The sequence below is a fragment of the Corylus avellana genome, chromosome 11 (assembly GCF_965113065.1).
Source record: "Corylus avellana chromosome 11, dhCorAvel1.hap1.2, whole genome shotgun sequence".
Classification (NCBI taxonomy): Eukaryota; Viridiplantae; Streptophyta; class Magnoliopsida; order Fagales; family Betulaceae; genus Corylus; species Corylus avellana.
This window is the reverse complement of record NC_142500.1, coordinates 16,281,385-16,352,625: the sequence shown is the minus strand read 5'-3', so window position 1 is coordinate 16,352,625 and position 71,241 is coordinate 16,281,385. Positions and strand designations below refer to the sequence as shown.

General features: G+C 35.5%; 8 protein-coding genes across 8 annotated transcripts in view; 2 read left to right on the top strand and 6 right to left on the bottom strand.

Annotated features, from left to right (window-relative positions):
- Positions 1–14,592: 14,592 nt before the first annotated feature.
- On the bottom strand, positions 14,593–16,677 carry LOC132166068 (ethylene-responsive transcription factor ERF060). The gene has a single exon (XM_059576821.2). It carries the CDS (start codon positions 16,134–16,136, stop codon positions 14,970–14,972), a length of 1,167 nt encoding a protein of 388 aa, XP_059432804.2. The 5' UTR covers positions 16,137–16,677; the 3' UTR covers positions 14,593–14,969.
- Positions 16,678–24,172: 7,495 nt separating this feature from the next.
- On the bottom strand, positions 24,173–26,473 carry LOC132166476 (DNA-directed RNA polymerase subunit beta). Its single transcript, XM_059577294.2, has 5 exons — positions 26,420–26,473; positions 25,342–26,181; positions 25,142–25,195; positions 24,835–25,019; positions 24,173–24,448 (listed from the first exon to the last, which is right to left on the bottom strand). Exons 2-5 carry the CDS (start codon positions 26,120–26,122, stop codon positions 24,359–24,361), a joined length of 1,110 nt encoding a protein of 369 aa, XP_059433277.2. The 5' UTR covers positions 26,123–26,181; positions 26,420–26,473; the 3' UTR covers positions 24,173–24,358.
- Positions 26,474–27,982: 1,509 nt separating this feature from the next.
- ACX2 (acyl-CoA oxidase 2) lies at positions 27,983–36,020 on the top strand. Its single transcript, XM_059577657.2, has 7 exons — positions 27,983–28,596; positions 31,439–31,554; positions 32,325–33,205; positions 34,529–34,708; positions 34,806–34,972; positions 35,055–35,178; positions 35,572–36,020. Exons 1-7 carry the CDS (start codon positions 28,142–28,144, stop codon positions 35,725–35,727), a joined length of 2,079 nt encoding a protein of 692 aa, XP_059433640.2. The 5' UTR covers positions 27,983–28,141; the 3' UTR covers positions 35,728–36,020.
- A 42-nt stretch (positions 36,021–36,062) lies between these two features.
- Positions 36,063–42,013, bottom strand: LOC132166772 (bZIP transcription factor, putative (DUF630 and DUF632)). The gene is made up of 5 exons (XM_059577656.2): positions 39,829–42,013; positions 39,597–39,674; positions 38,898–39,112; positions 37,128–37,351; positions 36,063–36,984 (listed from the first exon to the last, which is right to left on the bottom strand). Exons 1-5 carry the CDS (start codon positions 40,808–40,810, stop codon positions 36,330–36,332), a joined length of 2,154 nt encoding a protein of 717 aa, XP_059433639.2. The 5' UTR covers positions 40,811–42,013; the 3' UTR covers positions 36,063–36,329.
- Positions 42,014–50,878: 8,865 nt separating this feature from the next.
- On the top strand, positions 50,879–52,090 carry LOC132165912 (Ethylene insensitive 3 family protein). Its single transcript, XM_059576618.2, has one exon. It carries the CDS (start codon positions 50,879–50,881, stop codon positions 52,088–52,090), a length of 1,212 nt encoding a protein of 403 aa, XP_059432601.2.
- Positions 52,091–57,335: 5,245 nt separating this feature from the next.
- On the bottom strand, positions 57,336–60,535 carry BST1 (DNAse I-like superfamily protein). Its single transcript, XM_059577107.2, has 7 exons — positions 60,489–60,535; positions 60,301–60,405; positions 59,430–60,015; positions 59,109–59,305; positions 57,926–58,034; positions 57,643–57,791; positions 57,336–57,555 (listed from the first exon to the last, which is right to left on the bottom strand). The coding sequence occupies exons 1-7, from the start codon at positions 60,518–60,520 to the stop codon at positions 57,336–57,338; spliced, it is 1,398 nt and encodes a 465-aa protein (XP_059433090.2). The 5' UTR covers positions 60,521–60,535.
- Positions 60,536–64,985: 4,450 nt separating this feature from the next.
- Positions 64,986–65,857, bottom strand: LOC132164891 (protein DOWNSTREAM OF FLC-like). The gene is made up of 2 exons (XM_059575402.2): positions 65,683–65,857; positions 64,986–65,314 (listed from the first exon to the last, which is right to left on the bottom strand). Exons 1-2 carry the CDS (start codon positions 65,855–65,857, stop codon positions 64,986–64,988), a joined length of 504 nt encoding a protein of 167 aa, XP_059431385.2.
- Positions 65,858–70,401: 4,544 nt separating this feature from the next.
- The window catches only part of LOC132166164 (UPSTREAM OF FLC protein (DUF966)), a 2,738-nt gene continuing 1,898 nt past the window's right edge, over positions 70,402–71,241 (bottom strand). Inside the window, exon 5 of the mRNA XM_059576938.2 lies at positions 70,402–70,807. Within this exon, the coding sequence (XP_059432921.2) occupies positions 70,684–70,807 (124 nt within the window). The 3' untranslated portion in view covers positions 70,402–70,683. The remainder of the gene's footprint in view (positions 70,808–71,241) is intronic.

The following is a 71,241-nucleotide window of genomic DNA, read 5'->3' as shown; positions in this document are numbered from 1 at the left end:
GAAACCGATCTAAAAGTAAAACTTTTCCGGGGCAGCCAAACCCAGGAAATCACTATCAAAAGATTATCCAGAGATTACAGACACTAGGAACACTTACAATCATTTGCAACACCTTGGCTCTGTAAGATCGACAAGCCTACAACTCGTTTCCTTGCTCACAATCTTCTTCAACGTGATTCTCTTTTACCGGACCCTTCTGATAGACTTCTCAACTATAGATTTATCAAAGGAATAACTAAAACTCTAAGAGATTCAATTTAATGCTCACCACATATGATCTCTCTTAGCACAGCCTCCGACAAACTCTCTGGGGGTAAAAATTCGTGCATCTCTCTTCTATAATGATATATATCAGTACATCAAACCCTAGACCTGGGCTCATTAAAAACACGTTTTTGGGCATAATAGGTACGGGGTGTCCGGACAGGTTAATGGGCTGTCCGGACACGGCCTTGCGGAGCAAAAATAAGGTTTCTGGAATTGCGGTCCGGACAAAGGGAAGGCCTGTCCGGAACCGGCATGCAATGGGTGAAACAACATTCTAAAAATGTTGTCCAGTCTTGATCAACAGTTCCGATCGATGGGCGATTATGGTCCGATTGAGCTGAAATTTTGCAGCGATGTTCATGACACATGAATCTACATTATGAATGGTGGAGATTTGATTCTAAGCATTCTATATCAGTATTTGAGCTCATGAACAGTAACCTCTACATTTTGGAACTGAATTAAGTCAACATAAGAACTAACAATATTAAATGAAATGGTTATAAGCTAGAGAGATATTACTCACCCATATGTAACCCATCTCTTGTGTTGTAACAAAACTAAATTCAAGATCAAAAGAAGTAGCACATAGCATAATAGAAAAGAGTGCTGCTGCTATACGGTCAAAGCAGAAAACATGAGTTTTCTGCCATCCACTCAAATGCTGCCACCTCATATTATTTCAACATACAAAATAAGCTTGGTTTCACAGGATAATAACCCAAACAGCAACTTCATCCGATAATATCCCTAACAAAAGCTTACCAAATAGTCTGAACGTAAAAAATTTATCAAACTCCACTGCCCAGACCACGCCGCCCCCTCCCTGGCAAAGACGCCGCCACCTCCCGCAAAGCCCACACAGCCCAGCTTTGCACCGACCAGCCACCCAGCTCCCCCAAGCCCACGCCGCTAGGCTACTCCGACGGTTCACCATCGCTGCTCCGGCCGAGGGAATTAGAAAAAACCATTCCTCCATCGGTGAGTTCTAAGAAATTTTGTAATTACTACATGTGTTTTGAGTTGGGGCTGTAACTGTGTTTTAATGTTAGTGGAATGTAGAAAATTTGTTTTATAGGGCTGTAAAACCATCCTTCAATTGGTCTGTAATTGATGATGTAGAAATTTTTTTCTAAGAGAGCCGGTGGGCAGGGGTTTTTTGTAAGGGAGAACTTCTGGGTTTCATTTTAAGAGCAGTGGGGTGGTATATTCTGGTGTGAGTAAGTACATTTTGTATGTTGAAATAAGCTGATTTGTCATCTTCTGGTTGGTGGGCGTAAATTGGGTCATTTACGCCATGACCGAACGGAAGATATTCCCAATAGAAAAATAAATCAATCATACAATACACAAAGATTTAAGTGGTTGGACTTAACAAGTCTACATCTATTGGCGAAGACGATTCCGAAGAAATTCACTATCAAAAGATAGAGTACAAAGAATAATAGGAAAACAACCACTCAAAATTCCAATACACTCAAATCTCACTCTCGCACAAAAGAAAATTAATAACAAAAGAAAAAAATACTTCTTAAAGAAATATCTGTTTCAAAATGTATAAATATCATCACAAGAAAGAAATAATAATAATAAGAAGAAGAAGAAGAAGAAAGAAAAATAATAAAAAATTTTAAACAATAGATGAACAATTAAAAACCCCATTATTACAACAAAAAAATTGATCATGTTTAAACAAAAATATAGAATTTGAAATTTATTCAAATTTACCTAATGTTCTTTGGCATAGAAAGAAATAAATAGTACAATTACCATATAAAAAGGATTTTAGTGAGAAAAAAATTCCAACAAAAGCAAGACCAACCCAAATTAATGAACCAAGAATTATTAGAATCTTGCAAAAAAAGAAATTAAATAATTATTAAACAAAGGATTTAATAAGAAAAAATAAATCTCCATGGAATTGCTATGCTTTTTAAATTCAAAGGAATGCTGAATTAGAAAAAAGTCGTCTAATTAATTATAAACCACTTAATAAAATACTTCAATAAATAATATATCTCATTCCTAATAAAAAAATATTTATTAGCAAGCTTGCTTAAGATTATTAGCATTCTTAAGATTACGTTGTTAAGATTACATTCTTAAGATTACATTGTGCTACAATTTTTTTTTCTTCTAAATTTAATCTAAAAATAATTTAGAATAGGCCCTAAAAATAGATTCAAAGAAGGCCCAAAACATTAAAATAGGCCAAAAAACGTCATTTTAAAAGAGTGGTTCTGCGATGCAATTATGAGTTTTAATAATTGCTAACTAGCGGTCATTTTTAAAACCGATAACCGATTGTGGCTACAAAAATTCAATAACTGCCTAAGGTGGTTGTGGTTAGCAGTTGAAGAAAATAACTGCTAACCGCAACCGCTTATATACCTATATGCATCATCTCCCTCCTCTTATCTTCCTAAAGTTTATGTAGTATGGTCCCTCGTAGCATTTGACCGGTGCATATAGATTGATTTTTTGATTGGAAGAAATCATATCACATGGGATTTGGGAATGGGGAATGTGAGAAAGATAAAGGAGTGATGAATATAATTACTCCCATTAAAATAAATAAAAAAAAAAAAAAAAAAAAAAAAGAGATTCAAAGTTGTCAGAATGTAGAACGAGCATCATTAGATATGAAAGTGAAACGATGAGAAAAACAAAATCAAATTCGATTCAGTAATATGTGGAGATGCCCCCTATTAAATTAAACATGTAAAATACATTAATAGAACAAGTACAGAATAAGGATAACATAACACGATAAAAAGTTCAAAAATAACGAAGATGACATATAACTGACGCACATATATGGAGGTCGTGCTTTTCAAATATGATAATAATAATAATGAACATCAAGAAAAACAACAACGACGACAACAGTAATAACAATATATTTCGATGGTACTAGATATTCTGGTTCCTATGCCAAGTACAATGAATACTAATAAGATATTACGTGGCACAGAGCACCGACTTGTTGGTCTGGGAAGAATACAACTTTGAAAAAATGGAGTCAATTGAGAATGTTGTAGGTATAGACTCTTGTTCAAAGCATTAGTCTTCATTCAATAAGCACCAATGCCTATATTCCTCTAATCTCTCTCTCTCTTTCAAAAGAATCATTCAAAACCTAATTTGTAAATCCGTGATGCTTTTCTGAAGTTGATTATATTCTCGTCACCCTAATCAGAGCCAAACTATTATACAACGGCCATACAATTTGAATGATCTGATTGTGAAAATTAATTGAATTTCACTGTATAACATTTATATAACAACAGTCTACTAAATAGCAATACCTTGTTAGGCATTTGTTCCGAGATGACTTGAGTTAGATAAAATGCTCAACTCAAGCCCACTTGTTCGAAAGTAACAACTTTAGGAGCACGTGGCTGACTCAAAAACTTAGCCAAAAATCATACAAATCTTTGATGATATATATATATATATATATATGGATTTCTTTTTTGTTGTATCAAATTAAAGATACAAATTCTTAAGAATCACACAAATCTCTCAACACAAACAAGTAGCAATTTGCTTTCAAAGAGATTTGGAAAAAGAATTGCACCTTTTTCAGCTTAATTGGCTTTCTGTGGTCTAAAATGCATGGAAAACCAGTGTCAAATCCGCGTGCCAACAAGATTCTGGCATGGGAAAAAAAAGAAAAAAGATATGCCAAATTGGTACACTAATTTCCCACGTTGTTATTTATTAATGTATAAACTGATCAATTATTGGGGGGTTATCTAATCAAATCGCGTGACTATATTTGATTAAGATGGGTGAAAAGATCCTAAAAACTCTAGAATTCTGGGAAATTAACGCACCGATATTCTCCATTTTTTGATAATAAAAAAAAAATTCGATCAAATGGGGATCTTGGTGGCACTAAATCTCATGAGTCATAGGTTCTTCAACGGTTCAAACTTCCAAGTCCACCTTCCAAATAATATACTCTTGGGTAGGTAAGGAACAATATATCTTTTGAAGAAACTCCCTTGCACTTTACGCTTTGAAATAAATAAGCTTTTCTTTGATGCCCCTTCTATATATATATATATATATATATATATATATAAAGTTCAACTACATAGCAATCATGCTAGTCAAGATTGAGAGGTTCAAACATTGAACGATGGGTCAAATTAATCTGTTTCTGCCAATTTCTAGTCATATTGACAATTTACACCTTAACTACAAACCAAAGTCTTGGTCAAAAGTTTGCGAGTGCGATGTGTAAACCGACTCCTATGGGAAACATCATGGAAATTCAGTTGCAATAAGCAAAATATACGCTTAGAATTACTAATTATTTCGACTCAGTGTAAAGAAAAGCTTTGTCCTAATTAGTTTGATCAGAAAGATGCGTGACGGGCCCTTAAACTGTGCGAAAAACGGCTGCAAAGAGGGATGTACATGTCCAACAACAGCAGGTGGTTGAGATGAGCTTTCTTCATGTGCCTTGCTGAGAGTGGAATGGAAAGAAGAGATGCCATGTTCAATGGCCCAAGTACAAGAGCATGATGTTTATCCAAATCCCAAATAGATTACTATTGGGAAGAGTTGGAAATTTTTGTCTCTTATTAAGGTTTACCCGACACCAACAGAATTAAGAGATCATTCATTGAAACAAACATGAAATCTTGCTGTGGTAAAAGCTTTAATAGGGTCTTTGATGAAACATATGATGTGCCTCTACTTTTGTTCATACATTCCCCCGGAGTTGTTCATATAATTAATGGCCCCAATTAAGAATCTACCATGGATTTCTTTGTTTTTTTTTTTTTTTTTGAAATTTGGTTTAAAATCGTACTTTCAGTTTGCAAAATTGCTCACCGCATTCTGTCAAGAGATCGACCAAATCTCGGGCGAATTGGATTATGGTAGAATGGAATTTTGACAATGGGTTTTAATCCAATTTCATTTGAATAATTATTGTACTTAACAAGGGCATTTAGGCTTTAGACATTAGGGATGATCAGCTTCCAATTTCAATGAGGGTCCAATTATTTTGGGCCCCCATTTAAATTGCTTGGAGCCCGATATCCACTTTGACCTTATGTGCCTTCTAATTGGGCCTTGAATTGGGCCTATCCCATCAGCATATGGACAACCTTTTCACAAGCAACTCAAGTTTATTCAACGGCCCAATTAGGTTATCCCTATGCTGGGCTCATATAGTGGATTAGTAATGGAACCACATGGGAAGATCAGAGGTAAATTTGCCGCTACCTATAGGCAAGAGAGTTTTCAAATGATTGGATCTATGGCCCATTAAGGATGTGTTTGTTTCGGTATAAAACGTTTATATATATATATATATATATATATATATATATTGGTGTTCGGTGGAAACTGGAAACCAAACATATTGGTCAACGAAAAATTATTTCATAGATTGCCAAATTTAGAAATTAATTATAGGCCTAATTTTGGACTTTTGTCCATAATCATGTAAGAATTTATAATTTTCGGCCCAATTAGGATTGGATTTTGAAATTGGGCCAAAATGAGCCTAACACCCCCCCCCCCCCCCCCCCAATAATTTTATACCTAATAACATCACATGGAGCGCTACTAACCAGGGCGGAACTAAGATTAGCTATTTGGGGGGACGACATAGAAGTGAGCGGTGATGATGATGAGGGGTTGAACTTTTGAGCCATTTGACCAACGAGAGAAGTTTAGCTTTATGGGACTGTGCTTATAATTATCAACACAACTCAGTTGTTTATATTCTTAGAAGGAGAAAAGGAAAAAAAAAAAACCAAAAGTATGGAATTAAGATGGATGATTTTCAATGACAAAAAAAAAGAAAAGAATTTTCTGTTGGTAGGCAACAACGTATGTATTTATAGTCTTTAGAAGAAGAAAAAAAAAAGGCAAGGAATTAAATTAGATAAAATTAACTTATTAAACTCCGAAGGTAAAATTAATTTACTAAACTCCGAAGGATATTCCATCTCAACCAAAACAAGCTAAACGAATTCAAATGTGAATCAACCATCAAATAAGGATAAATCTACTCCACATATAGATGATGATCATGTCATCTACATTCAAATGTGAATGTTTAAATTCAAGTTTGTAGTGTTATTTACATTTGTTTTATGTACAACTCATACATCACCTGGGTTGAAGGTGTAGGGAAGTCAAATTACAACACTCATTATATTTTGTTATTCTTTAGGCTATAACTTAAGAAATGAAATTAATTCCTTAAAGAGAGCCCCTTGGGTTCGGACCATGTGCAAAAGGGGCATTTTGCGGCCTCTAATCCCCTTTCGACTCATCATCATCTCAAAAAAATTGCAAAAAATTAAAGTGAGAAAAAAACACCAAATCAAAGTGCAAAAAAGACCAAAAACCCCTTGCCTCTGGACCCAACCGTGGGTCTGGCGAGACCCACGCTGTGGTCTCGCCGTGGGTCTCGCTAGACTAGCCAAACCCACGACATTGTGGAGACCTACAACGCCGTGAACCGCCTGAAACCGTCGTAACTTGCCTCAAAACCTGATTTTAATGCCTAAAAACCCGTTTCTAATGCTTCAAAACTCGATTTTGGATTCAAAACTAAAACCTAGAGGTGGAAAGTGAACCCTTTAGATTTTTTATCATCCTAAAGGCCGAAAAAAGTGGCTCCGGCGGCGGAGAAGATGACTCCGGGTCTGGAGTGACCCACCAGTCCACCACCCAGCTCTTTTGAGCTCAAAATATTGTGTGTGTGTGTGTGTATGATATTTTTGTAGATTTGTTTTGTGTTTGCTTAGGTGTCAGCTTGTGAGTAGGGGCTATAAAAGTGATCTTTCAAGGACTATCCTGATTCAAGGTTTTCTCTTCCTTAAATTTGAAGAAGTAAATTTTATATTTTAAATTTTAAAATTTTAAAATATAAAAATATTGCCTGCCTAACCCTATCATTCATTTAAATTTTTTAAGCCCTAATAACAGGGGATGAAGAAAAAAAAAATCGACGTGTAGATCCGCCCCTGCTACTAACCTACTTGCTTAAACTTTAATCATTTCAATCTTATACCAAGGGATAGCTCAATCGGATAGAGATCACGCCTCATAAAGCGGAAGTCACTAATTCGAAATCCACTTCCTCTCTTGTGCAGATATATAAAAAAAAAAAAATCATGCCAATCCTCAACTACGCAAGATAATACAAACATAATATACATGAGTAATGCTACAAGAAGTTAGAGGAGCGGAAAAATAAAATGATATCCATTCTCACACATTATCTTTCATAAACTTTTCATGACATTTCATAAACTTTCATAACTATTCATGTCATCACATTTCATAACGTTTAATACTAAACGTGAGCATGTGCCTTTTTGTCTCGTACTATAATAATAGGGAAAATTACAATTTATCTCCCTAAAGTTGACAATGTTTTTCAATTCGAACATCAAAGTTTCAATTTTTGCAATTCATCCCCACAAAGTTCCAATTTTTTTAATTCGATCAATATTATTCCAAAATTCCCATATTGCCCATGATTTTTTTTTTTTTTTTTTATATATATAAAATAAAAAAATAAAAATTATGGGCAATATGCGAAGTTTTGGATACAATTGGTCAAATTGCAAAAATTTGTAACTTTGGGGGGTAGATTGCAAAAATTGAAACTTTGGTGTTCGAATTGAAAAACGCTATCAACTTTAGGGGGTAAACTGTAATTTTCTCATAATAATAATAATAATAATAATAATAAGAAGAAGAAGAAGAAGAAGAAGAAAATATCGTGCAACTTTATGATAAAATATTTCATGAAAATAGTAAATAAACCTAGAGCTCATATCACATTTTAAAAATAGTTTAGTTTCATGCCTTCGGAAAGTACCAATTTTTTTTTTTTTTTTTTTAACAATTCACGTAATAAAACTTTTACTAGCTCCGAAAAGAGTTCACTTAATTACCTTGTGTGCTTCATTCCTTTTTACACTTCCTCTTGAGTACACTTTCAGATCCTACAATTATATCATGAAATTTCTCAATTTTTACAAAGGTTTCATTAAAATTCTAATTTATTTCCTTGTATCCCGCCCTAACCCTTGTCAGAAGCTATACATTGGGTGACTACTCTAAATCCTCTCGGGTTCTTTCATATTAGGTTTTTAATGTTGGCAAATTCAGTGTCAAAACATGTTTAGTTGTCAGTTTTAAGTTTAAGGTTAAATTAATACAAAAGTTGATCTAAGACATGAGAAATCAAGTTTGTGTATAATGTTCAATTTAGACCCCGTCGGACTAAAATGGCCATATCTTTTGATTTCGACAACTGATGAAGGCAAATTTAACGAAGTTGGAAATCTGACTTAAAATGCTACAACTTTGTATTTCTAAAACATTTTCTAGTTCTGATATTTACTGGGTCAAAATAGGATATCAACATAAGTATGAAAATCTAAACATAGTACGTAGCTTGTTTGCTAACTCGTTTGGTAGCTCGTCCAGACGAGATTTTGGCAATGTTACTCGTTCGAAAAGCAAGTCCAAAAGAGCTATCGAACGCAATTTGGCAGTATTGGTCGTTTGCAAGCTTGGTGGCAAGCAGGTTCAAAACGCGCTAATTGAGAAAGTAGTAAAATCCTAAGTAGGTCCTGACAAGCCCACCTATAGGTCCGGATGCCGACTTAAAAATTATTATATTTTAGAAACTAACTTTAGGATTTCAATGCTATTTTCCCAAGTTCATTAAAAATCTACTGTTTAAATTGAAAATTAGTTATAAGTTAACGAATTTTGTATGAGTCTGAAATGTAATACGTCATCTTTGACGTTTGTAACCTCGTAGCCCCGGCTATAGTTGCTTCAGAGTTTTTGCTGTGTTATTTGAGCTTTATGCTCGTTTATCAATAAATGAGATTGAACTATTTCCTTTAAAAAGAAAAAAATGGTCATTAAAGGCATTTTAGAGCTCGATTTTTCAACATACAAGAGACATTATTTCCAGATAACCAAAGGCCTATTTCTTCATGTGTTAAAGAGAAAATTTATGTTTTGTATTTTCAATTGCATCTCTCTTAAAGTCTATGTTTGAACCACAGAAAGATAAAGCTCGATAGACGAATAGCCCAAAGATTCTGGAGATACTGTGGTAGGAATCAAGTTTTGTAAGTACGGAATTCTTTTAAAGAGTTTTTCAAAAAGTTTTCACTTTGCCATCAAAATCTTTGTGTTGATTGTCGTTTTAATGCTTTGCTTGATTTTGGTATTCATATATGTGGTGTTTGGATTGAAAGTTTATAATTTTATCAATCTTTATTGTTATTAAGATTGAGATATTCATTGTTTAACAACTTGGGGTTTAAACTAAGAATATTCAATTGATATCATAGCGAGTTTCACGCTTTTTTAATTAAATTCCAAAGTGTGATCTTAACCCCTTCATAAATGTCTAAATATCAATCTCTTAACCTTCCTCCGTATTTTAATAGAAGCAATTACGCTTATTAGAATGTTTTCGATCTTTTCCTATTTAAGTCGGGCTTGTGGGCCTACTTCAGCATTTCAAATTTGAATAAGGTTTTAGTATTTTTCAGAGTTATTCTATGTTTTATTGGGCAGCTAGGGTTTGTTCCCAACCCTATTCAATACTTTTCTCTTTTCTTGAATTACCTTACAACTTTCAATCTATAATTTTTATTTTCTATCCTATGAGTTCTGTTTAGTGTGAGAAGAAGGAAAAATAAAATAAAAAATAAAAAGAGAAATGAACGAAAAAACAAGTTAAGCTTTGATTACTCTCAACAGTTATCCGCTTTACCGCCAGCCCTAAACACTTAAATGATAAGAAAAAATAAATTTAATAATTTAACCAAATACTTTAATAACTCCTACTAAGTATCTGTATTGGATTGAATTTCTCTTAGACATAGCAAGTTCTTTTTTCTTTTTTTCCTTTCTCAAATGATTTCTCAGTAATAGTATGCAACATTGAACAATGGATGACACTCCATAAGGCAATATGATATGAACAATGGATGACAGTCCATAAGGCAATATGATATGATATAATGTGTACTGAATTTTGAATCAGATCCAAATTTTGATTAGCCTAATTATGAATTAAGCTACTAATATATATTTTTTTTTTCTTTTTTTGTTCTTTTTGTCCACTGCTGCTTCAAGATTTACTACAGAACCTTGCAAGTGGTGGCCTCATGATGCTTGTGACAATGGTGGTTGTCTTGCTGGGCAGATACGTTTACTCTGTCTGCCACACTGTTTTCAGGTGATATATATTTACCATCTTCCAAAAAGTCCATTGTTTGGTAGACCAAAACATGGGATCACTGTGATCATAGGTAGGACTCACATGGTAAAGACAAACAAGGTGGTTAGTCCAACATCTCCAATTGTCTTCAAAATTGCTTGTGCATCACAACTTTTTATCTTTTACATTAATTGTTGTGAAATCTACTCATCCAAAAAAAAGAGATCTTCAGATGATGATGATGATGATGATGATGATCATATGTGTGAAAACTCTCTGTCTCTCTCATAGACCTAGGATTAAAGATTAAGGAAAATGAGATTCTTAACCTCTATCAGCCCACAAAGCCACATCATTAGAACCTGAAAAGTGGAAGGACTAACTTGGGTCATCAATCTTTTAACCCTTAAAGGAATCCTTGAATAACTTTAGGGTGTAAATTTTCAATCCCATTCACACTACTTTTGGGCTCCTATTGGATGCTTTAGACAAAACTTGAGTAAAGTGAAGGATTCAAAAGGAAAATCTGAGGTCATTTATATATAAAAAAATGAAACAAAGAAAGAAAGGTTAAGAGCATGCAGCATGCTCAACTTTGGAATTGGAAGGATTCCTGATGGCCCAAGAGGGGGCTTTTCAGAGTCTCTTTCTCCCTTCAATTTGTGTTTGGCAGTGTGAACTTGTCTTTGCATGCCGAGAAGTGAGAAGATAGAATAAGAATATTGAATAGATTGAATGGTTTTTTGCGGGTGGTGGCCTGCAAATTCCATGTCCCTTTTATTTTTTTATCAAACAATATGAGGCCAAATTCCTTATCTCAACCCTCAAGGGATAAGATGGCCGCCTGCAACCTGTTTTGCTATTCCCACCTATGACTATCATTTAGGCCTGCGGATAAGAAAATTGTAGAACCTCCTAAAGTGATGGGTGACCCCAGATGCTTCCTTTTCTTTCTTGTTTTTTTCTTCTTTCTCCTGTAGCTTAATTAATTAGCTTAATCTTTCACCCCAACCCCTTTTGTGTGGCTTTATTAACTTTTCGTTCACGGATGATGATATTGTCAATCATGATGCAAGAAATAAGGCCAAAAACTGCTTTATTCCTGTACTGCCATATAGAAGCATCCAAGCTTGTACATTGGACCCCTGCAATTCTCCTTCACTCATAGGCTATCAACTAGGGTTACTAATTTTTTATACAATCCACAAATTCGTTACGAACCCAACACGAAAATAACGGGTTAGGATTGAGAAGTCCGGTTTGGGTTGACTCTAAACACCACACGAACCGACACGCAATATAAGGGTTGACAATTTTTGACACAACCTGCGAATTTGACATAAACTCAGTACGAAATTAGCATGTTAGAATTAAGGGGCATGGCCCGTTTAATTAGTCTTATACACATTCCTTAACACAATCCAAATCTCCAACAAAGTTCACTTTCTTGAATAGATGAGTTCCATTGAAGGCCTCTCGTAATCAACCGCTAGTGGCAGAGATCTCGATATCCCGCCCTTCTCGGTTGGAAACTTGGAAGGAACAAGTAATTAGTGAAAGAGATTTTGAAGAAGACTAGTGGCTAGCCCTGGTAATTCCATGTGCATGGAAGACAATTGCGTAGACGTATATAAGCATAGTTTTCATGGATTATATGGATTGCAGCATTGGAAAGTAGGGGAAGCAAGTTGGGCATCCTATTATGTATTATTGGTGTGTGGTACTGATTGATACTTGATTGGCTTGCATTTGGCTATCACTTTCCAAAACGAAATTTGACACGAAATGCATGAATAATACACAGCAAAGCTTTGGAATTTAGAGAACCAATTGATCATCTCGTGGAATTTCATCATTTGAAATGAAACCACTTAATCAACTCCAGAATCTGTATGATGAGTAAATATAATCTTTTTAATGATTACTTTGGTGTCTTCGCTAGAAGATCAGCTCAAAATCACGTGTATTGAGGGAAAATTTTGTTTCTATATTCATCTCCTTTCACATGAGCATCTCTCTTTTTACCTTATTGTGACTTGATGTTTCTCATCTTATCCCTGAGTTCCTGTACTTTGAACTTTTTTTTTTTTTTTTTTTTTTGTGGGTAATTAGTGCAATTTATGATTTTTATTTAAACTAAACTCGCAAAATACTCGCGATTCACTTTTCAAAAAATAAAAAATAAATCTATAACGCTTTTAAAAATAAACATAAAACACTTTTTTAAAATGTCCCTCCTACTTGGGGAGATTAGATTAGATTAATCCATAATGTTTCTCCTACTTAGATTAATTATTTATTTGGTATTTATTTGCCTCTTTTCCAAAACACACATAAAAATTATTACTTTATGTAAATCAAAGTGGTTTCCCTCGCTCTTCCAATCCTCCTTCTTGGGCCAACTACTTTTTCGCTTTTCAAAACACACATAAAAAATTATAATTTTCCATTTTTCATATAGTGTGGCCTCCTCCAAAAAACACATACATAAAATATTTAATTTTTAAGGTTTTTTTTTTTTTTTAGAAAGTTAACAAAAACAGAAAAATTAAGTTATATAGTTGTTTGGATGAAGCTGCCAAAAAATATATTCTAACTTTCTACTATATGATTTTTTATTTTTGAAATTAAGTAATCAAATTATCTTTCGACATTTTTATATTTGGAATTTTTTTTTTTTTTTTTTTTTTTTTTAAGTTAATGTGTTGATAAAGATGTTTTTTTTTTATTAATGCTATTGAAAAAACATGTGAGAAGTACGTGTGTTTTTCATATGTTAAAAGACACGTCATTTTTAGAGAATAATTTGTAAGAAATTTCATACAAACCAATTTGTAGAAAATTTTGTTCGTTGATAAATATATAGACATTTCAAAATATGAAATATTGTAAAAAAATAATAACTAAATAAACTAACATGCAAAAACAAATTACAAGTTACATTTATATGTTTTAAACGATAATTAAATAATGTTTAATTGTTCATTTATTTTGTTCCTTAAATTGTTTTAATTTTTTTAAGAATCAATTTCATTTTCTCTAGCTCTGTCTTAATCTTGTTCTTTCATAACCTAAAGGAGAATACTAGTTACTCTTTTAGTGTTCTTCTAGTTTTATGGGTGAATGAAAAGAGCACGCTGCGTGCTGTGCAATTTTTTTTTTTTTTTTCTTTAGCATTAAAATATTAAAAAAAAAAATTTCCTTAGCACGCCGTGTAACCTGTATCACGGCTCCTAGTTTTATTCCTATTCTAAAGGTGAAAGAGAAATAAGGGAAGTTTTTTTTTTTTTTTTTGCTTTTTTAGAAAATAATATTTACGTAGTACTAAGATAACACCACAAGAGCATCTAGCATTTTCCCTAATCAAAAAGCATGGAAGCTCTCTTGGTGTTGTTCTCGTAGTATTCTTTAGATCCTAAATGTATATTATTTTTTAAAAACAAAGTGAGAGATATAAAGAAATTTTTTTTAGAAAATAATATTCACGTAAGACTAAGAGAACACCATAAAAGCATCTAGCATTTTCCTAACCAAAAAGTTATTTTATTTTTAATTTTTTATCAATGAGAAGTTAAATCTCCGCGCTTACAAAAACAAATGAAAAATTCTAAAAATCTCACTTGTATCTCATAGAAAACAAAACCCATCTGCTCTTTTTTTTTTTAAAAAAAAAAAAAATTAAAAAAAATTAAAAACTAATGGACACTATCACGTTAACCCAATGTTATAGAATGTTGTTTCTAGCATTACCGAAAACAAATTGGTGTTGCATATTCCATGCTTGTTTCTTTAAAAATATAAAACAATTTTTAAAAAAAATTATCTAACAAATTTCTTAGTTTTTATATCTAATTAAAAACTTTTATAGATCAAAAACAAAATTCAAACAAAACCATGGATTGCAGTCCACATGACTGTTTAAAATATCTGCTTCTGTGGCCTGCGACCAGTGAGACACGGACCATAGATTGCAGTCCACAAATCTGTTTTCGCTTCTTTTCCGCCATAACCACATAATCTGTTGAATGTTTTGCAGACAAATTGAGATCACAGATTTATAACAGAAAACCAGATGCTTGCAATAATTTACACAAAATACAGAGACTACATCATATATTATATTCAAAGACAAGCTTTAATTACATGGCTGGACATTACAACCAAGACATAATATATATATATATATATCCTTAATCTTCATATTCTCCATGGCCATGCAAGGACAAAAAATACCAGCAGGACCAAGGTGGAGAAACCTGAAAATACTACTAATAATACCCATGAACATCTGACTCTCTAATCCCATACACTAAGATTTGCATAAACTCTTAACTGACTGACTCCTAATTGAAACGGCCAACACCTCTGCAACAGTCAAAAATTTCTTTGCAGAAGCTGCTGGAGACGCCAAGCTGAACCTAGAATTACAAAGAGAAAAAAAAAGCCCAGCCAAAAACAGTGATTAAGACTTGAATATAGCTGCCCAGTCAATCTCCACTGAAGGGTACTTCTCCAACCCAAAGTTCTGAGTCTCCTCACACTGGGAATCCGAGAAATCGAAGAATGTGATATCGGATTCTGGCGAAGAAGAGCCCGCCAACGAAGATGATTCATCGGACAAAGTAGGAGACATCGACGATGATGAATTCTCCACCTTACAGTCTTCCAAACCAGAATACACGATTTCACTACTCAATTCGACTTTCGGTGAATTTTCGAAGACCGAATTCGCATCCAAAGAAGCTGAAATGGCTGGCTTTGTATCAGTGACAAAACAGGGCTCCTCTGTTTTCCCCTGTTTCTGCGAGTTCGCCAAGCTCTGGCAAATTGCTTGGAGCTTCGCGTCCACTGAGGAATGGAGGGGCTTGTAGTCACCAAATTCGCCTGAGATATGAGCTCCTTGATGCTTGAGATGAGGGAAATTGAGCCTGGCAAAATCTCCCCTGAGCTTATAGGCTGCCTTATCATAAGCCAAAGCCGCCTCTTCGGCTGTATCGAAGGTGCCGAGCCAGAGGCGGGTTCGGTTCTTGGGGAGTCTGATCTCAGCAACCCATTTGCCCCAATGTCTCTGTCTCACTCCTCTGTAGAGTTTCGTGGCCTTCGGAGGAGTGCCTACATGTTTCATTGGAATGGCTTTGGGGCTCAGGAAGTCGAGGGCGCGCTGGTTTTGGTGCTGCCATTGGCTTAGCCTCTGGTTTTGGAGTGAAGCTGAAGCCATGGCAGCGATTTGCTGCTGTTGCTGTTGTTGTTGGAGTTGAATTTCGGCTTGGATTTGAAGAATCTGAGAGGGGGTGAGGTGGTTGAGCCCTATCGATCCTGCTTGCTCAAGACCCATTTGGTTATGGCTCGAGAACCCATTAGAAAACATCTGGGTGCCCGATGGGGAGCAAAATTCAGGGTACGAGTTGGACTGAGAGGGAGAGATTGCAGAGTAAGAGCAAGAAGGATAAGATGTAAAAGAAGAAGGAGAAGAAGGAGAGGGGGGAGAAGGGGGAGAAAAAGAAGAAGAAGAAGACGTCAGTGAATCACTTTTCATAAATGGTTGCAGTGCTTTCATTAACTCTTCTCCTAAAGGATCTGAGAAAATTGATGTTAAGCTGCTACTGTAAATATCTATAGCTGCTGCCATCTCTTCTCAACAAAATACAAAGAAAGATCAAAATACTTCAAATTTATAAGGGGAAAAAAAAGGGAGTTTTTTTAAAAATCAACCTGTTTCTTACCAAAACCAAAGAACAGGTAATTGTTCTACAGAAAGCAAGAAATACCCTTAATAAAAGTAAAACCAACCCCGAGGGACAGAAAAACAAACCCTCTTAAGTTGACAAAGAAGAAAAAACTAAAGGAAAACAAAAGAAAATCCTGGATCTCTATTCTGAAACACCTGGCTTTCAAAAACACCCTTCTGGGTTTTGATTCTTTTTTTTTATGTTTTCACACAAATATTATCCCAAAGAACACAAACCCCAAAACAAAGCTTGAAAGACAGACGATGACAGAAAGGGATTCAGAGAAGCGGGGGGAATCAGAGAGATTGGGGGAGAAGATTAAAGAAAGAAATTTTATCAAACACAATTTGCAGAAAAGCACCAAAAAAGATTAGAGAGAGCTGTGTGTATTATATCACTCTTTTCTTAGTGTCCTCACTCACACTCTTGCATTTCTAGCTTCCGCCATCTCTCTGCTTATATAGCCTCTAGCCCACGGCTTTCGTCTCTGTTTTCTCTCCGCTCACACGTTTTTTCTTGCTCGTCAACTTCAAAGATGCCTTTATTCGAAGAAAGCTAGCGAATGGAGCTTTGCCACGTATGTCTACAGTGTACTACTTAACTGGCAGGTGTCGGTAGCCAAATGGTGAGCGTACACGTGTTGTTTCTGTATTCGCTGTCAGTTTGTTTGACTATTTCGTGGTGCTCTGGTAATCAACTTTGGAATTTAATGCGTTTTTGTCCTTTACTGAAACCCCACGCTCTTGCCTTAATTTAATTTAATTTAAAAAATATATATATATATTCTGGGTACTGATTCTGTGCTCCAGGGAGTAGGATACGGAGATACGTGATTTTGTTTTTGTTTTTGTTTTTGTTGGTGCACTGTGATGTCTGACAAATAACAAAAACAAAGAAACAAATATAAAAGCGTCGCTAGTGGCGGAGACGCAGCATTGCGTATGATGTTGCTTCCACCTATGGTAATATTTAATCACATGCATCGATCACTCTTATCCATACCAACTCCTGATTATTAATTACTTTTTATCTCGTAATTATTAGAAAACCAACCATTCCGATGTGCTGAGCCGGATTATTTATTACATGTAGACAAACAGAGCAGTTGCCGAGAAAATGAGCTTGCTTTGTGGGCTCGGGTTCCGCTGGAAGCCACGTAATTTTAACCTTTTATTTTAAATTCAATAATGGGATCTTACATCTCATTTTTTATTTTAATTATATCATTTAAATATTAGGGTAAAATTCACTTAACCTCCTCAAACTATTACTCTAATAACAATCTACTCTACAAACTATCAATTACGATTATTTACCCTCAAAACTACCAAAACAATGACAATGTACTCCCAATGCTAGCAAAATGACGAAATTATCTATATAGAATTTTCAATAAGATGAAAATGCCTTTCAAAATTTGAAAAAAAAAATTAAATTTTAGTATTTTTATTTTTATTTTAGTAAGGATAATTTTGTCATTTTGTTAAAATTGATGGTACATTGTTATTGTTTTAGTAGTTTAGAAAGTAAATTATTGTAATTAATAATTTGGAGATAGATTATCATTGGAGTAGTAGTCTGATGGAGTTAAGCGGATTTTATAATATTAAATGATATAATTAAAACAAAGAATGAGATGTAAGATACTAAGATCCAAGTGGTTTATAAAAAAGTGAGTAATTAATATAAAGAAAATTAGGTGAATGTGCCAAGTTGGAGACTTAACTATGGTTAACATTAAGACTGACCATGGTTAAGTGTTTGAGTGAATAATGGTTTGGTTTGGGTGGTAATCATGTGAGGGGTGACGACAGTATGCGAGAGTGAGAAGCAATCGTAAATTGCGGCGCCGGGCTCACAGAATTTTAGAGGGAAAGGAAGAGATAGAGAGATAAGCGTTGGAGGAAGAAAAGGAGCTTGGATTCTATTGGCCAATTTAGATTCATCACGCATTTCTATGACCTCAACCCCCACCCCTGGTTACTTAACCATAGTTAATGTCGGCGGAAAATAATCCCTCAAATGTACCAAAATTCAGTTTTCCTTGGTTTAATCGGTTTTAGTTATGGTCTGTTTGGTTTTTCTCTTCTTCTTTTTTGCCTATTCAATACGGGGAAGTAAGAAATAGAGAATTATATAAATATAAAAGATAAAAGGGATAGTGTCATCTTAATAATAGTTAAGAATTGATCATATAAATGACTCAACCCAAAAAAAAATTGATAACGCCAAATATGGTGGGTTGTTTGACGCCTTCTTTTGGGGTGCTCATAGTTTTAGAAATTTATTTGTTTATTTATTTTCAAAAGTCATTTTCAATGCACTGATCTCTCTTATAGTTTGGTTCTCTTGTGCCAAAAAAAAAAATTGGCTTGCAATATGTTGGGTCTATGTAATTATGTCTCTTTTTTCTCATTTCATTTATCATTCTAGATTAAAAAAAAAAAAAATAGATGATCTCAACAACTAGTCTTTGAATTGTCAACATCATTAGTGATTTCACTAGTGATTTTGTGTGAATCACTAGTGAAGCATTTATTCCTAGTGATTTTGTGTGAATCACTAGTGATTTTGGTGATATAGTAAAGCATTTATTCCTTTTTATGCAACTAGTAGTGATGAGAGCTCATGACCACAAGGGAGGAGACCCGGAAGGTTCCAAGACAAATCTTATCTTTGAAGTAAAGAAAACGAAAGGAGCACTTTAGAATTAGTTTCAAAATCTAAAGATTTTTTTTTTTTTTTTTGGACATGTCCGTACAAAATGAGAGAGAGAAATTTGAACTAGTAACCTCCGCTTCATTAGGCGTGATCCCACCCGATTGAGCTATTTATTGGAGACTCAAAATCTAAAGATTGATTCATACGATTAAGTTAGCATTATTTGATAAAAATGTAGCATATAATATTATTATTTTTGATATCAATTACCTAAAAAATCAAAATTAAAAAAAAAATAATAAAGAAGTGCGATAAAAAAAACATTCCTCTTTATTTTTATTTCTTATTATTTTTTTTGGGGTCGGATTTGATAGTGCCAAAAGGTTAGGACTTTAGAGATTGTAGGGGATAGGGGTTAGATTAACCATGGTTAGCTATTTTAGGTCAAAACGTTGAGAAAATGAAAAAGAATGTGCAAGCAAGTGTGGCACCGAAGTTGCGTGAGAGGGAAGCTAAGGGATCCATTTGCTTCCATGTGGGACCTACGCAAATTAAAAAAGTGGGCCTACGGGGGACCTACTTTGCGGCGCTCACACGTCGTTTCCTACGTGGACATCACTTAGAAGCTACGCATAATGCCTTTCCTACGCCCTACTCTGCTGGTTGCTGCTATATGACCTGTCCATGACAAAGCTAACTCATCACTAGGGTTAGATTCATGCATAAGATTAAAATATAAAAAATATAAAAAATCACTCCAGCCTATTCTGAATTTTTTTTAATTTTTTTGTCATTTTTTTTAAATGCAAAATCTTTATGTTAAGATACATTGCAAATTAATTGAGGAGAATGAATCTAGCTTTCCTTCTCTTTTTGTAAGGTAATTATTATATATAAAAAAAAAAGTAACGTTATTTAGTAGTAGATTACTATACGACTGACGTATAATTTGATGATGTGATAGTAAAAATTAGTATTTATAATAATAAAAAAAATTAATTTTCACAAACACGTCATCTAATTATATAACAGTAGTATAGCAATATGAAAAAAATGTTTAAGAATGTGGTTGTTTATATGGTAGTTAATCATTACCTTAGTAGTTAATTAACTGATAAAATTGTTTAGTGGATCATGAATCATGACTTTAATACAAAAAGTGTAGGCTATAAATCTCCGTTAAGTAACCTAGCTAGGTAGGTGACTCCCGCTTTACGTGGGTGTTTTGTTATTTTGTTGAGATATGGAATCCGTGTTAGTTTCCAACCCTTTTTGAGATAGCTTTATTTATTGTATATTCTCTAAACTCACTGTCTAAACTAACAGTAAATTAGATGAATGGAGAGCAAATTATAAACTAATCTGTTAGTTTTGATATATTAATATAATTTTCATCACCCATTAACCCAATACTTTGTTAAGAAAACATTATGGGTCACTCGTGGTTTTAGATAGATAGCTGTAATATTTAATACTTAATCTAATTTGATAACATTTCATTTATTTATTTCTTTTCTCTTTCGTTTATAACTAAATTGATGCTGATCATCTTGTCAATACCTCACATACAAAGAGATGAGGCTCGCATCATATATATATATATATAACATGAATTTTGTTTTCACACTTTGAACTTGATCAATCTCGTTGAGTAGAATCACACGTCAGAAAAGTAAGTTAAAAATTGAGTTGACAGGTGACAGCAAAAGAAGAAAAAACAAAAGTGGAGAGGAAAAATCTGAGCATGCATGTGTTCCACTTGTACCTTGCGAAAAACACAAATTATATATATATATATATATATAGCCTTGATTGACGTGGAAATGAGTTTGAGATGACAAAGGTAACATCTAGTGAGGGGGCCTTCCTTGTTCCTGGTTTTTATTCTCTGCATATTTCAAAGATCGATGCTGCATCCACATACAATGAAGCTCTTTCAACTCGACGACTCGTCTTCTTCTTCACGTTGTTTTTGGTACAAGTGTAATGAAGCTGGGGCACACATGAGACAATAATTATAAATTAAAACAACTAATTTTGGCTCGAATTCCTTCATGCACGGGGTGTTGTGTTGTGTTATTGAGGACACATCACGTGGCTTCTGGCTTCCTCATGTGGTTAGCTTGGAGTTTACAAAAATCACGTGCTTTCACTTTCACATTCCAATGCCTGTCTTCCTTTACGATCTCTCTCTTTTTATTTATTATCTATTTTCTATTTAGGGTGTGACTTTCTTTCTTCATTAGGTTTTCTTTTCCTTTGGTTGTTTGACATTGAATAGTGGCATGAAATGCAGCAAGATTTGATTGATGTAGAAAAAAAAATAATAATGTTTTATATAAAATATGTGTTAAAAGTTGATTTTGAGATAAATAGTATCAGGCCATTTTTTTACCTTTGGCAAACAGGCCCTAGGAGAGGGAGAGGTAGAGGGTGTTTGACTGGTTTTGTCATAAGACCATCTAATTAGCCATATTCATGTGCATAATTAGTTAAGATGTCTTAATTTTGTCAACCGATTTTATTTTGCTTTAAAAATAAAAAAAAGAACCAATAACAAAAAAGAGACAGAAAAGCAAGAAAACTATTACATCAACTATCAACATCATGTTGCCTATATGAGTAATGCTAAATGGAAGACCATGTTCTTCTTACATCCTCTCAAAATTGATATAACTTTTAAAATTATTTTTCAATTATCATTCAATTAAAATTTAATAATGATTTGATTAAAATTTATTCAGTTGAAGTTAGATTGGATCGACAACAATGAAAGAGTGAACCAACACTGTCTTATAGATTCAACTTGCACTTGTGTTCTTGTTGTTAGTTGTTTTAAGGGTTGAATGCCAGAATTTTCCTCATAAAGCCAGCCCAAAAATGAGCATTTGTTAAAGAGAAATACTATATGTACTTTTAAGTGCTTACTCATTGATGTGATAGTGAAAATCATCATTGATATATCATATACAGATTAACATGTCTAAAATTTAATGGTGATTTTCACTACTACATCAGAAAATAAGCACTTACAAGTACATGCAACATTTCTCTTTGTAAGAACTTGTTACAAAACATTACTAGTTGGAAAATTCATGTCTCGTAAAGTAGGAATTCGATATGAGTAATACTACATTTTATACTCATTTGTCACACTTATATCACATCAGCTAACATAACGTGTTTTAAACGATTTACTCGGCATGACATGAGTGGTAAATATGTGTAAAAAATAATATTATTCTATGATTAATCATTGTACTGCCTTAGTTTGTAATCAAAGTTTGATTTCTCCTAATCTTAGAAGCCACCTATCGTCTTCCTAAGCTTCAACTTCAAGTAAATAAATAAATATTATATTAAATGGGTTCCCCATTAACTATAGTGATAAGGTGGGAACTTTGGTCACCAAGCTCTTAGTTATACATGGAGGCTTATCCTCATCTAGTTTTTTTTATTGTTAGGTCAGAAGAAGGGAATATTTTTTAATTTGTCAAACACATTATTGAGAATTTAAATAGCAGCCATCCGCTCAATCAATCATGCATTGAAATATCATTCTATAGGCCATAATCTCTCAGCCATTTTCTGGCCACAAATTAAAAAATATATATATATATATCAAAAAAATAATAATGCATGAGTTATCTAATTAAGCAAAGCAGTTGACCTTAAGACTTGTCAACTCTAAGCACCACATATAATGGTTGGAGTCGTTGAACAAGCAATAATGATGATTCTCAATTAAACTATTTTATTTCAAAATTGTTCAATTATTATGTTTAATTCTCTTAAAAAAAATTGATACGTGGCGGATGGTAATGTACATGCCGGCATGTGCGATTTGAATGCGATAACATATAAAAATAGATAAGAATTTAGTCGTTTTCATGGGAAAATAAATATATATATTTTGAGAGAGCAAAGGGCAATTATCAGAACTTATAGTGACACAACTGGGGTTGGCCAATAGCGGTCTAAGTGGGTTTAGAATCTGATGTTTATGGTGGAGAAAAAGTCTACTTTTGTTGTTAAAATATCAAATGCGAAAGGACAAAAAGGAAAGGCAACTTGAAAAGGTTTTCTTTAAAACCGACCCCTCAAAACATAATTTAAAAGCAAAGCATCATTGTATAACATATGTTTTCCATGATTTTGTTTAAAAACACGTATTCGGCCCACAAAATTGTTGTTTTTAAAACAAATTTAGGTAAATTTGCCATTAAAGAGTGAGGGACTCGACCTTGTAACGTAATGTTTCTGCTCTGATACTAATCATAACGAATTTTAAATAGAACTCAACCTTATAATCCTGATTTGTAAGAAAATGGTATCCAATAACATATATACACATAGCTAAGATTACACATTTGCACTTAATCAACGTGTAACACTTGAAATCATAACATAATTTTTTTTTTTTGTGTTTTCTAAGAATTACTTGAGATCAAATGTGTAGTCCACAATTAGTGTTTTGGCTTTAATGAGAAGTTCATCAACTCAACACACATTAAAAAATTACAAAAAAAAAAAAAAAAAGTCCATAAATATTGGTTATTAATCAAACCTTGAATTCTAAACATACATTCAAAAAAACATATTTGAGCTGTGTCAGTCAAGAGTATGTTTTTTTCTTGGTCGGGCTCACTCAATTTCAACCACAAAGGAATCTGCCCATTAGAGCCACTAAGCCCATATGCCCCTCACGCAAGTGAAAAGCAATGCAATTTTCCCTGCTGCCTCCTCTTTGGGCAGGATTTAGGTGATGGCAAGTTGGCAACTCATCCAGTAGCTTACTATAAAGCTCACAACAGCCATGCCTTCATAAGAGAAGTGTGCCCTTCTCACCAAGACATGGCCTCACAGATTCATAGATTCATGCTAAGGAACTCTGGCACTTTCAAGTAAATATGGAAATAGTTCAACATCAACCTTAAACACTAGGGAAAAAGACAATCAAGGTCGTGAGAACTTTTGTACACCAATCTGATAGTGTTTCAGACTAGGTTCCAATGGCTTGTAATGGTGAGAACTGTCCACTAAAGAGGACTAAATTTATGCTCTAAGAACCAAGAAAAAAAGTATGTCAATAAAGGGAAAGGAAAAAAAATAATAATAAAGACAATCTCACAATTGCTAAGCTGGTGAAATAATCATTCAATTTCAGCCATAGCTCAACCTAATGAAGATACTAAACCAGTTAAAGAGACAGACAGCATTACCAAACAAAATGGTTTACTGTATATGAAAAGGAAAATTTTCATTTCTTGTGCAGGAAGGTTTTTGTTCTGGCATGATAATCATGAAAACAAGATATAATGGGTATTTTACAGATTCTATAAGGTAAGAACTCGAAGTTCTCTAAAACCCCAGGACCACACATGGGCACATGCATCTGCATGCTAATACACGACAAACTACCAAATAAGTGTGACTACACATTCTTACAATCACCAGAACACTAATGTTTGTCTGAAGTCTTTCCATTGATCATCTCCAGATCCGTCTTACAGTTCTCTCTCAAGTCTTTTAGCTTGACAAAGTTAGCTTGCTGTCAAGAAAAGTTAAAACATATTCAGCACATTTGCATTTGTAAAAGAAAAACAAAATTTTATGATTGGGTGATCTTGAGACTTAGCCCGGTTACTAGGAGCCAGTAATGCTCGCAATGAAGCATTGGTCAAAGTACTGACTCATAATTTACAGCATTGACATGATAGCTGGTTTTGACCAAAGCCTTATGGCCAGCAAGCTATTAAGATAATTCACATAAAAAAGTGGCCAGAGGCATGCAAGTCTCCATAATGATAAGTGGATTTTGATATATATATATATATATATATATATATATATATATATATATATATATATATTACTTATAGAAAATGATTTCATATAGATTTGAACCTAGGCCAGAGGAACAAAAGTTGCACTCACAAGCTGGTTGCTTTCACGGGCAAGGATATCCTCCATATGAATAAAGAGTGACCTCCAGTGACCCGTGAGATCAGATTCTGACTTTGATAATTTGTTGAAATTTCCTTGGTCCTGAACATTAGTCCCCTTTCCCTTGCAATTTTGTTCAATCAAGATGCTTGTTTCTTTCTGACTCTTCTTCAATACTAGGGACCATAAAATAATTAAAGCATTGCCAATAAAGGATATCAAAATAAGAGAGAAAACAAAACAGAACATGTATTGATTCGAGATACAGAAGTCTATCAGATGTTGCAAACAAACTTACCAGCTATTCGACCCCTTATATCCTGGTAATGGAGGTCCGACCAAATATAAGCAGCTGCATCAAATTACAAAAGAGGCATATTCAATTTAGACCAATATTAAGAATACAAAATTAAATTCCATAATCACAATCAAACAAGCAAATGGCAACCATTCTAATTAAGTCAAAGAAGGGTTGTATTTCCCCAGTTGGGTGGTTACCTTTCAAGCAAAATGGACAAGAGCAGCCTTTGAGGAATTCAGCACCAGCATTTATATTATCAGAACTATCACTCTTAAGTCCTGTGCATCTTTCCAGTTCATGGAACTTAGAACTCTGTGACTTAGGTAATCTTGACCGCTCAATAGACCTGTAATTGCTCGAGGCCAATTTACCAACACCAACATCATTTTCATTGTCCTTGCAAACACGCGTGACTAATCCTTCGGGTATGGATTTGCTTTGTGTAACACCAGAAGTGAGTCTTCCTTCCTCATCTTGACACTTCCCTCCAACCTCACAACAATCCTCCTGGGAGGGTCCAGAGCATGCGGGCATCGAAACACTAGACATGCAACTGTCCCCTGTTGCATCACCAACCTCCACAAGACTTTGTTGTACTGTGTCACCTTTAAAAAGTTGGACAATGTCGTCAAGAAAAGTTGATGCCTCCTTACTTTCATCAGGTAAATTCGCAACAACAGATGTAATATTCGCCCGTGAAGTACCAACCTTACTGCTAGTAAAAGACAACTCCTTTTCACTATCATCTACTCCAAACTTGATTTCACTTTCCACTTTGGCTAAATTCCCAACTCCTAAACACACTTGCTTTGCAGACTGTGAATCCCCATCTTCACCAGCCACATTTTTTTCATACCCATGTGCAGATTTAAGCCCTAGATCACCCGAAACAACTAAAAACTCTCTTTTCCGATTACTCACATCCGCTAGAGCCGGACGGGTTTTTGCAAACCCATCTGTAACATTATGTCTACTCATCGTGAAACTCACTTGCAGGCAACAGATCTCAACCTCTATACCTCAAAACCCCAAATTTACTACACAACATTAGCACAAAACCAGAAACACAGCATCATTATTCAAATTCACAAACCCAGTAGCATAAAATTACATATCATATCACATTTAACCCTAGCAAAAACATAACTCAAATTCAAAAAAAAAAAATAATAATCATAAAAAGAAGAAGAAAAAAAGCAAGATCTTGATAATGTGTAAACAGACAAGAAAAAAGAGAGAAACAGAAAATTAAAGGGTGGAAATACAGATACTGACCTGGAGGAGATGGACGAGACTTGGGAAAGCTTTGAAATGCTTGTTTGGGGCTTGAGAGGTGAAGTGAGAGCGGAGGGAACGCGCGTTTTAATACTCTTTTTGTTTTTCGTCGAAGCGGGAATTATTTTCGGATCCGGTACCACGTTTCATGTTTGAATGTGGATCATCAAAAGAGAGCACGTGTCTCCACGTGGAATTTGCTTCTTCTTTTTTTCTTTTTCTTATTTCTTCACTTATTACATTTTCTCTTAAAAATTATAGAGGATCTTGATTTTTTTTTATTAAGGAGTATATAATTAACGTTTTAAATGTTTCACGGCTATTTTATTATCTCATTATGATACTGACATTAATGATGAAAATTAAATGTTGTATAATGGAATATCATTTATTATTTTGTCATTCATATAAAAGAGTCAAAAAAAAAAAAATTGAAATTATATTTGGCAGAAAACCTTTTACATAACTATTATTGTCCTCAAACTAACATTGTCTCAAAAGAAATTGATAGTATTCAGTTAGTGTTTTTTAGATGGATCAAATTGTCATTTTAATTATTTTGGACAATTTTACTCTTCTAAATTATACTAACTTACTCATGTCTAAAAACATTGTTCCACTAAAAGTTATAAGGATTGAGCTATCTAACCTCTTTAGTTCACTCAGTGTCCTGTGTTGCTATTGCTGTAAAATTAACAATTTTATAAGTGAAAGTGCAAATTTACGGTTTAGTAAATAAAAGTCCAAACAAACTGGTGTGTAACGTGAGCCCTCTCTGTTTCGATAAAATAATCCACATTATCATAAAAACACATTAAGCAATATGAATTCAACTCCAATTTTATCCATAATTCTCCTCCTATATCCAACACTTCTTCCCCCCTTTTTGTCGCGAATGGCAAAGGGACACAAAAACATAGAAAAATGCTATATGCCAAAATGCATACATATGGAATGATTAATGCATATAATATGAAACGAGTAGAATGCAATCCCAAGAACCATGAAACATATGGAAGATGATGGAAGATGCAAGCCAAAATACATTTGTGAAAATCATGAAATTGAATTCAAACCTTTTTATTCACAATATGTACCAAATGAATAAACATAATCATTTGATGAATTAAACAACACACGAACACAATGGACTTGAAAATTTGAATTCTTTAAACCATGAAATGTGTCGTGTGTGTGACATGTTTCACAACCAAGTTTAAGACATTAAATTCGTGAAAGGGTAATGTTTTGACATGAAACTTCACATGTGAACTAAGGTTTTTAGCAACTTAAACAACAATTAGGAAACAACTCATATGAGATTTATCTGCTCAACTAAAGTTTGAGTTAACTATCTACTAGAACATGTAAATTCTAAATTGCTTGCAAGACATGAGAGCACAATCTTGAAGATGTCGTGTTCATGGATAAGGTTGTCAATTGTTTAGTTAAAGAGGGGGCGGTCAAGGAATGGGAGGAGAGTCATATTATAAAATACACCAGCTTGATTGGATAGACTCAGAAAAGCTGATCCAAAAAAGAAGCTTCCGACAACCTTGAAAGGCGCGCCAAAAAAGAAAATTAACTGCCAAGATCCTGACCAATAGAGCCGTGACACGTAATCGCTAGTCTATATGAAGAACAGGGAAAGAGAAACCTGTACTCAATCCTCCATTCCGATTTCCCACAAGACCAACAACCATTTCTCTCAACTCAACCAAAATGGAACCCACGGATCTAAATCCTAATCGGACGGACGATGACGAATCTCATCCAACGGCCCGGAGAATCCAACGGCTCTCCTTGCATCTCACTCCAGTGCCGCGCCCGCTCGACCGAACCCACCCGGAGCTCCAGGCGCTGACGTGTGCCTCCAGGGCGGCGAAGCTGGAGGTGGACACCAAATCCTTGATAGTTTGCATGAGAGGGAAGCACAGGGATGTCCAGGAAAAGGTGTTCGAGTTCTTCAATTCTCGGCCGGAGCTTCAGACCCCGGTGGAGATCTCCAAGGACGACCACCGCGAGCTCTGCATGAGGCAGCTTGTTGCGCTGGTTAGGGAGGCCGGGATTAAGCCCTTCAGGTACGTGGCTGAGGACCCGGCTAAGTACTTTGCCATCTTAGAGGCCGTGGGAAGCGTGGATATGTCGCTTGGGATCAAGATGGGGGTACAGTACAGGTGATTATTGCTCTCTCGTCGCTTTCGGTGTGTTTTCTCTCCTGGATTTTGGATTTTTTACTGTTTTGTGAATTTGGTTGGGATTTAGGACTTTTTCTACATGGGTTTGGTGTAGTTTGGTGAGTTAATTACCATGCTTTTTGTCTTTACTAGTTTGGTGGCTTCTCTTGTCTTACATGGGGCATTTTACGCTTTTAAGATTTCTCAATTACTTGTAAAAAAACAAAAGAATTCATAAATGTATATAAAAGTTACATGTCATAAGTCATAAAGCTATCTAATAAAAGAGTATAAGAGTAGAAATATGTGACATGAAAGGTGAGAAACTATATATTTGACAGGGCTAGAGTATCTAAAGTAATATTTTTGTAAGCGTTTTAAAAAAGGTTTGGGTTGCCGAAGACCCCTCAAGGTTAGTTCTAGGTCCGCCCCTGGTTGGAATGATATTGTTTGAGCTGATATTGGATATTTTGGATAGAGAAGCACCTAAATTGGCTTAAAGAGAGTGGATTACAATGAGATTTTCATCTTGAATACATATGGTGTGCAAACAAGTTTAAGGGACTGAACAATGCCATATCCAATATGTGAGTCTTATAAAAGCTTATTTTCCCTATTTTAACTGCACAAGGAAAACATCATTGGCTGTCATTATCTTGAAGGGTACATGAATCTAGCATACTGTATGCACTGTCCAAGATAAGAATCTGTTAACCCTGTTACTTTATGAGGCATTTCTAGTTGGATAAATTGGATGTCCTTAAAAATCAGCAGGCTAATAGATATTCATGATCAACTTCCTTTCATAGTACTATCACCAGGGAATTGTTCAAATTTGAACTGATGACACTCTGTACATGAAAAAAAGAAGAAAATAGAAAAATTTTATGGGGTGGCTTGAAGCTCGTATGTTAAAAGTTTTAGATCGATTCTAAAGTGGTTGCATACCTTGAAATTACTGGCTAGAGACCTCACCTTGGTTTCTATAGTGGGTAATACTCTACCTACTAACTTTATCTTTGTAGTGTTTAGCCTTTCTCTTCTTTTTAGCACCATAAAACATTCCTGAATTACCGTTTCTAATTGACATTATCATTGCTATTCCTTGCATTCAATTAATTAATGCTTGATGGTCCTATTATTGCTTGTTGTACTTATTTTCTTTTTTCCTTATAATGTGTCTGATCCTGTGTCTTTCTTTACCTTTGAGCCATCCATCTCAAGCCTCTATTACTTGTCCCTCTGTATTTCTTCTCATCATTTCGATCCTGAGCTTAGATGCATATATGTGTATACTTTGGCATGCCTCTTTTTTATCCTGTGTGCAAGATATTCACATATCCTTATCTAAGTGATGATGTATTTCTAGCCATCGATTTAACAATCGACCTACCTTAGTTGTATCAAAGTTCTTTGTGCTTATTATATGGCGATGAAGTGAATGTCAACCCTTACGGTCTAAACATCTCTGCACATTCCCTAGATTGCCGATACTCAACTTCAATCTTAAGAAATCTCATCTGCTAGGTATCTTTAGTTTGGGATGTCTAACCATCAAATATGCTCATACCGGCAATAGTTTCTAAATTTGTGTCCCCAGGCGTGGAACTAGAATTTTAGGTGTGGAGGCAAAATTAAAAAAAAAAAAAAAAAAAAAAAAAAAAAAAAGAAAAGAAAAAACCAGACGGGTAAAAATTTGATTTTCAAAGAATTAAGGGGTATTTAAAAAAAATGGGGGAACATGCCCCCCAAGCCTCTCAGTAGTTCCGCCTGTGTGTGCCCTTAATCAATGTCACCATATTTGCCTAATAGTGCATTCCACAAATCTGACTCTAGTTTTGTCCTTGCTTCCTTTATATTGAAGTATTACCATTTCTCATAAATTTTAAATTTCTACTTCTCTCCAAATTGAGAATGAACAGTATGACCATTGTAGTTGATTACTTCTGGTGAGAATCGACACTGGCTCTATGAAATTTTAGTTTGTTGCCATGATTTCTTCTGCACACAGATTAAATCTTGTGATTAATAGGTAGATTGACAATAACTCAGTTTTTTACATCATTTTGGATACTATATACGTGTAGATTAATATTTCTAAGGATTGTTGCCTAGCATTCAATATCTCATTGCACAACATTGCCAAAAAAGCTATGCTTAAGATATTTGCTAATACCATTCGCATGTAAAGAAAATTCTATATTTATATGTGAAATATATATATTCCTTTTGTGAGTTTGTGATTTTAGGAAAAGTTTTTGAGCTTTTTTTTTGACAAACTTGATATGGCCACTCAATATGTCTATGAAATAATTTTTTTAAAGATTTAATATTCAAGTCTAATTTTTCTAATTTGACCCAATAGTTTTGTATATAGTCATTGTACAACTTAAAAGTAAGATTGATATTGAGGCAGGTTCCTTATCTGCTACACAAAAAAGATCAGTGTTAGGAATTTTACCATCTGCAAATGTCCCCTCTGTTGTGTTCATTGATTCTCATTTTGGACCATGCCCAATTCTTTAAGCTTCATATGGTTAAAATGCTACCAGCATCATATTACTCTCTCTCTCTCTCTTGGGTGTACAAGTCTTTTTCACAACAATGGACTTTCCTAACTCATACGTGGTGTAGAGATTCAAATGATGTAATTATGTGTTATGTACTTTAACAACAATCTTCACAGGACCAATTCTTTTCCAGTTATATTGTTTCTCGAAACATAAAAATTCTATGATGATCTCTCTCTCTCACTTTGTGGCAACATTTCCAATATTTAGCCACATTATCTTCATAATATATGTATTACAGTATGTGTTGACTTTTTATACTCCTGTTGCAGTCTTTGGGGAGGTACTGTGCTCAATTTAGGAACTAAGAAACACAAGGCTAAGTACTATGATGGTATTGACAATTTGGAATACCCAGGTTGTTTTGCTATGACAGAACTTCATCATGGTAAACTTTTCTGATTGTCTTTGATTTGTTTGTTCCCTGCTTTTGTGTTTTGGTTCCTACTAAGATGAAAAATGTATTGCTGTTGTGTCCTTAACATCTTCCTTCTGTAGTTGTGTAATTGCTTCTTGTTTTTTGTGGAAGAATTTGTTGTATCCCAGCTCAAATCCTTAACAACAAAAAACTTTGCAGTTTTTTGCTACTTTCATGGAAGCTTAAGTTGTGAATCTAAATATTGATGTGAAATTTGAGATTCAATGCTTCTTGTTTTTGTGGAACAATTTGTTGTATTCCAGCTCAAATCTTCAACAAAAAGCAACTTTACAGTTTTTGCTAATTTCATGTATGGTTAAGATGTGAATCTAAATATTAATGTGAAATGTGAAGTTTAATCTCAAGTTAATTAGATTTGCTTGCAGAACTGGTGTTTTTCAACATGCATGAGGCATTTTGTCTTCAAGAGAAAGCCTGATGACTTGAATGAATGTCTCCAGTGATTTAGAATGTCCAAGTAGATATGCCTAAGATAATGAAAATCTTTATGCAATGCAATCTAAGATTACCCTTCATTTTCACTTGATTGATATCAGAAAATGTATTCACTGTACATTTGTCTCACCATCTACCTCTTCCCTTCCCGGCGAATGGTTCTTATTGGATTCTTTTATTCATGTGTTTCAGTGTGTTTCTATTTCTCCTAAATGTTTCTTTGGTCTATACTCTTCATCATTATGCACATTTAAACTAAACTGTCTATTTTTTGTACTTAAAAGGTTCAAATGTTCAAGGCATCCAAACAGTTGCTACATTTGATCCAATCACAGATGAGTTTATAATTGACACCCCCAATGATGGGGCCATCAAATGGTGGATTGGTAATGCTGCAGTTCATGGCAAGTTTGCCAGTGTCTTTGCTAAGTTGATGGTGCCAACTCATGACACAAAAGGAGTTTCTGACATGGGAGTGCATGCCTTCATTGTCCCAATAAGGGATTTGAAGACCCACGAAACACTTCCAGGGATTGAAATTCATGATTGTGGCCACAAAATAGGCCTGAATGGAGTGGATAATGGAGCGTTGAGATTCTGTTCAGTAAGAATTCCTCGAGATAATCTTCTTAATCGTTTTGGAGATGTCGCCCGTGATGGGAAATATACAAGTAGCCTCCCATCCATAAATAAAAGATTTGCTGCAACACTAGGGGAACTTGTAGGTGGGAGGGTGGGCCTTGCATATTCTTCAGTTAGTGTCCTCAAGGTAGCTGCTACAATTGCCATCCGATATTCTTTATTGCGCCAGCAGTTTGGGCCTCCTAAGCAACCTGAAGTCAGTATTCTTGATTACCAGTCCCAACAGCACAAGCTCATGCCAATGCTGGCTTCGACTTATGCATTCCACTTTGCCACTCTGCATTTGGTGGAGACATATTCAGAGATGAAGAAGTCTCATGATGAACAATTAGTTGGAGATGTCCACGCACTTTCGGCAGGCCTCAAGGCTTATGTGACATCTTATACAGCAAAGTCACTGAGCATCTGCAGGGAAGCTTGTGGAGGTCATGGATATGCTGCTGTGAACCGATTTGGTAGCTTAAGAAATGATCATGACATTTTTCAGACATTTGAGGGGGACAACACAGTGCTGCTACAACAGGTTGCAAACAATCCCATTCTGTTATACACTTTGCTTAAGACTGCTAAACACCAATTGTCTTAAAAGTTTAAATTGGTAGGAAAAGTGAATGTCATCATCTAATTAATATTTTAAAACTCTCTCTCACGCGTGAGTTCAGACTTTCTCTTAACAAGTAAAACCAACATATAGAATGTTTTATTAAAATGGGAGGTAAGTTACAAAATCAGGCTTCAAACTCAAAGCCAAAATGCTTTGATACGATATTAAAATATAAAAATAAGATCGAATAAAAATGCAGAAGAATAGTTTGGAGAAGAGAGAAAGAAAAGAGAGGGCAGATTTTAAGCGGTTCAGCCTTAGAGGTCTACCTCCATTGTTATAATACCCAATAGGATTACATCTCTATTGAGCGACTTGATGAAATTGTATTATAATAGATCCTATTTATGGAGAACATAAGATAGGTGAGGTGTGCTAGATAACACACTACCTAATAAGGAAAATATTTATTTATTACATTAATATTTTGGTATGAGACATATATAGCAAGAGATCATGTGGTAAGTCCTCAGTTTTTTTCATCTTATAAAGCAAGAGCATCTAAATTGATGGTGCTATTTTCAAGAGGGGAAGGGATAGGAGTGGCTACACGATGGGTTTTTTTTTACTAGAATAGCTTTTTCCCTTCCCTATAGACCCACCCTGCCTTTCTTTGCTCCGAAGTGCAGTCAGGTGACTACACAGCACTGCTTCGAAGTGGGTTATGATGTATATGGCTCACAATAAAGTTGTGGCTACTTGGCCCCAGATTAGGTTTGCCAAGCCTGTGTGAACTCAATCTTACCATGTTTATTTCTCAACAAACCTGCCTGTAAAGTCAATTCCAGGTGATTTGCTTGATTGTTGCTCCTTTGCCATTCTGAGGCAATAAAGCCTCTGCTTCTAATGGATGAAATAATGCACAAAAAGGAAACTACTGTATGAACAGATTTTCTATGTGGAACAGGTTTTGAGAAATTTTGAAATAAATGGCATCATGGTGGTCAGTCCATTTTTTTTTTCTCTCTCGTATAAGTATCATATAATGTTAAAATGAAAGTTAAAGTAGATGACCACATCATACAGTTAACATATTCCAGGGCAAACTTTTTATGGCATTGCTCATAATCATACCTCATTTTCAGATTAGATTTTGGTATGGGTGTCATTCTGGGGCGTTGTTCCTCTGGATGCTAACATACATCATTATTTGGTATTGGGCTGAACATATATTCTGCATTAATTGTAAACCTTGATTCTCTCCTGCATAGAAGCTAGTTGAATCGTTCACTTGTGATGCAGGTAGCAGCTGATCTCTTGAAGCAATACAAGGAGAAGTTCCGTGGTGGAACACTTGCAGTTACATGGAACTACTTAAGAGAATCCATGAATACTTATCTGTCTCAGCCAAATCCAGTAACTGCTAGGTGGGAAAGTGAAGATCATTTGCGAGATCCTAAGTTCCAGTTGGATGCCTTCAGAGTGAGTTTTATCTTCGTTCTGTGATTTTCAAATTTGAATTGTTGTATGCAATAGGATCCCTATTTTTTTTATGGTTTATATAATTTTCTCATCGCAGTACCGAACATCTCGGTTGCTTCAAAGTGTTGCTGTGAGACTAAACAAGCACTCTAAAACTCTTGGAAGCTTTGGTGCTTGGAATAGATGCTTGAATCACCTTTTGACACTTGCCGAGTCCCATATTGAATCTGTCATTCTTGCAAAGTTGATTGAAAATGTAAAGAGGTACCTTCTAATCTGAGCCTCAAATATTCCTTAATTTTTTTTGCTTCTTGGTTATTGAGTTTTAATTTGGAGTGATTGGCAGCTGCCCTGATGCTAGTTCTCGAGCTGCTCTGAAACTTGTCTGTGATCTTTATGCCTTGGATCGAATCTGGAACGACATAGGAACCTACCGTAATGTTGACTATGTGGCACCAAACAAGGCTAAGGTATTCAAACATATAGACTAATAACTGAATGCTTGATATATTCTGCAAATACTATTGCAGTATGAGAAGATTTTGACCTGCGTAATTAGAAAGAGAAATTGTAACATCTTATACATGAGAAATGCTATACACATTCTCACCCCTACACTTCCCCTCCCATACCCCCCGACGTGACTTTTAAAATTTTCATTGGATCAAAATTCGATAGTAATCCATCTCAAATATAATGGTGATGTTAAAAGCCATGGCTGGAAGTGTGAGTATGAGTGAGAGTGTGTAGCATTACTCAACTCTCTCTTGAAGTACCTGAAAAAGAGGATGGACAGAGCATATTTTTGTTACATTGTTTGCATTTTTCATAAATAATTGACCAATGGATTTCTACTTTTGTAGGCAATCCACAAGCTCGCAGAATACTTGAGTTTCCAAGTGAGGAACATTGCAGGGGAACTTGTAGACGCATTTGATCTTCCTGATTATGTTACACGGGCCCCTATTGCCATGAAGTCAGAAGCTTACTCACAGTATACGCAATATGTGGGATTCTAATACCTAAATAAATCAAATAGCAGCACAACATGCACATGAAGGAATTGCTAATACACAAAAGGGGATGGAGAGGATTTATTAGTGTCTTTATTCCCTTATTTAGTTACTCATATGAAACTAAGAAAGCAAGTTGAATAGGTCAAGGGCGATGGTGCCCTTCAAACCCGGGTTGGCATTTCATGTGTTTGGAAAGAATAATATGTTGAAAGTTGAAACAGTACCTTATACACGATTGTGTGCACCATTTATCAATTACCAAATTTATTCAAAATGCAAATATTGCTTGGTCTTCTTGTATTGATAATGCTAGTAATATCAGTGTGTTTAGTAGAAAACTGGCTGAGGCACAATCCAGCTCACGAACTGGAAACAAATTTAATATCTTAACATAACCCCAGTGTGAAGAAGATATCTGAACCCTGTAAATCTGGGGTTTCACCTTAAGCCTCCCAAAAATTAACCACAGTAATATTCTCACAATACTCCCCACATTTTTTTTTTTTTTTTCTCAATAGCACTTTGCAATACTATGAAATGTACAAGTATCTCTATTCCAACCACGCCACAAACTGAGGTGCTTATAATAGATAATTACATAAACTTTATGTACTAGTTGGCCTGCCTTTCAAATATGTAATTCGGGCTGTTTCACAATTCTGTCTAACATCTTCATACATTTTCAACGAAGCCTCAGAAAACTTGTTCAGCCGATCAAGAACCTTTGTCAAACTTGTTTGTATGCTGCACAAATTTGAGGAAGAATCATCGTCCTTCTCATTATCTTTGCTCTCTGGTTCTCCAATTTCTGCATCAGCAGATTTCTGTTTATTCTGCAGCTGTTCCGCTTGTCGCTCCATCAACTGGCACACATCCAATAAAAATGTTTTGATTGCATTACTAAGCTCATCAGATGGCAAAGTTGTAAGCCCAGCTGACCAATCACGACAGAGAACAAATACAGGCGGGGCCCCAGCTCGACGAGGGGAGAATGGCCTTCTGCTCTTGGAGCGTTCTCGCGGTTGTAGAATGCAGTTTTGCAGCCAACCATTAAGAGCCTCCACGTACGATGTGAGACTGTTGATCCAATTAGCAAAACTTAAGCCAAAACATTCAATCTCATTCTGGAGTTGAGATATTATCTGCCTGCGGGTATCTCCTTGGGGAGTTCCTGCTGATGACCTTGAATGGTATGCCAATGAGATGGTGATGTATTGTGCGTGATGACATTCAAGCATAGCTTTCCACATCCTGGTCAATCTACATAGGTTCAAAGGTAAACACTTAGTCCAGATTCAGCAGATCTAAAGGATTCAAAAACATCAACAAGGCCAAGCTTCAATATCCGAAGTATTGGAAATAATGGAAGATAGAAAAAATAAAAAATAAATAATGGTTCTTACCCCTGGATTAATTCTACGAGTTGCGGTTGCAACTCTTCATCCCTAATTTTCTCAATTCGCTTAGATATTGAATCAACAGAGTGAATTGCCACCCTTATTTGCGAATGAAGATCCTTTGCAACTGCCCGGGTTTTGTCAATCACTGGACTGCTACAATCCTTTGCAAATTGGCGACGAAGCTGGTTGCACTTCCGATCGTACGCCTTCTTGATAGATTCACTGGCCTACCAAGAATCAAAAGGTGAACAAATCAGGGGGAGCAAGGTGTTGCATCATTTTATATGGTCTAACTTTAAAGACAGGCATCATTGATACTGATAAAGACAAATAAATAGCAAGATACAGATCTAACTGCTGAGTTACACAAGATGGTTTCTTAGTATCCTTGGAACTCCGGATTATACTCTGCAAGTAGATACTCATCTAGATCTGTCAAACACTCAAATGGGTAAGAAAGTGCTGATCAATTGGTTCTAGAGGTGTGGATTTTCCCATCGGAAGGTTAACAAATCCTCACAATATACACATTTCATACCCTATAACTTGATGCCAAAAGGTAGACAGCCAAAAGGTAGACAGATAATTTCTCCAGGACACCAAAACGCTCCTCCCTGCACCAGCCAACATCATCCACCCATCCATCCACCCATCCCCGCACGCCTTCTTCGGTGGGCACCACCACCCTATGCCGGCTCCACCCACCCACCCACCCCCTGGCCTGAGGCGCCAAAAAATTCCCTTGCCGCACTCCCTTCTCCTTTCACAACCACCCAACTGCCCTTGGGACTCTGCTCCCACATTGCCACCCCCACCTTGCAGCCTAGAACAACCTTCCCGTGCTGCACAATTCCCCTCGTTCGCAACCTCCAACTGGCCATGACTTTTTTTGTGTTTTTCTTGAGAAATAGGTGATTCAAAGTGCATGAAAATCAAATTGATGGCTGATGATCATGTGTAAATGATATTTCCAAGCAAACGCCTAAAAATGTTTTATATCATTTTTTGGGTTTCCACCAAACAATAGAAACAAAGTGGTTTTCCTCCAAAAGATTCTTGACCAAAAATGTTTTCCCTTGGAAAACATATTACCAAAAATGTGTAAATGATATTTCCAAGCAAACGCCTAAAAATGTTTTATATCATTTTTTGGGTTTCCACCAAACAATAGAAACAAAGTGGTTTTCCTCCAAAAGATTCGTGACCAAAAATGTTTTCCCTTAGAAAACATATTACGTCGAAATAACTGACCTATGTTGACCTCTATGCCAAAAGAAATCTTCTTCACAAACAAGTAAAATGCAACTCTTTTTGTCTAAATGGAAAAGGAAGCACCATGAATCATAAAAGAATAATCATCACTTAATGAAATGCTATTCCAGTAAGGATCTTTTGAATTTAACAGATTTTCAAACTAGCATTTATAGCACATGAAAATATAATCTATTAGAAGTTGACAGGCTATATAATACACTAGAATTTCTCAGATGTGTATCAAAAAAGGAAACAAGACATATATGCACCAAAATCAAGATTCTACATTGTAGTTAAAATCCAAAATGAACACAAAAGCAATTACACTTGAGAGGATTGGGAAGATCATATAGTTGATAGAGTGCTATGAACATGATTCAGATGAAATGTATATTTATGTCCCATGTCATGAAACTGTGACAAGTTTATTATAAAGGAGCCCCATAGCATGCAACATGATCTTAGATATTAAGAAGATGTTTCAATTTTTAAATGAATACAGTAGCTTCAAACAAGTACCTTTACTTCATCATAAAGTTTTCTCTCCCATGCATAAAGCCTGTCGAGGGTGGAGGAATGACTTCCTGCTATCATGCAGAACTCTTCAACAAAATCACTTCCGCTGTCATCGTTATCTTCTTTTGATGCTGTGGCAAGTGGATTCCTAGATGATGATGACCTTGAAGATGGTGTCCGCTTCCATGTAATAACCTTTGTTGCATTTTGTGAAGGTTCTAGAAATACACGGAAAGCCAATATTTAAGGCAAGAAAAAGCAGGAAACGTTGCATTAAATTGGTCCATGACAAAATTTGTACATCATTAAGCCTGAGAGTGGGTACAAACCTTCACTCAGATTACTGTACATTGCCCAGATTGTACCTTTATTAATTGCAATTAATTAATCCCAAAAACAAAAAATGCAGAACGGTCTATTGAAACATATCATTAACTTAAACAGTCTCTCAACTGTTTTTTGTACCATAGATACTTCTTGCCATTTCCTTTGAAGATGGCCCAGTCTACCCAATTTTTTCTAAGCTTCACTCACCGCTACCAAAAATTGGTTACCTAACAATGGACTTGCCTTAAATGCTTCGTGGATAGTCACTGAAACTATTGAGAGTGTAAATGTCCACGGCTAAACCCTAAAAGTACTGTTGAATTGTTAAGAAATTAGTGACTAATCATTGGTGTAAGATAAAAAGCTAGAACATACCATGAGTATCACGAGCAGTCTTCCAATGGCAGCAAACTAGATGGAAAGCCCCCAAAAGATCCAAAACAGATGAGTTCCCTGCAAGAAACGAGTTATTACTGAAAGCTGGCACAAGAATATCCAGTTACTATAAAAAATTTCAGCCGCAAAAGAATAAAGGGAATTTAGCATTTCAGGATCAATACACACTTGGTTGGTAATACAAAATTCTCTTATCAACAAAAATGACTACCTTCAGCATCAGAATATCCAACCCTGATTTTGTTTGCCTCGAGCATCCTGGAGACCTCCCTACCGGATTCAGAAGCTCGGAAGAAACGATGCTCAATATCCTTAATGCTCGAAAGAATATCTTTAGCTCTGTGGGTAATGAACTCTGAAGGATCCTCTCTTTCAGCAGATAAATCTTTCACCACCAGGGCTTTCTCCCTCTTTGAACTGGATTGTTCGAGAGCAACTTTACCCGTCAAAGTCTCAGCTAACTCATTACCATTACATTCCAACTCTAGCCGCCTCACTTTACCATCAATCGTTCGCTGAGAACCTTCAACTCCTCTTGAAGCATTTGAATGACCATGACGCTCTACTAATTGACTGTAGCTATTATTTCGAGTTGCTATCTTATTACTGGGGGTTTCACCAGCCTTTTGCTCTGATTGGGGCCTCCATCCATTCATATCATCCAAATTCACATCCAAATCATCGTGCCCCACAAACCTAAAGCTCTCACTGTCATCAATGGGATCAAAGAAATCCCAAGAACCTGACTCAAGAGGGTGTGGAGGTGGTGGTGGCATTGGAAATGCCATTGATTCCCCATCCACATAACTATTACCAACACTTGGGTTGAACGTAACAGTCACAGCAGCAGTACCCCCTGACCTCATATATCTCAAAGTCGCCACCGGCGGCGAAAGGGGGCTCTCGTTGTGCAATGGTGAGTCAGAAACGTCGACAGCATTTGACGGAGACGGAGACGGGTATGATGAATGCGATGGCGTCTTATCTGAGATCGATAGAGACGACTCTATCAAGACCTCGGCCTCGGCGTACCGCCGAAGAGCACTGCCGATGTCTCTAAGGGATTGGATGTAAGATACATGAGCAGCTGCTAGAGCGTACCTTGAATCAATGGCCTGCTGGATGAATCTCTTCCGTTCTCTACAGAGACGGAGAGCTTCATTTTTCTCGGTTTTGGAGTTCGCACATCCCATTTTCACCAAAATTTTGGGGACCCAAGTCACAAAACTAAATTCATTTTCGCAGAATCCAAACACAATCCCACAAAATAACCAAAGACCCACATCAACAATATAACCAAAAGCCTAAAAGATTCAAGTTTTCAGTGAATATCAAGCAACCTAGTCCATGAAATAGACCCCATTCCCAGAGTTTTCAAAGTGAACCTCTCAACAATACTGAAATCCTACTGTGAACAAAAAGCTAGTACTAAACTAGGAATTTGGACGCTGATTATGTTTTCAGAGTAAACAAACACAAAGTCCCTCAAAATGACCAAAAATACCACTAAACAAAAAATTGGACGACCCACTTCATGAAACAAATCCCAATTTGCAAGGCCTCCAAAGTAAAAATCTCAAAAACACTGAAAACCCACCTCAACTAGACTTTCAAAACAAAAGAAAAAAGGAAATAGAAGAAAATGCAAAAGTAGAGAACCCTTATTTTCTACAAACCCTAACCTTTTCGTCTTGAACAGAGGAAAACAGAGCAACCTTTCCCAAGTCCCAAAATGCAAATGGCTTCTGCAAGAAGCGAGAAATCCACTAGGCGAACAAGCTCGGTTCAGAGGAAAGGGACAAGACCCAGATGGTGAAATGAGAAGGAAACGGTAGGACTTTGTTTCACACTCTACTCGGAGGCAAAAACAGAGGACTAGTTGTTTTCATGAATGACAGAGAAGCAGGGGAAACGATAGAAGTAGTTGTGGGGAAAGGGTCATAAAATCGAAGCCATTAACGGAAACCTGATTAGACTGAAAGCCATTTATTGGAAAACCTGAGCGTCTCAGACTCCTTTTCGTGCGTCTGAGTCCAAGATTTTCCGGAGATGGTTATGATGATGAAAATATTACTAAAGAAAAGCAAAATGTAGAAAAAGCAGAGAGAGAGAGAGAGGAATCTGGTACAGCTACAGTTAATGCTACAGAGTAGGAGCCTCGAGATGTGTGTCTCCTATATGAACCAACCATTCATGCATTGCAGTCCAGTCCATGTAACCAGAAAGTAATTAAATTGAGAAAAGGAAAAAAAAAAACAGAGGAATGCTGATTTTTTTTGTTCTCTCTAGAAAACCAAAAATCTTTTTTCTTGGTGGTGGGTTACACCTACAGGACAGAGACCGATGGAGGTTGGAGAGCTTGAAAAACCAGAGAGAAAAAACTTTCCTTTTTACAGAGCACAAAGAGTGCGAGTGTCAGAAACAATACCACCTCTTTTTATTGGAAAATGCGTGTTTGGATGACAGGTTTACCCTTAGGTTTTCCCGAGGGACTCTCAAACGGCTCCTTAAAATCCGGTTTTTGGGATTATTGGATGCTCTTTTCCTCTCTGCACCCACACACAAAAAAAAAAAAAAAAAGGTTGAAAATATTGCCTATTATCTTCTGAGGAAACTGTGGGGGCCTTTTGAGTAAGTAGTGCCTGCTTTTTCCAGTATACAATACAATTTGCTGTGGTAATGGGACAGCAGCTGGAGTGGGAGGCCACATATTGATTTTTTTGATTAAGATGGTCATGGCCCTACTGAGTACTGACTCACTGAATATTCTTTTCCTTTTTTTTCTTTCTTTTCTTTTATTTATTTTGAAGTTTTGATGAGCCACTGATTGAATCTTCGAGTATAATGCATGTTGATCTTGGGAAAGAGGCTCTAAAATACTGAAAAGTGGGTATTTAATGGGCATGGAATCTCGGGTAACAGAACATCAGTTTGTTAGTGGAGATTGCTTATCAGTGAGAGAGATCCTGATTACTTTAGCACCCAGGATATACAGATATGCTATACATTATTTTCTCAATCATTTTTCAATCATTTTTTTTTTTGGCAAATCTAGTAGATTTACTATTGATTTGTGAACTTATGTGAATCCTACAAAAATTCAATGGTAGATTCACTCATTCGTTATAAAGAGATAGTTAAAAGATGGTTGAGAGAATGATTTTTAACATTTCTCTAATATACAATAGGTTTTTTCACTTGGTTGGATTGAGGTAATTTTTAATTTTAATTTTTTTTTAAAAGTAATGTTACACGTCTTCCCACTTTTTATACTATTTTTTTACATTTATAAGTGACTTTTAAAATCATCATTAATGGTTGGATGATAATTTTAAAAGTCACATGTGAGTGTGGAGGACAAGAATTCTCTCCGGTTCAAATGAAGCGGAGGAGAATGAGTTGGTTATATTTATAAGGGTAGAATCGTCCTTTAACTTTTTTTTTAGAACAATTTTACCATTCAAATGAAACTAACTGGATCCAAATTTGAGTGTGAAGAAGTGAGTGTAAGAAAGTTGAAGTATATATGGCATTGGTAGAATATGCAATTTTTTCACAACTATGGAGTTTATTTTAAATAAATGTTCTGATTGAAGCACATAAAAATAAAAAATAAAATAAAAGAAGTTGAGGCGGCCGGAAGTGGTATCATCACCCTTTACTCTTTTGAAAGGGTTCTCAGCCATTTTAAGTACTTTTTGAAGTGAACGACCACTCTCTCGAACGATGTGGGGATGGTCAACTACCCTAACCCCCCTCCCTATTATTTTGTTGTTGCCGATCAACCCTTACCCTTTTAAGGAAGGTAGTTAACCATTTAAAGCAATGGTCGACCACCTCATAGTTGGCTTTGGAGGTGGCTGACCACCCATTTAGGCTTTTTATTTTTTATGGAGTAGTCAACAGTTTTTTTTTTGGAGGTGATAAGGTTGGAGGTGGCTGCCAATTCCCTTAGGGTTGACGGTGGTCAGCTCGCTCCATTTACTCTTTTGAAATGGCCGATCACCTCAAAAGGAGTGGCCAAACACCTCATAGGAAAGTCGGACCGCCCCTTAGCTTCTTTTACTTTTTTGTTTTTTACATTTTTCAATGTTTATGTGGATCAATTGACCTGAAATTGAGGAAATTGTAGTAGACCAATATCTTGTTAGCAAACATGTTCAAGGCTTTGGCTTATTTTTCCTTGGATTACCAAGCTCATTAGGTCTCAGACTTTAAAAGATCTGGATTCATTGCTTTGTTTGTTCTTTTTCTAAACACAATAAACCTAGACCAACCCAACACACTATTTTTTTTTCTTTCAAAACTTGCATTTTATTGTTTATTTGCTTGATGTATTATTAGATATTGAACACGTTTTTATATTCTATAGTGATTGATATTTCATTTGAAAATAAATTGAAATATTAGTGTGAATGTTCATATGATTGAGTCCAAATACACAAAATTACTTATTTCATAATGTTTAAATAGTTCAATGAGGATCCAATGAGTAGTCTAAAATTAGATGGACCCTGATCCAAAAAGATCATTTGTCCTACTTCCAATGTAAAAAGGATTGGTTGATATTACTTTAGCTGTATTCCCCCCATCTTTTCATTAACATAAAATCCCTCACATTCTCGAGGTTTCTCGAGCAAAATAAGTAATGATGCCAGGGAAATCCTGACTCCTATTGTAATCACCCACTTAGAAATTGATATGAAGAACATGATATATATGCTCGCTTATGTTGTTGGATGTTGCATGTGTTTTTTTTTTTAATAAACAATATAAAATATAAAACACTTATAAATAAAATAAAAATTACTTTTATGTTTATGTCACGTCATAAAAGTTTTTCAATTTTTTTTTTATTAAAAAAAAAAAAAAAAAAAACTCATTTAAAAGACATTAAAAAACTCCCCCAACAAGAAAAGAAGAGAAAAATAATAATAATAATTAATAATAATAATAATAATAATAATAATAATAGTGATTAATGAGGCCTCTAACTTGGTTGCTGAATTTTGTACTTAACATTTGTTGGAGAAGGTTTTATGGCAAAACAAAAATTCATCAAAGATGTGGTAGTCTGATATTGGGACAGCTGTTTAGCAAAACTTGGGAGTGACATTTGATGCAATAAACAGAGCATTCTGGGATAGTCCTGTAACAAAATAATAATAATAATAATATGAATCTTTCATATATTTGAGAATAATGAAAATAGATAAATAAAGAATATTTTAAATGAAATAGTAATAATAATAATAATAAAAAGTGTATAGTTAAAATGCAAACCAAATGTATGTATTTAAAAATATTAGTTAAAATGGAAAAATACAAATTTTGGTTAAATATTTGGTGGGATGATATAAATGCTTGACATTTTATAGGAGTGTGATAGAGGCAGTTTGGTGTGTTTGTTGTGTGCATACTTGTAACACTCCTTAATTCATCTCCTTAATTATAAATATTAAGGAGATGAATTAAAAGTGAATAAATTTGGAGTAAAGTTCACCTTCTCTCACATACTTTCCTTTAATTATAAGTTGAGGGTGTGAGCCTGATTAGCTCACAAAAAACAAAAGCGTGATACCATGCATTGAAATTTCGAACCCAAGTTAACAGGTTTTGGGTCCCCTGAGCTTGAGTTGGATATATATGGTTTTCAAATGCTTAATAGACAATTTATCAAAATCATAAATGCTTGACATTTTATAGGAGTGTGATAGAGCCAGTTTGTTGTGTTTGTTGTGTATATACTTGTAACATTTGTGTCCTACTGAGAATATATAAAGAAAAATAATTGTTAATATGTTTAAGTGGACCCAAGCCCACAAATTTAGACTTTTAAACTAGAGTTGTGTTCAAATATGTATATTAATGTAGATCCGGCTTACATGTTGTTATTAAAATAACAGCATGTAATGCTGTAGTTTAAGCAACGATCAAGATTGAATCTCTCAAAATCTTTATTCATTTTTTCTCTCCTATTAAAAGTTTCTAAAAGTAAGTCAACTTTAAGATTTAATCTTAACCGTTGCTTACAATATAGCATACATGCTGTTATTAAAATAACAGCATTTTAATATTAGCATGTAAGTCAAATCCTATTAATGTAATCTTAGTAGAACTCTCTATTCCCACATTGCTTGTAGATAAAACCTTGGGCATATTTATAAGGAGTGAGCAACTCACTCTTATTGAATCAGTTTTATGAGATGAGTTAAGCCTACAAATTTTTTTATGGTATTAGAGCCAACCACAAGACGAATGTGGCTCACACTCCTTACCCCGTGACAAGGACCTAGCAAAATACTGGCTTGAACGTAAGATTACTTGTGGATAAGACCTTGGACATTTTTATAATTAAGAAGAGTGTGTAAGCTTTTCTTATTGTACCGATTTTATGAAATGAATTAAACCCACAAATTTCTTCACTCTCAAGCTAAATGGATGGGTTGATCGAGGAAAGTTCACCTTCTCTCACATACTTTCCTTTAATTATAAGTTGAGGGTGTGAGCCCGATTAGCTCACAGCCTCACACAAAACAAAAGCGTGATACCATGCATAGAAATTTCAGACCCGAGTTAACAGGTTTTGGTCCCCTGAGCTTGACTTGGATATATATGGTTTTCAATTAATGCTTAATAGACAATTTATCAAAACACCCCACTTCACTTTCTGTAGTATATATATGGTTACTACCACAATCTTGTCGAACACTATGAATATCATGAAATCATTGTGGGTTTAGATTGAATTATAGAATAACTATAGAATAAAAGAGGAATCATTTCAATCTATCAAAACAATATAAACCCAATTGCTACAAAAAAAAGTACAGAGAAAAAGGAAAAGAAAAAGAGAAGATGATGTCTTAAGAGCTAGTAAGGATGCAGGGATGAAAGTGAAACAGGCTATATATATCCACCCAAAAATATTAGGAAAACCAAAGGTTGATTAGCAAAGTTATCTATTCCCTAATTCTTTTTGGCTGCCTAAAGATGGAAGAAAGATTACTTTGGCTTATATCGTTTGCATTTCAAGGATATGATTAAAGATCAAATCCTGATTAGTGTGCTTCCTGCTTTGCCTTTTTCCTTTTTCTTTATTTTTTCTTTGGTTAAAGAGTACTATTGACAAGCAAAAGTGTTTGACGGGGCAGCAGGCCTTGCTAATCAGAGGTGCAGTTGCTTTTCCCTTTTTCTAAAAGATCCACACATTATCCAAACATTACTAATATGAAAACTCATTACAATATGATACCTTGATTCTCTAACCACCAATCAAAATGCATATTCCTGCTAAGAGCATGTGGGCAGGTTAAGATCTAGAACTTCTCATTCAATTATTGGGAAGGGATGTTAGTCACAACTATGATAATAAACCCAGATCAAAATCAATAGTAATATCTTCAAACTTTCATGAGAAAGCCTCTCCTAATGCCCTCCCTCTCTAGAGTAGTTTATAGTTGAGGAAGATAAATGTTACACACACTCTCGCTTATGCATTATTGAATTTTATATCTAACGGTGATTTTCATTGCTATATCAAAAAGTGTACACTTGAAAATATAGGAGTGAGAGTGTGAGTAGCATTTCTTGTTCGAGAAAACCTTTCTTTCCCTTATCTCCCCTTATGATCTCAAGGCTTCCTTGAAAGCCTCCCTCACTCCCAGTACCACTATTTACATACATTAGTAATAGCTTCAACTCTTACTGTAACACCAAAGTAAATTAGTCTCATACTAGGTACATAGGTAAATTAGTTGTATAGCGGATGGATGAATTGTGACGATGTTATATGGGTACAAAATGTCAAAATTAGTCTCAATTTTGTATTTAATTTAAATGAAAGTTCACTTAACCCCATGAACTTTTAGCACTTTTGTAATCATCCCCCTAAACTTTAAAAAATCTATTTAATGTATCAAACTCTAAAAAGTTTGCAATGTCACCCCTACCATTAAACTTTGGGATTAAATCATACATGGTAAAGTGAAATGTTCCTTATACCGTATTTAAAAATTATTGAATTTTGAAATAATCAAAATAAAAAAATAAAAATAAAACATAGAATCCACTGCTTGGTCGTGGGTCAACCTGATAGCAAATTGATTTTTTTTTTTTTTTTTTTTTTTTAAAAAAAAAGAAGAAGAAGAAGAAGAAGATATTTTGGCATCCTCTGTTAGAATTTAACAAAAAATTCTAATGCAGATGTGACTTTGCAACTTTTTTAAAGTTTAATATACTAAATTGAAAGTTCTAAAGTTTAGGGGGATAATTACAAAAGCGTTAAAAGTTTAAGGGAGTTAAGTAAATTTCTCCTTAATTTAATGATTTCAATCAAACAATAGAGAGAAATTTTAAACAAAGAAAAAAGGGGCCAACATCACATGCAATCATGGATTCATGGTTGAACGCTTTTATTTACTGATCAGCCGTGAACTCATAGTTCCACTTGTAAAATTGTTTAATTTTACATTTATAGCCGCGCATAGGATACAGAAGAACCTGACCCATAGATTTTTGGGTATAGAGGCTGAATATTTTGGGGCCCAAGCTAGACTTTTGTGAAGTATCACTCAGTTTTGGGCTAGGCAGCTATAATGCCTCTTTGAGTATAACAAACTATGCAAATGAGGAGAGAAAACTGAGAAAGAAGTTGCAGAAACTTTTCTTCATTTGCATTACTTGAACAATATTACAAGAGTACTCATTTACAAAGAAAGAAAGAGTAACTTGCTAACAGTTTTAGTAAAGAAACTATTTAACTAATCAACCAACTTAACAGAAATGCTCCAGCTCATTTACACGTGTATGTTAAACATTCTCCTAAATTAATGTACACGTGTTAAACAAGTTAGCTTAACCAACTAATCCAGTTACTCAACTTCGGCTAACTTGTAATTAATAGAGTATGTATAGAGGTATTTATAGGATTATATATATGAACAATATAATGTAATAGTTGTTGGATCAGGCCTTTGACTATCTCATCTGAAAATCAATTGGTGTCCAATGAGGGAAGTCAAATCCTTCTATGGCATTCGAAATCACACCCCACAAGGTATCTAAGAGTCGTCTAAGTGAGCAAAGTAGCGAGGCATTATTGAACGTCAACAATCCCTCCCTCAACATGACGCTTCCGCGACTCGAACCTATGATCCTGGCTCTGATACCATTTGTTAGATCAGGCCTATGACCATCTCATCTGAAAACCAATCGGAGTCCAGTGAGGGAAGTCAAATCCTTTTATGACATTCGAAATTGCACCCTGCAAGATATCTAAGAGCCGTCCAAGTGAGCAGAGTAGCGACATTGTTGAACCTCAACAATAGTGATTTTATGTAGGGGTGAAATTTAAAACCGCCTAACCGCTATAACCGTTAACTGCTAACCGCCTAAGCAGTTGCGGTTAGCGGTTAGTGGGTTTTGAAAATCTGCTAACCACTACCCGCTAACCGCTATAACTGTTAACCGCTAACCGCCTAACCGCCTAAGCGGTTGTGGTTAGCGGTTAGTGGGTTTTGAAAATCCGCTAACCGCTTTTTCTTTTATATATATATATATATATATATATATATATAAAATAAATAACAATAAGTCATGAGTTTATGAACTTATTTGTGTTTTATTTTATTTCTCTGTGTGAGTTTATGAACTTGTTTGTGAGTTTATGAACTTGTTTGAGTTTATGTATAAGACTACAAGTGAAGTGATGATTTTGGTGTAATTTTATTTGTATATTATATGATGTGTAGATTTGTAGAAGGTAGCCAACAAGATTTTGGTATATAGCAATTTTTAATGCTAAAATGGCCATGAAAAGGGAAAAAAAAGTTTAAAATGAGCAAAAAAAAAATGTTTAAAGTGAGCCCAAAACCGGCCCAAACCCGGTCCAAAGAAAAAAGCCCAAAAAAAGGCAAAAAAAAAAACGGTTATCCCAAAGCAATTAACCACTAACCCGGAGCGCGGTTAACTGCTACCCGGTTAGCGGAGGCGGTTGCGGTTAGCGGTTTTAGCCACTAACCGCTAACCGCAACCGCTATTTCACCGCTAATTTTATGTAAATAGAAATTATATTAAGTTGTGAATAAATAATGTTATATATGTTTCATTTAGTTTTCTAGTGATATCATTTTAGTCTTTAGTTAAGATAAGTTTCAAAAGAAATATATACAGCTAGAGCTAGCGTTACGTTATTAATGAAATAATAGTAGTAACACCACATGGATAAATATGTGAAAAAAGCATTTATTTAAGGCAAGGTGTTACAAACTCTCCTAAACAAGACTAATAGTCATAAACCCACATCTCTCAACATTACTAAAACAACATAATCCACCTAATCTCTCTTATCCTCCATGAAAACACCATCCTTTAGCCATTAATAAACCCAATTCTTGTGAATATATCACCTCTTATCCAAACCCCATTTGGCCAAGCCCCCACAGGTCAGACACAAATTGTCATGGACCAAAAAAGTACTAGTCATATCTATGCTCTACCCCCAAAACATTAGTCAATATTACAATACAATTAATTAATGTTACAATTAGAGCTCTATAGAATAATTAATATAGTCTAATTTTATCTAGTAAAAACCAAGATGGTATGTAACACCTATGCAACACCCCTTCGCAATTCACCCACTTTATTTAGAACTTAAAACTTTTCGTGATGTCAGAAAACTCTAACCAGATTACCCCTTAAACAAGCCTGATGCAAACTCCATAAAAAAAAAAAAACCAACAAGCTACTTCAAAGAGTTCCATTTGATTAATTTCCTTGCATACATATTCTAACTAGGCTTCATATTGAAGATGGTTGATCTTCATCCTTTCCATCCCTTCTAATTAACCCTACTACTTCTTACATCATCATCATTCTGCAAAACCTGCTTATATATATTAAGAATTTGGTTGCCTGCTGGAACAATCACGATACGCATATGTAACATATATATGCATGCATGTGTGTCCCACATGCAAAGCAACATGAAGCAAGAGCTGTCTCCTGCTCATGGCCTCCACTGCATCACCCAGGTGCCACAAGTACAATTTCCTCAAATTCCTCCATTCCCCAGCTCATCTCCTAAAACCCTCTCATTACATAACATCCAAACACAGAATTCACCTCGTTATTAGTAATTTGTCCTCAGCCCACTAAGCCCAGCCTTATTTTTCAAAACCGCCATTGAGCCTCAACAGTCAACACACATGCAATGCAATTGATATCTATCATCTGATGCACATAACTATTCCTCAATCATGGAGAAGTTCCTCGGAGAAATTGATCCTCAGCTTTTTGAAGATGATGATGAAGCAGAAAATATCAGCTACGATGAACTCAAGAAGCGTATGTGGAAGGATCGAATACGCTTGCAGAAACTCAAGGAAAAGCATAACAGAGAAGAGGCAGAGTCTTCGTCGTCGTCGTCAGCAAAGCAAGAGGCGTCTCGTCGGAAAAAGATGTCAAGGGCTCAAGATTCCATCCTCAAGTACATGGTGAAGATCATGGAAGTCTGTAAAGCTCAAGGCTTCGTTTATGGTATTGTTCCTGAGAAAGGAAAGCCTGTCACCGGCTCCTCCGACAGCTTACGCGAGTGGTGGAAAGAAAAAGTCCGGTTCGATCAGCAAGCTCCTCTTGCCATTTCTAAATACTTTCCAATTTTTGAGCAACTGGCGCCGTTTGATCCAATTTCCCATATCCATCTTCTTCATGATTTGCAAGATACTACTTTGGGATCTCTGCTTTCTGCACTCGTGCAACACTGTGTTCCTCCACAGAGGAGGTTTCCACTGGAGAAGGGGTTACCTCCTCCATGGTGGCCTGAGAAAGGCGTCTCTTTGGAGCATGAGCCGCCTCCTTATAGGAAGCCCCATGACCTCAAAAAGGCTTGGAAAGTGAGTGTCTTGGCTGCAGTCATCAAGCACATGTCTCCGAATATGGACAGGGTGAGAAGGCTGGTGAGGCGGTCCAAGTGTTTGCAAGACAAGATGACGGCTAAGGAGACTGCAACATGGTCTAAGGTTGTCGACCAAGAAGAAGCCCTGTTTCAACTCACTGAGAAAAGGCTCAAGATTAAAGAATATGAAGATGAAAAAGCAGAGGAAGAGGAAGCAGGGGCTAGTCTTATGAATAATAGAGGTGAGAAAAGGAAGTGTGTGTTCGATCAAGATGCCCCAGTGATTGAGATGAATGGCAAAGATTTGTATGATCGTCATCCCTCCATTGATACAAATTTGGGAAGTTTACGTGATTGGATAACTATGGAGCTAGCAAAGGCTGATCATAAGAAAAGCCAACTTGAGGGGTCTGTCAGTACTCCAATGGGAGATTATGCAAGCTTCTGGGGAGGAGGGATTGAAGATGGAGCATTTGAGATGCTAAGAGAAAACATTGGCTTGAATCTAAATCCATTACAGGACATCTTGCATGATCAACACTCAACTTCTGTTTGGGATATGGGATATGAATGAAGCAAATTAAGCTTACACAGAAAGTTGCTTGCTTTGCAGTTTTGCCTTTCATACAATTCCCCCCTTTTTTTTTCTTTCTTTTTTTTTTTTTTTTTAAGATTGTTAGCATCTCTATCAATCTATGTCGTGTAACCAAGCCTTATTACAATAATAGATGTAATGGCGTTAGTTCGATCCTACTTATTACAGACCATTTGTTCATCTTGTTTTGATTCTGTTAAGGAAGATTGGCTTGATTTAACTGTCATGACTAGGTGATTGTAATCTTTGATACTGTCGGGCCTGTGGACCCATACCCGGTCCATTAACTAACCAAAACTATGGACAGCTAAACAACTCTACACTGAACCTTCTCTAATATTCGTAGCAGAAAAATATCTGAAAAATATCTAATGACTGGGTTGTGGGGTGTAGGAAATATTCGAAGCAGAAAAATATCTAATGATAATATGACACGCCGCAAACGATTTATTAGGTAAAAAAATTTCTAATGATAATATAACACGTAGCAAACGATTTATTAGGTAAAAACTCCTTTCTTCAATCGTACTTGCTTTCATATTCTCTAAAATATTCTTTTTGATTTATACTGACATAAGCATTAGAACTATTCCCTACCAGCCTTCTCCAGCGAGTTCTTTCGCTAATTTCTTCAGTCCTTTCAAGTACTTCCTATTGTTACTTCAACATGCAGTTAACTGTTCTAAAAGATATGATCTGGAAATTGTTAAGTATGACTTGAATTAAAAGTCATGGTGGGACCCAATGTTTTGTCTCCTTCTTCAAGTAGGAGAGGTTTTTTGGTTCAACCGGTTTACTCCTTTTGGGTTTAGGAGACTTGTGTCCAAGTTTGATTTGGAGTCCTTCTCCTATGTGTAATTGGACTCCTTGTTTGATTTATAGTAGGAGTCCTAGACCAACATGTAAAAGGAGAGTTAAAGCTTCTATATAAGGAACAAAGCACAAGGTGAATTTGTGTGTGCCAAAAACGTGAAGCACCAAAGGGAGGAGAAAAAAGAGAGAATTTGAGAGAAGGAGGTACAAGGGCAGCAAGGGTGTTTTCTTCTTGGTGGTTTTTGGGGAGCCAAAAACAAGTGATTAGAAGAAAAAGGTGCTGCAGAGTGAGAAGAAAATAGAGATCAGCCGCCATCCGTTCCAGCAAAAGAAGAGTTTGTACATCTGTCTTTTGTATTCTATTTTGGGAATAATCTCTCTTGTGTGATAGTGAGATTTGGGTGTATTGGGGCTTTGGGATCTGAGTGATTTTCTCTCTACTATTTTTGTACTCCATCTTTTGATAGTGGATTTTCTCCGAGTCGTCTCCGCCAGTGGATGTAGGCTTGTTAAGCCGAACCACTTAAATCTGTGTGTCGTGTGTGATTGCCTAATCTTTGTTATTCCGCATTCTTCTTATTTTTCACATCTCACGGGTCTTGGGAAATAGGATTAATTTCCTAACAACTGGTATCAGAGCTGTTGGTTCAAGTGGGAGCGATGACAAGTGAAGAAGGAAAGATGGGAATCGAGAAGTTCGACGGCAAAGATTTTGGGTTTTGGAAGGTACAAATTGAAGATATTCTTTACGGGAAGGATCTTCATCAACCTCTTTTGGAAGAACAACCTGACGACATGGATGATAGCGAGTGGGCTCTGCTTGATCGTAAAGCCCTAGCAGTTATCAGGTTATCACTGTCAAAATCAGTTGCACACAACGTTGTAAAGGAGAAGACCGCAGCAGGTCTAATGAAGGCTTTGTCAAGCATGTATGAGAAGCCGTCGGCTAACAACAAGGTGCATCTGATGAAGAAATTGTTCAACCTAAAGATGGCGGAAGGGGCTTCGGTGGCACATCATCTCAATGAGTTCAACACTATCACAAATCAATTATCCTCGGTGGAAATTAATTTTGATGATGAGGTTCGCGCGTTGATCGTCTTGGCATCTTTGCCCAATAGCTGGGAAACAGTGAGGATGGCTGTGAGTAACTCTGTAGGAAAGAGTAAACTAAGCTATGAAGACGTCAGGGATTTGATTCTTAGTGAAGAGGTTCGCAGAAGAGATGCGGGTGAAGCCTCTTGTTCTGGTGCTGCTTTAAACCTCGAGACTCGGGGCAGAGGACAAGACAGAAACTCTGGTCAAGGCAGATCAAATTCCAAAAAAGGGAGAAGCAAATCTAGATTCAAACAACAACCTGAGTGTTGGAACTGTGGCAAGACTGGCCACTACAAGAAGAATTGCAGGGAACTGCGGAAGGAGACTGAGAACGATTATGCAAACGTAGTAACAGAAGAAGTATATGATGCCCTACTTCTTTCAGTTGACAGTCCCCTTGATTCTTGGGTCTTAGACTCAGGAGTATCTTTTCATACGACAGCGATCCGTGAAATTCTCGAGAACTATATTGGTGGAGATTTCGGGAAGGTGTATTTGGCTGATCGAACGGCGCTGGATGTTGTGGGCTTAGGCGATGTTCGCATTAGAGTTCACAATGACTCGGTATGGAAGTTGCAGAAGGTCAGGCATGCTCCGGAACTGAAAAAGAATCTGATTTCAGTGGGACAGCTTGATGAGGAAGGGCATTCTATTTATTTCCACGGTGGAAAGTGGAAGGTCAGCAAGGGAGCCATGATTTTGGCTAATGGTCATAAAACAAATACTCTCTATATGACCACGAACAGCAAGGATACAGATGCTGTTGTAGATACGACTGCTGACTCAAAACTATGGCACCTAAGGCTTGGGCACATGAGCGGGAAAGAGATGAAGGTACTTATGTCAAAAGGAAAACTACCGGGGTTAAAGTCAGTTGAGTCTGATTTGTGTGAAGGCTGCATCATAGGGAAGCAGAAGAAGGTGAGTTTCGCGGAAGTTGGCAAAGCACCTAAGCTTGGAAAGCTGGAGCTGGTACACACGGATTTGTGGGGTCCCGCACCAGTGGCATCTCTTGGAGGCTCGCGGTATTACATCACATTTATTGATGACTCAAGCATGAAGGTATGGGTTTATTTCTTGAAAAGTAAATCTGATGTATTTGAGACTTTTAAGAAATGGAAGGCCATGGTTGAGACTGAAACGGGCTTGAAGCTCAAGCGTTTGAGATCAGACAATGGAGGAGAATACGAAGATAGGGGGTTTAAACAGTTTTGTGCAGTGAATGAGATTAGAATGGAGAAAACTATCCCAGGAATGCTGCAGCAGAATGGCGTGGCTGAGTGCATGAATAGAACTCTCAATGAGCGTGCTAGGAGTATGAGGTTGCATGCTGGGTTACCAAAGACTTTCTGGGCTGATGCAGTAAGCACTGCTGCATATTTGATAAATAGGGGGTCTTCCGTTCCCCTAAGCCATAGACTACCGGAAGAAGTCTGGAGTGGAAAAGAGGCAAATCTTTCACATCTGAAAGTTTTTGGTTGTGCTTCGTATGTCCAAGTTGAGTCTGATGCTATGAGTAAACTAGATGGTAAATCTAGAAAGTGTTTCTTCATTGGATATGGAGATGAGGCCTTCGGTTATCGATTTTGGGATGATCAAAATCGAAGGATTATTAGAAGTCAGAATGTGACTTTTAATGAGTGTGCTATGTACAAGGATGAGTCAAGTGCAGAACCTGAAGTTACAGAGCATGAACCGAAGAAGTCTGAGTTTGTTAACTTAGATGAGCTTTCTGAAAGTACAGTGCAGAAAGAGAAACAATTCGTGGAGGTGGAGCTTGATAAACAGTGTTCACTCACGGATGAATGTGATGACAGAAAATCTTCAAGAAACTTACAGCACCGGGAAGAGTCTTATTCTTTAGCAAGAGGCAAAGAGAAACGTGATCGAAAAGCAACAAAGAGGTATGTCTTTGAGGATATGATTTCTTTTGCTCGAGCAGCTAGTAGTGGAGATCCATCGTCTGTTCAGAATGGTACGCTGAAAGAGGTAGAGTCACTACGGAATGGTAAAGCTTGTGAATCGGCAGAATTACTCAAGAGAAAGAAGGCTAAAGGGTGCAGATGGGTCTACAGGAAGAAAAAGTCATCGGAGAAAGCTGTACGGTCGACGGGGCTGATAGGGAGGCATGGTGTTATGTCTAAACCAAGTCCTATGCTCAAGTTCAAGAGGCACTTGGACTTGAGTGACACTTGTGGAGTGTGATTGCCCTTAGGGGCTGAGGCGGAGACAATCGGACGAGACACGTTTTGGTAGACTTGATGGGATTCAAGTCAAGGTGGAGATTGTTAAGTATGACTTGAATTAAAAGTCATGGTGGGACCCAATGTTTTGTCTCCTTCTTCAAGTAGGAGAGGTTTTTTGGTTCAACCGGTTTACTCCTTTTGGGTTTAGGAGACTTGTGTCCAAGTTTGATTTGGAGTCCTTCTCCTATGTGTAATTGGACTCCTTGTTTGATTTATAGTAGGAGTCCTAGACCAACATGTAAAAGGAGAGTTAAAGCTTCTATATAAGGAACAAAGCACAAGGTGAATTTGTGTGTGCCAAAAACGTGAAGCACCAAAGGGAGGAGAAAAAAGAGAGAATTTGAGAGAAGGAGGTACAAGGGCAGCAAGGGTGTTTTCTTCTTGGTGGTTTTTGGGGAGCCAAAAACAAGTGATTAGAAGAAAAAGGTGCTGCAGAGTGAGAAGAAAATAGAGATCAGCCGCCATCCGTTCCAGCAAAAGAAGAGTTTGTACATCTGTCTTTTGTATTCTATTTTGGGAATAATCTCTCTTGTGTGATAGTGAGATTTGGGTGTATTGGGGCTTTGGGATCTGAGTGATTTTCTCTCTACTATTTTTGTACTCCATCTTTTGATAGTGGATTTTCTCCGAGTCGTCTCCGCCAGTGGATGTAGGCTTGTTAAGCCGAACCACTTAAATCTGTGTGTCGTGTGTGATTGCCTAATCTTTGTTATTCCGCATTCTTCTTATTTTTCACATCTCACGGGTCTTGGGAAATAGGATTAATTTCCTAACAGAAATTTAGAACAGTTATGATCTGGAAATTCTAGTAAACTCTTAATTGTTCCAAAATATCTTGGAATATGATTTTATATTATGTATATATATTCAACCATGAGCAACAGAACAAAATTGTGGAGTTTTAACCATTCAACACCTTGTTTGTTCTTCTTCTCCATAGTGCTGACCTCATTTTCCGCAGCATATGCATATAGAAAGAAAATCTTTCCAAAGACCCTACTGAAAATTACGAAACATATATATATATATATATATATACACAAACAAAAATTGGACATGAATTTGGATTAGAACTCATATAAGCTGTGCCTTTTAGGTATGCAGTCTTCAAACTCAAGTCTTCGACCAGCGCAGGAATAACCCTTTCTCAACCTATTGTTTTTGTTCCTTTCTTCTACCTCCACTGAAAACACAGCACACACAGGCCTGTGATCCGAGAATCTTGATTCCCCACGTATATACAATAACTGCTCAATGCCATCTCCACGCCATAGTATCCTGTCGCACCTAATTAATAAAATTCAAGCTCCATTTAGAACTAAAATTTATGGCTTTTGATCATGTTGAAAAGAAAGAATATATATATATACATACCATGCAGGGGTGCGGCGTTTCTTCTTGGATTTGTTTGTTTCCCCGGCGTAAGAGTCTGAATTATGAGAGTACTTATAAGTGGGGGCAAATAATATCTGACCCTCATTAAATCCACTAAATACTCTCCCAGCTTCCCTCTCCATATTCAACTGCATGCAACCAAATAGTCAAAAGAAAAGTCAGCCAAGCAATACGTATGAATGAACAAAATTAAGGTATATATATATATATTGTTTGTTTTATTAGTTGAGGGCCTATATATATAAAGCAATTAAGTACAAACCTGATCTTTCTCCAGGAGGGTGTCCCAATCATTGTCCTCCAAGAAAACCCTCGTTTCCTCATAACTCAAAGCCACCCGATAATTCAAATCTCCAAGCCAAATTATTCGACTGCATTTTTAGTAGAACAATATTAACACAAATTGCATAAGACATAAGCAGAACTACGAAAGGGAAAATAATTTTTTAAAAAATAAAAAATAAATTTGATATACCCGGTATCCACCCGACAACCTTAAGTGGGAGCACCGACTTGGGTCGGGTTGCAAACCCAAACTGCGAACCCCAGTGAACTATCCCAATATTCTTATTTCTTGGCAAAGAATCAACTAATGCCTTTAAATAACAGTATTACACGAAGCTTGCAAGGTGGTCCTAGCAATTCAATGCCAGGAACATAACTCTCCGGCAAGTGACATCTGGCAAAAGACGTATTTTACTAGAGGATGTAAATCAAATGTGTCATATGCTTGGGTAGGGTTATGCCCAATCAGCATATGACACCGATAACTTAGGTCGTATGGGGAAAGAAAGCACTTCGTATAAGAAAGGAAAGAAGGCCACTCAGGTGTCCACAGCTTCATACCCTATCACTCTTTCGTTCGCATACTCTCTTAGCTATAACTCTCCTTGAGAAAAGTCATAGTTAATTTGAGAATTAGAGGTATTTCTCGTTGACACTGCCGACAAGTCTCTTTACATGCATTAGCGGTTTGAGGAGGGGGGATATTCGTCAGAACACTAGCAGCAAATAACCTATAACCAATTATCTTCCCTATATTTAGATAAAATTTTAAAAAAATCACAAAAACTCACCCACATGATCAGTTTCCCTAAATTTAATCAATACCCTTTGGTATTTACAGTGTTTCTCAATGTGTAAGGAACCACTTTTGATTCTATATACATTATTTTAATATAAACATTTTTTTTTTCATCTTTTTGTCTTTCATTGAAGATTGTGTTAGAATTTTGTGAAAAATGTGAGGGTAAGTAGGAAACTTTTATTTTGTAAAGAAATAATATTTTAATGGTATAAGGAAATACAAGGGAAGCTATTGTGAAATATATTTTGATAGGGAAGCAAAAAGTAGTTTTGTTTCCTAAACTTAAAGAAAATCGAAAGAAAGCTACTGCTATTGCTCTAAAGAGTCAATTGTTGCAATAGAGATGGTAAAAACTTACTCGTGATCAACTATTCTTTCTGGGGCTAGGTTAGCAGCAGGATTCTTGCAAATCTTATGGAATTGTGTGCTCTTCAGGATCTCAGCCACATCAGCATTCCTCTTCAGCTCATCACCCTCTTTCTCCCCAGAAGCCAAGTGACTGCACACAAAACAAAAGCTTGTTTGGTGCAATGACATGCTTATTGATATGCATCCCTGCAAATATGATATCGATCCCACATTAATAGACTAGAAAGGTAGCATCTTCAAACCGTGATATTGGTCAATACTTTATCATTCAAATTAAGCACCTCCCAGCTAATTATTTCAACATATGTACCTTGTTTCTAAGGCAACCCATTATTCCTCTTCCCACAGTGGAGACCCTTAGATGGCCAATATGTGGCACTAACTCCTTCCTAGCCCAAACAGACAGGAAAATCCCCACCATTTGCTTGCTTGATATAAGACAGTAACTCATCTGGCTGGGGGAGGGAGGTGAGGAAGGTATTTCTGCAGTTGAAAGCAATTCATCCACACAACTATACCGACTGATGTGAGAAGATCCTGAGTATAAATTACTATGGAGATCACTAAGCTTTCGTTGCCTCCTCCGGCTCTCTCGGGAGTGCAAGTCCACAGGGCAGTTGCAGCTCTTGAGCAGGCTACTATCTGCCCTCAAATTCCTGCTAAGTGCTTTGAGAGAAGGCTTGTGGAAGAAGTGAAGAGTGCTGCTTGGGGACTTGGATTCCTTCAAGATGTTGTTGTTTGAGATTTTGGAAACTGGCCCTAAATCAGAAGAGAAGATGGAGTCATGCTGTGGTTTATTTAGTGCTTGGCTTATAAGCCCCAGCCATTTTGCTGCAGGCTCATTGTCTTCAATCACTAGAACATTTCCAGCGCTTAGAGGAACAATTTCCTGAAACCTGATCACATAAAAAGAATCTTAGACAATATAATTAGTCAGTTGAGTAGAGTAATGATATTTAGTAGATATTCATATAACTGAAATAACACGGTAATGAAAATTAGCCTACGAAATGACTTAGTAAAAAGGAAAAATCAATAACTATTTTTCACTGATATATGATCATCTCAATTGTATAATAGTTTTACAGACGTCTACTAAATAACATTTTTCTAGTCGGTTACTTGATTAATTTAACATATGTAGAAGGCTAAAGAATGTGAATAAGTCTACTTTATCATACCCTAAGACATATATGTCTGGAGAGTCCTCCACCTGCAAAAAATCTTCGAGGTTGAGGCAATTGTTGGGCGTCTTTCCTCCCACATTCCATGTCGCCACGAATATCCTGCAACCCATCCACAATGTTCTCATCGGTAACGTCTCCGATCAAAACCAACTCTGACAAGAAACAAGAAGAACAACTCATACCGAAAATCTTGAAGTTCGGTTGCCGGCGCCATCGGCTCTTCAAAGGCAGAAAGGTTTAGGCCTTCGATCCTTGGACTTGTTTGTCTTTCTGAGAGAAGATAGAAATTAACACCATGCTAGCTAGTTTCACTTGTTCACAACTCCTAAAATCTAATATTTTTTGTTTTTTTAACATTTTTTCAAATGATAAGGCCTAAGTGTCAATATTACACATGAAAGCATTCATTGCGCCTATTATTTTCTTCCCTCTTCCCTAGAAATATCAGAAAACAACCAAAAACTCCATGTTGTTAGGTAAACTACCAAAATTATGGAGGAAGAGATAAGATCATAAGGAGATCTAGTCTTGTGATCGTTACATCCAATCGATATACATATAGTTGACCCACAAATTATTATGACCACATTGTAAGAGTTCAATAATGTCAAATCCCATATTAATTTTTTACAATATAATAATCAGGGTGCAACAAGGCGTGGAAAATAAGGGCTTATTGCACCTAACGCATGTACCTGAGAAACTCTTTCTGATGATGGGAGCCGCCTCCATGAAAGCTTTTCTCCTTGCTCCGATCTTCTTCTCCGAATCTGCCAATCAAAAAACAAGTAATAAATTAATAAATCAACGCAAAAAATAGATTCGATAAAAACCCTAAAATGGTAGCATATATATATAAAAGATATGCCCTAAAATTGAGAGAGAGACCAGGATCAAACCCATCACTATCTGATTTGAATACATCGTCATGTAATAAGCTTTCTCTCCCATTTCGCTTTGAACTGAAAATCTTTGGAATAATAGACTTTTGTCCAAAACATGAAAAAAGGAAACAAAATATAAGCACAGATTATATTTTCTCAATAAATCAATAATTAAGTTACATATACGTACTTCTTACCAAATACAAATAAAAAAGAAAGAGTAATAATTAATAATAATACCAAAAATATATATATAGAGAGAAAAGAGAAGAGAAGAAAGAAAAGAAAGACATACCCTTTTTTTCTTTTGGTTCTTGACAGAGTTGTCGGGGCTAGTGTCGTTGATGGTGCTATTAGTAGTAATGGTGGTGGTAGTGGTGGTGGTGGTGGTGGTGGTGGCTGTGGTGTTGGTCATGCCACCTGACGAAGAAGACGACATTCATACATTAATTAATTATTTGAATTCTTTTCTGGCTACAATCATAGATATAGAAAGACAAAAAATAGGTTCTGGGTTTGTTTTGTTCAAAAATTTTGTGAGCAATTTTTTTTTTTTTCTTTTTTTGGGATTTTTGTTTTTGTTTTTGGTTTTTTTTTTTTTAACGTTTTGTTGTCTCTTGTGTTCTGTTTCAAAGGAGGAGATTTTAGCGCCAAGGCTTTCGGAGGACATGGGATGATAGAGAGGCAAAACCGTTATAAGTCGCAGCTGACATCTAACCCAAAGCCAACGACCGACAACACATCCATCACCACATCAGTAACCCTACACGCTACATCTTTCTACCCTCCTCTCTAACCTAAAAAAAAACCGACCATTAAGAAAAAAAAGATGGCATAGATGCTATAAAGCCTAAAACTAATTAAGACATTCATATTGATAAGGTTCTGACTTTGGAACTTTCGGGTGGGAAAATCATATATTTTTCGTTCCTGTATACGTGGTTCGCTTTTGTGTCAAGCTCATCCGTGTTGTTTCAAAAATGAGAAATGTTACACTTAATCAATTTTCTTTCTTTAAAATTGATTCTTAAGTAACGTGCCTAGAAGGTTCTTAGGTTTTCTAACAGTCCAAATTGGTCGGACCATCCAATGGTTCGATCGACCCCATTAGACAGTGAAGTGGATTCATATTATAACTAGTGGTAAAGTCAAACAATTCATATTGTAGGGGCGCTGAACTAAAAATGTGATAAACATAATTTTAAATAAAATTTGAGTAATTCACACAATATATGCATATCTATAAAAGTTCATAAATATATGCTTAAATTGATATATTAGAAATGTAACATGTCCGCACTATATCAAAAAGACATAAATATAAAAAAAAAAAATGTCTAGAACTGCACTTTACGGTCTCTTAAAAGTACAAAATCATTAAGTATCGAATCTAAATCGAAGCTCTCAGCAATTTCCATTTCAATATAGAGAACTAAACTATTTGCAAGAAAATCATCCTCCATTTTGTTGCGAAGTTGTGTTTTAACAATTTTCATTGCTGAAAATGCTCGTTCGGTAATTGATGTAGACAACAAAATAAGCAATCATACGAATATTAAAGTTTATTCAATCATTCAAATTAATAGTGAAATTAAATTAATGTTCAATCAAAATTTATACGGATATTAGCAATCATTCAAATTAATGTTCTTGAAACTATTTTTGCCATAACTGATCCAAACCAAAAGTAATTCAATAAATTATAACTGGTATAAGAAAATATATTCAAACACCATCTAAAATCAAAAAGTCACTTCAATCAATAACTCCAACTACATCGATGCTTATAAATTTGTTTAATCTCACAAAAATTGTTATAAATCACCAAATCGATTATCTAAAAAAAATATGTAGAAAAAAAATAGAGAGAGCAGACGTTTTCTACATATATATTTGCTTTCCTTTTTTTTTTTTCTTTTTTTAAATTTTTTGGGGTGCTATGGGTAGGAAAAAAGTTTTTTTCTTTTTTCTAAAAAAAAAAAAAAAAAAAAATCTGTGGAGGTGTCACGGCACTCCCAAAGACCAACGTGGCTTCGCCACTAATCGTAACCAGTCAAATAATGACACATCAAAAGGTCAGATGGTGGTAGCTAACAGTTATGGTCTCTAACAGCTAACTGGATCGCTTTAGGTGGTTAGCAGCTTTGAGTAACCGCACTGCTTGTCTAGGGCGGACAGTTACCAACCGTCCTCACCACTGATTAGCGAGTATTTATGCACCACGGTAACCGCCTATCAGGTATGGGCCTTTTGGACATATTTTGGTGTTTTGAGCCTTTTTTTAGTTTCCTTTTAGGGCATATTTTAGACATGTTCAAAATATTTTGAGCATGTGAATGAAACCATGTATATATATATATATATATATATAAAGGGTAGGCAGAGGCAGTTATAATTAACGTCCTCTACCTTCCCTACCACTGCTAACCGCATTGAGCTACGTGTTAGTTGAAAAAGCCAAACGCCCGAGTGAGCTGTTAGCTTTTTCCGACTAACCACGTAGCGCGATGCATGGTTAATAATCACTTGTTTGTATAATATGATCATTGACAAGTCAGGATGCCTGCAGGCCACACAAGCACTTTGTCACCTTCGCTTTCAAACTCATGCCAACACCTTCGCTTTCAAACTCAAGTGAAACCCAAACATTTCAGGAAATGGTAACATTCCAACCCTATAGTAATTGGATTACGAAACTATACAATTTATTTGAAATTGTAGATCCTAAAACCATTGAATTGGGTTGTTCCTTGCATCGAATGATTTAGAAAATTCTACCTATTAAAAATATGGCATGTTATTGAGGTAGTCGAATATAATTTATTTCCCAAAAGATTTCTTCACTTTTAAAGAGACATTCTTTTCAAAAGACCAAAAAATAGCTTTTGGCTCAAAGCTGTTATGTAACATAGAGAGTAAGAACTTGATGAAAATATACTCAATTCTCATTGGTAACATGCCACTTTTTTAATAGATGACAATCTTGAAACTGTTTGATGCAAAAAGACCTGAATTTTGTAATTTTAGAATTTACAAAAATTTATGCATGTAGCACGTATCGTGAGAATAGATGTGAGTAGTTGATGAATTTTCTAAAGTTCATGATGAATATGTGTTAGTGACCAATGGTCATAAGCTAAACTTCACCAAAAGGTAAAAACAAATCAATAGCTTGTAAAAATTGAAATGACTAACGGTCAAAAGAATATATGGCTTGTGAAAATTTTCAATGATCAAACGCGCGGTAAAAAAATATTGTTTGTAACATTTACACTACAATATTAATAGCACATATAAAGTTTGTTTCTAAGAGAGATTCATGTAGAAGAAGGTCAGAGGTTTTGGAACGATTGCAATGAAAATTAAGTGAACGTGTTGTTTGTTGGGATGATCGCAAGTTGAGTCTATGATTACAAAGGTTTAATAAGTTAAGTAGTTTAGATTTAGGTAATTATCACTATGGTGTTTGGCTTTTACGTTGATCACGGTTTCTAATCTAATTTTTTAATCTTAGTGTTTTTTTTTTTTTTTAAAAAAAAAGGCACTAAAGTTTTTTCCTTTTCTTTTCTTAATCAAGTATTAGGCAGCATTCCCCGACACATGAAGCTACAATTAATTTCAAAAGGCCACAATTAAGTGACCAAGTTACATCAACTAATGAATTAAAGAGACACACATAGCACAATCATTTAGAACAATGACAAGTAAAAATAGAGCATATATAGATATAACCCAAATCACAACTAATTAATAGCCAAATTAAACGAAGTAATTAAACACAATTAGGCCCTTCAATTACTGATCATCACTTTCCAAGTACTTCTTGAGCAGTTGGGTGCACCCAGACAAAGGCTGATCTTTCAGGAACCCCATGGCATTTGCAAAACGCTGGTCGTTGAGGCATCCGTTGTTGCGGGTGAGCACGACAGTGGCACGGTCACGTCCCGGGTCGGTTGATTTGCAGTCAGCAATGGGGCTGCTAACGAGAACCGACTGGCACATTTGGTCCTCGTGGTCATCTTCCACCAAGATGTTGTATGTTCCTTTTGAGTCTGTCTCTCCTTCAACGCTGTACATCAGCTTCATACTGTTCCTATCTTTGCACTCAATTCTAACCCTTGCACCTGACAACCATCATCATCATAATAATTAACCAACGATTATAAATTTAATTAATATACATTAAATGTGATCATAGAGAGTATATATATATGTTAAAGTATACAAAAATATAAAGAAAAAAAGCAAGAAAAAAATATACAGATTAAGGTGGTTCAGCCTATGACCTACGTCCACATGTTAAAGCCTTTTCTTGGCTACATCTTTCCTTCACTTGATCAAAATTGTACAATAAAATGAGATATTTATAGTTAAATGAGGCCAATACAATAAATACATAATTAATATGTAACATATGAGAATCAAGAAAGTTATATTAATTTTATTCAAAACAACTATTATACATGTCTTTAGATGTTTCAATATGTGTTACCGGGAATGTAAGTGGTGGCGGAGGTCTCAAACCCGCAGCGGCAAGTGTCGCAGTAGACGCGTCCTCTGACGCGGAAGGGGTTCCCCTGTGGGTGCGCGGAAACAAGCGCTGCTGGGAGGACGAGACACAGTGCCATTGCCAACAACAAAAACAGACTGCTACAACTTCTCGCCATGGCTTCAGCCAAAAGAAAACACTCCTCACTAGCAAATGATGGTGAAGATGAAGAATTAGGTAGAGAGGGATATTATAGTGAAGGGGTAGGGAGGAACTGGTGCTTAAGATATATCTAGTGGTGGTAGATCCATCACATGCCAGCAATTGAAACAAAGCGGGTCTTTCGGGCTTGGCTTTGTTTCTCTACATTTTTCTCATCAATTCCTTGTCGGTGCCATGCATACTTCCTTTTTATTAAAAACATGCAACTCAATAAAAAATAAATAAATACACCTTTTTTTTTTTTTAAAATGAAATAACTATATGAACTACAAATCTTAATTAACTAAGATAAAGCAAGAGAAAATAAAATAAAAAGTAATGTTATTTAGTAGACTGTCTTTGTTTTTTACAAAATTTGATTTTAAGGTTGATTTTTACTCTCACATCATCGAGTTATATAGAAATAGCATTTACTCTAAAATAAAACTCTACCCATAGCTAAGATTTAGAGTGTACGTAGCTGATTCTACATGAATAGTTGTGTATGTTCATCAATTGTTTTCGAGAATTCGAAATTAATATCACTATTAGAAATTTTTGTTAGAAAATATATTTCCTATATTAAAAGGAAATGAAATATATTAAAATGATATTGTACGGTACTTATCTTCTATAAGAGTGATTGTAATCAGGTTTGATGGTAATCGAATCAATCAGATTTGGTTACTATACATATTTATCTCAATTTTCCTATAAATATGAGTCTTTGTATTGTAATATTATCAAGGAATAAGAGTATAATGTAGCATTTGGACTTTAAAAATGGACATAGGTCAGTAACCGAACTACATAAAATCTTTATGTCTCTTTTATTTTAATTCCGCTATTTTATATTTCTATTAGCTTTATGAATTTCTTCAGTTTTACCTTAAGAATTTGACATTATTCTAAAATATATAATAGTATATCCGTGCATGCTAGACTCTTGGGGATCTTTAAATGACATTGGCATATATTACCATCGTATACCATTTTCTTTTTCTTGCCTTCTGGATATAGATAAGAGTTGCATTTCTTTCAGAAGATTGAAGATCAATAAGTGAACATAATTAACTTTAAAGCACAACGCAGGAGATAGAGATCTTCCCAGAAAAAGAAAACTGATAAAAAATAATTAAGAATTCCCCAATCACCATTGTAATTTGGCCGTCCATTTTGTATTTAGTCAATGGGTTGCCAAGATACTTATGCTTGCATGTGCAGAAGCTAGCTTGACGGATGAGGAATATGAGAAAGATCTATTCCTGAGATGATCCATGGACAACAAAGCAGAAGTTGACTCAATTTAAGATTACCAAAAATTATAAGAGGCTTTTAATGCATGGTGTGGATCTCAAGGACAAACTCATGGAATCCAGCACAAATATTTACAGGGAAGCTAAGCATGTGACTCTTGCTGCTAACTATTCCAATTTCCAGGGTCAGAAGCCTCAAGCCATTATATAATTTTTTTGGGTAATTTCTGTTGGAATATTTTATTAATGTTTTCCTTAATAAGATATTTCTCTTTCTTGGTCACTACTCATTGTCTCTTTATAAATAGTATACAGAGTTATGTAATATTATTTGAGACCGTAAATATAGAAAATGTAGCCCATACGTCTCTCTCCGCTTCCGCTCTCCTTTCTTTCTCTTTCATATTTTATTATTATATATATTTCTACATCATCCATGGCCCTTCCCCTCCAAAACAGATTAAGGATCTACTTAATTACCTTTTTAAATTGTTTGCAATTTGTACAGGTAATATGAGAGAGCTGTTATAAAATCGCATGTTCGGGTAGGTGGTGTTAAAATATTAATTAAATGATTACATTCATATTTTCTTATCAGCTTAAGCTTTTTGGACAAATTGTAATTTAACGTGGTATCAGAGCGGAGGTCCTGAGTTCGAACCTTGTTTCCGTCAATTCACTTCAATTTCAATTAAATATTCCTACGTGTTGAGTCTTACTTATTAAAATTGGAGATTGAGCCTGCACATGAAAACAAGTGTTAAAGTATTAATTAAATTATTAAATTCATTCCACTCTCGTGATCCTCTTCATTTTTGGCATTTCATTTGAAATTGAGAAAAGCCATTTAAGCAAAATGGTGGAATCAAATTGTCTAACCTTTTAAAGTTGAGGACAATTTTATCCTAATTTTATCACCATTTTACCTAGAGTAGTATTTGTGAGAACACTGGAGTGCATGAACAGTGTGCACGCCATGTATTATTTTTTTTACTGTTTAAATAATATTTTAATAATATTTTTTTTAAAAATAATATATGAACACTAGCGTAAATACTGTTCATGCACGTTAGTATTCTCACAAACACTACCCTTTTACCTAAATGGATACTCTCAATTTCAAATGAAATTGAGAGGAATTTTTTCAATAGAATATTTTTACTTTTTAGTGTTTTCAAAACTCCTCCTCACATGTTATTGTTTGGACTCTTAAATGAAACCTTAAAGCTGCCCCTACTACACACAAAAAGGACAAAGCCAACTGGGTCATTTACTTCTTTTGTTTTGGGTCTAGATAAAGTGCATCACATGAAGATGAAGTCACCATTCGGCAGCTTTTATTTATGGGCTCGTGGTACTTTGGAAAACGGTTGGGTGCAACATATCCAATTATCAGCCAACATAACCAAAGGTCTTAATGAGCCACTCGGCAAGCCCAAAATTTAATTTAGTCTAGATGGGTTCACATGCATCACAAAAATATACGTGCAAATGAATAGTGGCCCTTTTGTTGTACCGTCAGACTTTTATTTGACTTTAATGTCTAAAGTCAACCCAGTGGGTGTGCATTTGAGACGCTTAAAAATAGGTTCCTTTGGTAATTAATTTTGTTTTGGTTTCGGTTCGATATTATAGCAAAAATTGATTACTGTGAAAAAAAAAAAGTAAAAATGTTTTTTTTTTTTTAAAGTGAAAAAAGTAAGAATGTTTGGTATGAAAAAATAAAAAATTTTTGTTTTGTAGTAATTTTTTTATTTGAATAATAATAAAACGTGATTAATGTAATGTAAAAAGCAAGATAATGTTAGAAAAATGAAATAATGGGTTGCGGTTGCCTTTGCCAAAACCATTTAACAAACAGACCCAATACATTTAATACTTAAAAAATTTGTTAGAAAAAAAAAAAAAAAAAAAAAAAAGAGTACCCGTTTGGTAAAAAAAATTGAAAGCGCTTTTAAGGGTAAAAAAAGCCTAAAAATAACCAAAACGCACAAAAGCTTAAAAGTGAAAATTTTGCCAAAAGCGTTTTTTGACTTGAGAGCTATATTTTTCGAACAGGGTCTCAAACATGCTCTTAAAACTTGTTTTACATTGTGTTAGAAAGTTTAAAAAGTATTTTTAGTACTTAAAAACCCGAGCCAATCAAAAGCTGGCATGATTAGTAAAAAAATTTAAAAGTACTTTTTCGATTTTTTTACTCTAAAAAGGAGTAGAGATTTTCAGTTGCCAAATTGAATCAGCCAAGTGTCTGCCATTTTTTTTTTTTTTTCCTCAATTGAAGAGGAAAGAGGTTACAAGGAAAAAACGCCTTTCAAATTTAAAACCGAGAATCATTGATCAAATTATATATCAAATTCACTGGCCTCCATGAATCACTGATCATAAATTCATATCAGCAAAAGTATATAAAACCGAGATAGCGTTTTGAGGCATTAGCACCAAATTTAGGATGATCAAGTCATTTTAGGGTGATACCATCTTTAAAGGGTTAACCTTCCACTCCCTAGGTTTTAGTTTTGAATCCAGAAATGAGTTTTAAGACATTAGAACCAAAATATTAGCTCATGAAAATTTAGCTAATATTACTCAAATATCTCAAAATACAACCCAAAAAACTTTTTCTCATGGAAATTTTATCAAACATATAGAATGCAAAAACATAAACATAAACACCAATGATGAAAAAAAACAACAACAAAAACTTTTTTCTCATATAAACGTGTTATATATATATATATATATATATCAACATAATTTTCATTTCTGTTTTTGTTTTTTGATTTTTTTTTTTTTAATTTTTTAAAGGTAGCCATGTCAGCATTTGGATGATGTTGAGCTGCTTCTAGGATGCCGAGTAGCACGACTCCTAAAAATGATCAAAATACACCTTTAACTTAAAAATTCTATTTTTCAAACAAAATTTGAGGCTCTTACAAACTAGGTTATAAATGCTAAATATAACCATCTAGGCTTCTTAAAACATGAACAAAAATAGCACAAAAATTTGTGCAACTGAAACTCACGTGTCTAATTTTCACCAATTTTGAAAGCTGAATTGCGATGTTATTAAACACTTTGAATGCGTTTTTATTAATTACATTTTAAAAGTGTTATTTTTCAAATCGCACGTTTTAAAACCGTTAAACCAATCCGACTTTTTAGTTACAAATCAGTTGGTTCGTTTATGAATTAAAGTTTAAACACTTCATGTGGTAAATTAAATTGAGTGTTGCTATGAGTGTTAGAGATAGAAACAAGAGAGGCAAAATAGAAAATAAATGTATTGAATTGTTGTGGTTTAGAATAGTGGTATTTATAATAAATAACTCGGCCCACATTAAAGCACTCAAAAACAAACAGTTGGGGACTATAATTTCTGCAACCAAACCACGGGGACAGAGAATCGGACCACCTTTTCAAACAAATTCTAACCACCCCAAAGATTTTTACCAGGTTGTAGAAACTTTTCAACAACAGCACCGACAGGTCTCATAATTATGAAAACTCAACCCCTAAACAAACCCTAATTAATACTAATAATTACAAATCATTTCTTGGCTTGTTTCATTGAAGTGAAAGATTTCTTACGAGGAAGGCATTTCCCTTTCACTGCTGCTCTTTCCCTTTTCTCTTCCTCCATTGCTTCTCCCAGCTGCCCTACCCTCTTGCTCCTGACATACAAAAAAATAGCACAATAATAAGTCACTGCAAGTTCTGCCATCTCACATCACAGAGAGGAAGGAACAAAATGAGATTTAACTGACAAGACAATGGAGGAAAAAGTAAAAGAATAGCCTGAGAGTCCTACGCTAGGTAGGATTGATTGCTGCATCCATGGACCATGATGGTGGTTAGATTTTTTATCAACTAAAAAACCAACCCATTGTTTTAAAAGTAATTCTATTGAGTTGACAGTAAAAATATATGTCATTGGATTAGCTTGATTTCTACTATTTACTCATTTATATTTATAAGATAAGAGAAACACTTTCAACTCAATAGTATTACTTTAAAACAAAAATGATGATTATAATTATGTTCTAGCTTGCTTCATGATTTGTGCTACTTAAACCTTGGCCAAAATTATATTTGAAAAGTAATGATA

Coding starts and splice junctions, on each gene's coding strand:
- LOC132166772 (XM_059577656.2), bottom strand. CDS start 40,810: ATGGGATGTGCGAACTCCAAAACCGAGAAAAATGAAGCTCTCCGTCTC. Junction 39,675..39,828: donor TGGATATTCTGATGCTGAAG/GTAGTCATTTTT, acceptor CGTTTCTTGCAG/GGAACTCATCTGTTTTGGAT. Junction 36,985..37,127: donor CTCGTAGAATTAATCCAGGG/GTAAGAACCATT, acceptor GAACCTATGTAG/ATTGACCAGGATGTGGAAAG.
- LOC132166068 (XM_059576821.2), bottom strand. CDS start 16,136: ATGGCAGCAGCTATAGATATTTACAGTAGCAGCTTAACATCAATTTTC.
- LOC132164891 (XM_059575402.2), bottom strand. CDS start 65,857: ATGGCGAGAAGTTGTAGCAGTCTGTTTTTGTTGTTGGCAATGGCACTG. Junction 65,315..65,682: donor CGCCACCACTTACATTCCCG/GTAACACATATT, acceptor GATGGTTGTCAG/GTGCAAGGGTTAGAATTGAG.
- LOC132166476 (XM_059577294.2), bottom strand. CDS start 26,122: ATGAGTAGACATAATGTTACAGATGGGTTTGCAAAAACCCGTCCGGCT. Junction 25,020..25,141: donor TATAAGGGGTCGAATAGCTG/GTAAGTTTGTTT, acceptor TATGGTCCCTAG/TATTGAAGAAGAGTCAGAAA. Junction 24,449..24,834: donor CCCGTGAAAGCAACCAGCTT/GTGAGTGCAACT, acceptor TTTTCTTGACAG/CAAGCTAACTTTGTCAAGCT.
- BST1 (XM_059577107.2), bottom strand. CDS start 60,520: ATGGCGCCGGCAACCGAACTTCAAGATTTTCG. Junction 60,406..60,488: donor ACCGAACTTCAAGATTTTCG/GTATGAGTTGTT, acceptor GATGGGTTGCAG/GATATTCGTGGCGACATGGA. Junction 58,035..59,108: donor GAAAGAATAGTTGATCACGA/GTAAGTTTTTAC, acceptor CTAAAAATGCAG/TCGAATAATTTGGCTTGGAG.
- ACX2 (XM_059577657.2), top strand. CDS start 28,142: ATGGAACCCACGGATCTAAATCCTAATCGGACGGACGATGACGAATCT. Junction 28,597..31,438: donor AAGATGGGGGTACAGTACAG/GTGATTATTGCT, acceptor CTCCTGTTGCAG/TCTTTGGGGAGGTACTGTGC. Junction 34,973..35,054: donor TTGATTGAAAATGTAAAGAG/GTACCTTCTAAT, acceptor AGTGATTGGCAG/CTGCCCTGATGCTAGTTCTC.
- LOC132165912 (XM_059576618.2), top strand. CDS start 50,879: ATGGAGAAGTTCCTCGGAGAAATTGATCCTCAGCTTTTTGAAGATGAT.